Source organism: Melanerpes formicivorus, unplaced genomic scaffold (assembly GCF_026170545.1).
Source record: "Melanerpes formicivorus ecotype bairdi unplaced genomic scaffold, bMelFor1.0.p_v2 SCAF_30, whole genome shotgun sequence".
NCBI lineage: Eukaryota > Metazoa > Chordata > Aves > Piciformes > Picidae > Melanerpes > Melanerpes formicivorus.
This window is the reverse complement of record NW_027142382.1, coordinates 281,279-353,367: the sequence shown is the minus strand read 5'-3', so window position 1 is coordinate 353,367 and position 72,089 is coordinate 281,279. Positions and strand designations below refer to the sequence as shown.

The 72,089-nt window shown below is 42.1% G+C and overlaps 1 protein-coding gene and 1 long non-coding RNA gene across 3 annotated transcripts; one reads left to right on the top strand and one right to left on the bottom strand.

The window, feature by feature from the left end:
* The first annotated feature begins 15,247 nt into the window (after positions 1 to 15,247).
* Positions 15,248 to 19,214, top strand: NR0B1 (nuclear receptor subfamily 0 group B member 1). The gene is made up of 2 exons (XM_068155037.1): positions 15,248 to 16,000; positions 17,231 to 19,214. The coding sequence occupies exons 1-2, from the start codon at positions 15,412 to 15,414 to the stop codon at positions 17,473 to 17,475; spliced, it is 834 nt and encodes a 277-aa protein (XP_068011138.1). The 5' UTR covers positions 15,248 to 15,411; the 3' UTR covers positions 17,476 to 19,214.
* Positions 19,215 to 49,299: 30,085 nt separating this feature from the next.
* On the bottom strand, positions 49,300 to 69,616 carry LOC137449601 (uncharacterized). Of its 2 annotated transcripts, none has more exons than XR_010989429.1 (3): positions 69,481 to 69,616; positions 50,112 to 50,218; positions 49,300 to 49,540 (listed from the first exon to the last, which is right to left on the bottom strand). It is a non-coding gene; the product is annotated as an uncharacterized lncRNA (long non-coding RNA). The 2 variants fall into 2 exon arrangements; XR_010989430.1 differs by lacking the exon at positions 49,300 to 49,540 and adding an exon at positions 49,817 to 50,024.
* Positions 69,617 to 72,089: the final 2,473 nt, after the last annotated feature.

Sequence of the window (72,089 nt, the reverse complement as noted above, 5' to 3'; positions counted from 1 at the left end):
TGGCACAATATGAAGCTGCATATACAGATTTGGGAGTGTCTTCTGCCTCCCTTAGGTCCTTATCAGTACAAGCAGTATTGCAGGAGAAAGATATGGAGCACAGGTTATTAGGTGTGACAAAATTCAGCCTTAAAACAAAAAAGAAAGGACAGTTAAGACTATGAAATATGAGAATTCTGTAGGACAAGAAGTACACTCAAATGGAGTGGATTTCATGTATACACATTTGCAAAGTGTCTATAAACATCTTTTCATAGAGTTATGTACAAAATGCATGAACATCAGAAAACTGAGAACAAACCCCAGTTACAAAACCATCTGGAAAAATGAAGTGCTGTGAAGACAGCAGGAGAGCTGGACAGCAGGGAACAGAAGCAAGGCTGAACCCTGAAGTGTACAGAACATGCAAATAAGAGTTACATTACCTTTAATAACAATAAACTGTAACAGCAAAGAACAGGGAGACATTGTAGGCTTTGTCATCTGAACTTTGAGATGCCAAGAGAATTTCAAGGTCCTCAGTGTGGATGCATACCCCAGCTGCACCCTAAATCTAAAATACGATGCAGCCATATCTCCAGTACCTAGGATTGGTGCTCTGTGACACCAGAACTTGACACAAAAGTCTGTACTTGCTGCTTAATATAGATACTGAACCTGTCATTCTTAGTTCTAATCCTTCCAATGTGTGCCAGGACCAAGGCAATTTGTGTGTCAAACTCTCTGTAACTGCAGGCCTAAACATCACATGGATGATAAACTTTCCCAAGTAGTAAAAGAACCATGTACACGAAACCAGTCTCTGCCAGCAGTGATGCAAATCCTGCAAGCTGTCAGCTATAGAAATGCTTTTACCATTAGTTAAAAAATCAATACTGCCAACCATCAGAGCGCAGAGCATCCAGTTAAAGCAAGTGAGAATGTACAAGAAAGCACATTATTTCATTTTAGTAAATTGCTTCTTCTTTTAAAGCAAACTTAATGCTCTGGTCAGAGTAAAGATTAACATGGATTATTTAGTACAGATTAGACAGAGACTAGTGCTGTATAAATATGAGGTGGGGGAGAAAGCAAAGTAGGTTACATCTCTAGCTTATCTACTAGTGATCGTGTTCTTTTTCCTACTGTGGTGGGTTGAAATTACCCCCCCAAAATAAAATTGCCAGACTAGCTCAGATGGAAGCAAATGAAGTTACATTTGCAAGCACACTATAATCTAGAAATATGGAATGCAGTGAGTATGTACAAAATATACAATATTTACATATATTTACAATTGGTAAACAACACAAGAACCCCCCTGGACAAAACCAGGGGGTTAACAACAGGTTCCTCTTCTTCCCACCCTTCCCCCGTACACAGGACAAGAGAAAAAAAGGAGAAAAGCACAGAGTAGCTTATTAGTACTTTATGTTAGTTTTCAGAACAATGGGACTATTTAAACATTACTATTGGATGTTAAAGGGAAAATAATTTATTTACATTCTATCACTTTCTGTTCAATATCTGTGGAAAATTTGCCAGGCACAGCCTAAAATTGCCACACATACATACACAACAGATTTTAGTGTTTCTACAGTTCCAAATTCCAAGTAACAGAATGCTCTAACAATGTAATCAACACGCAAGCTATGCAGAGTGCATTCTGCTCTTCTGCATTCTTTTGCTAGAGCTTCTTTTGCTCTGAGATCAACCTTGTGCCATTCCCAGTAAATGAAGACATGGCAGAAAAGGACCAACAAGGCAGGTAGGTTTTCACTGGTGAAAATGTCTATTAGCAAGTGTGCAGCCAAAGAATTAGGAATAAACCAAGTTAAATATTCATACATGTTCCAATCATTTGGTTTTAATTTAGGTCTAAATTGCAAGGATATAATAAAGAGATTAAGGGAGAGATATTTTAGTTTAATTAAGCCACAAAGGCATATTCTCCAACATTCTAAGTTCGCAAACATTATGCTCAGACTAGATCTCTTGAGTTCACAAGAAAATATTGATATGTTTGAAGTTAGGCACTGACAGAACTTTACACAGGCTTGGGCCTCAAACTAATGAAGTTAACTATCATGCTAAAACACAAAATGTGAAATGGAAAACTAGGGACTAACCTGGCCCCATAAAGGTAGCATGCAATTTATAGGAACACTGGTCAAGATTCTGCTCCACCTGATTACTATCTGAGCATTTTTTAGGACTTGGCTTGCCCATGAGTTTTTCTACCATACAGGCTCTTAATAAATGAAACATTAAAAAAATCACCCTAGCTAGAAGATTAAGTAGAAATTAATTCAAAGGCACCAACAATATTAGTTATTGAGGGAAAGGAATGGATGGATGGATTATTCTCAGAGTCAAAATCAAATGAGCTAGAGGGAAAATCAAGGTGTTTGCAGGCTCCTAGAACAACTTTCTGATGCTACTATTTGTCTGAATCACACTGCAGGTCATGAATTGTTTTTCAGTCACTCTTGTTACCCTGATTTTTTTTCCTAGCACTTTTGAAAATAATCTAGTTTGGTCTTTATTTGTTTTGTTTTGATTTGTTTCCCCTGAGGTTGAGGGTTTTTTGGTTCCCTCCCTCAAGTTAGTTTACAAATCAGCTTATTTGATTCAGTGCTCTTTTTTTGTATAAAAAGATTCAGGCCATCCCCAGACTGGTAAATTGAACATTGAACTACAGGTGCAAACCATTTACATATTCACTACTCCTGTAACCATTGGGAAATGGATTTGTATTCTTACTGCACACTTTTATGATCTAAAAAAACATGAAACTAAAGTTGGCAGAGACAATTCTGTGAAAAACTTTCAATCCAATAGTGAATCAAATGAATCTGTGCTGCTCTGCTTCACCCCAATTGATTAGAGTGGTTTAGGAAAGAAAACTTTTCAGCAGTCATCAGATTTGGAACTTTTCAATTCATTAATATAGTCATGATCTGCCATCCACAAGTACATCCATATGTGATATGCATGAATGTATATTTCTGAAGCAATTTTAATGCTAGCTCTGGCATAGAAATCTGAAGTTTATGGAAATGATTTCTTTTCTCCTGGCATAAGCAAAGGGAAAATTTAATGGAAAATTTTCTGACTACTTTTTGTTTAATTTAAAAAAAAATCACTTACCTCTTACATACAATTAAGAGCCAAATAAATCTTTTGATATTCACCAAACATTCTCAACTGGAAAGGTGTAAATATGCTTTGGTGATAGAAACTTTGCTTTGCCTACTTAGCATTCCATTCCCTTTTGCTTGGCTCTTGGCCTGCCATGAAGAAGGTAAACAAAGTTAAAGGCAAAAAGCAACCTGTTTTCTCTGTAGATAACCCAAGGGTTCATTATTTTCATACCCTTTATCAGTTCACTATGGGACTGTTACGCTCTACTGTTTCACTGGCCAAAGTTGCTGGGCAGAGCAGTTACATGCAACAAAATTATCACGCAGGTACAGCTTTAAAATGTGAAAATAAACCCACACCCCTTCCTCATTAACCCTTTATTTTTCACTGAATTAAAACACTGAAGTTTTCACTCATTTTTAACTGTCAAATCAGGGATAATAGCATGTGAATTGTTTGTACTGAGTAACTCCAGTGTTAGAAATGTGACATGTGACTGGCTTGAGAGCAGCCCCGAGGAAAAGGACTTGGGGGTGCTGGTAGATGAGAAGTTCAACAAGAGCCACCAGTGAGCAACTGCAGCCCAGAAAGCCATTTGTATCCTGGGCTGCATCAAGTGTGGCCAGCAGGTCAAGAGAAGATTCTTCCCCTCTACACCATTCATGTGAGACCCCAGCTGGAGTACTGTGTCCAGGTATGGACACAAATATTCACTGAAGAGAATCTTTTGATAGCTGTATACAACAGCAAACACTTAATACAGAAAAGTGCAGAACTCTAAGAAGTGTGGCACTGAAAAGCATGTATGGATACTGAGTACCTATGAACCAGACAAAGTGAGGGAATTTAGCACAGGCTCTCTCACTGCCTTCTTTCCCTTGCACTTATAGCCAAGATTACAGATGAGAAGTCCGTTTCTGTGTCACAAAGCCTACTGCATGTCAACACTTACACAGAGCAGAACAATTTAGGATGACAAGTACTGCCTGATATATGTCCTTAAACTTTCCTTAATTGTCAAACTTTAAGAGTTATCCTAAATTTAATTTTGTTGCATTAAAATCTAGCTCTACAATGATATAATTTACTCCGGGCATTACCAGTGACATTGTTCTGCCTGTCAATGGAAACATGAATGAATATCACTATAATGAATACCCATGGACTCAAATAAATCACTCAGAACACCTCAGATATGCATGGAGATTTTCTATTGACCCTGTAATGACTTTAATAAAACTGTTCCAACATGAGCTGTGTCAGCAACAGAGACAATGAAATGGTGGTGTTTCAGCAACTTCACCTCAGCTTTTAAATGTTTGGAGAAAAAAAATCATACCACTGTTAATTTCCTTTCAGTAGTGTATCATCCTCCTCAAATTAATCTCACAGTACAGCACACACACCACATGCCAGGAACACAGAGGATTTCCTTGTTATATTACTTCATCACACCAGGGAGCTGTAGTAGTTATGGGGATCATATCAAAGATATTAGGAATATTTCTACCCATCAAAACAAAGATGTGAAACCACTGCTGTTTTAATTTAGCTAGAGGAATGAAGGTGCTATAACTGGGAGCCTGGAGGACTTGGACTGTGACATTTCCATTTTGTCATTGCTACTCTTTCTAGACTTAGTAAAACAACTCATTTAAATGGCTGGGGAGGATAAAAACCTCAGAGAACTTCCAATTAACAGTCAGGGGTGCTACATTTTACATCAGCCCTTACACTTGGGGAATTCTAGTAATCAGAAGAATGCCATGAATTGTGGTGGAGTTCAGCATTTACCATAGAAGTGATTCAAGACTCCTCATATTCTTTCCTAAGCAAGACCTTGGGGGATAAAAACCCAACCAAATAACCGACACTCACCCAGTTTCAGTAAGGTAATTTTCCTCTCTTCTTTCTCCACATTTTAAATTATAGCCTGATTGGCCGCAGAGTGAACTGTTCTTCGCTTACTTGGAAAGACTGGCAAAGATTCAGGCAGGCTATGACCCAGAAACATTTATAAGAACTGAACTGTTATGGAATTTAGAGGTCAAAGGGAAGAATACCTTCGAGAGGTAAAGAAGGTCTCCAGGGAACTTCTGGGATTTGTGTGTGCAAAGGACCAACCTCTTGGCAAGTCTGGTAAAGAAAAGCACACAAGTTTACCTTAGAAGCAGCATGAAAGGAAACTACAAACTATTAGGTGAAATTTCCTATTTCAAATCTACAGCAATACATGGCTGTTTTATTCCAAAGATTCAGATATTAACATCTACAACCAGCAACAGCCTAATTTCTCATTCTCACACCATGCTCCTGAAGTTCTGAGATTAAAAGTCCAAGGTAATGATGTGATTTACTCTTGTTACACATGTGAGAAGACAACTTGTCCTTGAAAGGAGTGAAAGATTTAAACAGAGTATATTTCTTAATGCAAGAAAGAGACAATGAAGTGTCAACAATAACACTTTAGGTTTTGGGGTTTTATTTTTCTCACGTGGACCCTCTGCATACATAGTTGATGTATGTGTAAAAGAAGGAATTCCCAATCTTCCTCTTCTAAGGCAACCACACTTTCAAAGCCAGAACCTGGAAAGACATGCTTGAGATGGCAGCAAAATTAGTAAAATAGCAAAATAGTCCTATTCTAGGGTAATTTCACTAGGAAGAAAATGTTAATGAAGTATGGTTTCCACAGTTTGGAAAAAAAGAGAGGATGTCTCCCACCTCTAAATCCAGAGCCCTATCCTGTTTCCAAACGCAAGCCAGCTAACCTTTCAACAAATGTTACCAGAAGGAGAATAAAGGGAAATATATTTATCACAAAAATCACAGAATGAACCAGGTCAGAAAAGAACTTAAAGATCATCAAGTCCAACCTATCACCCAACACCATCTAATCAACTAAACCATGGCACTAAGTGCCTCATCCAGTCTTATTTTAAAGACTTCCAGGGATGTTAACTACACCACCTCCCTGGCAAGCCCATTCCAATGGCAAACCAATCTTTCTATGAAGAATTTTTTCCTACCATTCAGCCTAAACTGCAAAATTGTTTTAGAGTGGTAGCATTTTTACGGTTGGAAGGGACCTCAAGGGTCATCCAGTTCCAACCCCTCCACCATGGACAGGGACACCTCAAACTAGATGAGATTGCTTAGAGCCACATCCAGCTGGGCCTTAAAAACTTTCAGGGATGAGGTTTCTACCACCTCCCTGGGCAACCTGTTCCAGTGTCTCACCACCCTCATGGGGGAAAACCCTCTTCCTAACATCCAAACTGATTCTACCCATTTTTTTTTCCCATTCCCCCTAGTCCTATCATTACCTGACACCCTAAAGCATCCCTTGTTCCCAATATTCATAGAATCAGCCAGGTTGGAAAAAACCTCAGAGATCATTAAGTCCAACCTATTACCTAATACCTAACACCTCATGACAACTCGCTCAAAAGAATAGTGAAGAGGTGATTGGGAGCAGTCAGCATGGCTTCGCCAAGGGCAAATCCTGCCTGACCAACCTGGTGGCCTTCTATGAGCAGGTGACAAAATTAATAGATGAGGGGCGAGCAACTGATGTCGTTTACCTGGACCTGAGCAAAGCCTTCGACACTGTCCCGCATCACATCCTGGTCTCCAAACTGGTGACACATGGGTTTGATGGGTGGACCACTAGATGGATAAGGAACTGGCTTGACGGCCGCACCCAAAGAGTGGCTGTCAATGGCTCCATGTCCCAGTGGAGGCCAGTGACAAGCGGAGTCCCTCAGGGATCAGTCCTGGGACCTGTCTTGTTCAACATCTTTGTGGGGGACATGGACAGTGGCATTGAGTGCACCCTCAGCAAGTTTGCTGATGACACCAAGCTGTGTGGTGCAGCAGACACGCTGGAGGGAAGGGAGGCCATCCAGAGGGACCTTGACAGGCTGGAAAGGTGGGCACAAGCCAACCTCATGAAGTTCAATAAGAGCAAGTGCAGGGTCCTGCATCTGGGTAGAGGCAATCCCAGGCACAAATACAGGCTGGGCAGTGACTGGCTGGAAAGTAGCCCTGAGGAGAGAGACTTGGGGGTGCTGGTGGACAAAAAGCTCAACATGAGCTCTCAATGTGCACTTGCAGCCCGCAAAGCCAATCAGATCCTGGGCTGCATCAGGAGAAGTGTGGCTAGCAGGTCGAGGGAGGTGATCCTCCCCCTCTACTCAGCCCTGGTGAGACCCCACCTGGAGTACTGTGTCCAGTTCTGGAGCCCCTATTACAAGAGGGATGTGGAGGTGCTGGAACGTGTCCAGAGAAGGGCCACAAGGATGATCAGAGGGCTGGAGCACCTCTCCTATGAGGACAGACTGAAGGAGTTGGGGCTGTTCAGTCTGCAGAAGAGAAGGCTCCGAGGTGACCTAATTGTGGCCTTCCAGTATCTGAAGGGGGCCTACAGGAAGGCTGGGGAAGGACTTCTCAGCATCTCAGGTAGTGATAGAACTAAGGGGAATGGAATGAAGCTGGAGGTGGGGAGATTCAGGCTAGATGTGAGGAGGAGGTTCTTCACCATGAGAGTGGTGAGACCCTGGAATGGGTTGTCCAGGGAGGTGGTCGAGGCCCCGTCCCTGGGGGTGTTTAAGAGCAGGCTGGATGAGGCTCTGTCCAGCCTGATCTAGTGTGGGGTGTCCCTGCCCATGGCAGGGGGGTTGGAACTAGATGATCCTTGTGGTCCCTTCCAACCCTGAATGAAACTATGAAACTAAACAAACACTTCAAGTGCCACATCCAATCCTTGTTTGAACACCTTCAGAGACAGGGACTCCACCACCTCCCTGGGCAGCACATTCCAATGGCCAATTACTCTTACAATGAAGAGCTTTCTCCTCACCTCCAGCCTAAACTTCTCCTAGTGCAGCTTGAGACTGTGTCCTCTTGTTCTGGTGCTAGTTGTCTGGGAGAAGAGACCAACCCCCACCTGGCTACAACCTCCTTTCAGGTAGTTGTAGAGAGCAGTAAGATCTCCCCTGATCCTCCTCTTCTCCAGGCTAGACAACCCCAGCTCCCTCAGCCTCTCCTCATAGGGATTGTGCTCGAGACCTCTCACCAGCTTTGTTGCCCTTCTCTGGACACTTTCCAGCATCTCAACATCTTTCCTAAACTGAGGATCCCCAAACTGGACACAAGGTGTGGCCTAACTAGTGCTGAGTACAGGGGCAGAATGACTTCCCTGCTCCTGCTGGCCACACTATTTGTGATGCAGGCCAGGATGCCATTTGCCTTCTTGACCACCCAGGCACATTGCTGGCTCATGTTCAGCCAGCTCTCAATAAGCTACAGTTTGTTCAGGATAACTTTTATTTAATGTTAAGTGAAAGTTTGAGAGTGATCATAGAATACAGGAGAGAGATAGGTACCTGGCTGTCACTTTGTTGTAACCTACCTGGCTCAGCCTTCTGAAACAGTCAGTTTGAAGGAGGGCATTCACTGAAGCTATTTGATTCTGTAAACACCTTCCACCAAAAGGTTAGTACTAAAATATTGTGCTTTCATAGGTTTGCATTTCCTTAGTATTTCTCTTTTATATCAAACTCATTTTAGTCTCTTTACCCACACAATTGGCTTAGCTTAGCCTTGAGTATCAACTTGGCTAAAGAGATAGAGTTTACCCTTCTAGAAGATCGAGCTGATGAGATGAAAGCAGAGCTGCTTAGCACTAATACAGGGAAGGGGCAGTTCTGCCACAAATACTAATCAAGCAATAAAAGAACTTAATTTACAAGTAGAAATTAGTGTGTATTCATGATAGAATGCCATTTACATTATGTTAACCTTTGGTTAATGCATGTGAAGTGTTACTTTGCTAGATTTACTTAGAAACAAAGATAAAAAAGAGCCTGGAGCATTGATGAAGGTATGTATATGTGTGTACACACATATATGTAAGCCTCTCTCATTTCATTTTGATTTAAGGAATTGAAACAGAATTATTATGATTTCATCTTCTTTAATATTATTGGCTAGTGTTAGAACCCTTCTACATTTGATGAATGTGAAGTTGTTTGTGGGTTTTTCAGTTGCCATGACAAGAAGATAGAAACACTGAATGCTGAATTCAAAGTGGAGGAAGTTTATCTTTACTGAATGGTATGCTGAGGCTGTGGGTTGTTTTGGGTCCCCCCCCCCCCCCCCCCCGCCCAGATATCCAGGAAAATGCAGAGCATTGAACAGAAGAGCGACTGACCAAAGAAATGTTAGTCTCCAATGTCTATATAGGCAGCTTAGATCAGAGGGACAAGCAGCAAGTGAAACACATTCATGTTCATTCCTAGGTGAGATGCACCTGTGAAGAAGTTAATAATGAGCAGAAGATTAATTACTGCAAAGAAGGATGAAAGGCACTGCCACTGAGTGGTGATAAGAGTAGCCATAGGATGGATATGTGAAAGAGAAAGTGAAGGACAAGAAGTAGGCATGCTAAGGAAAACTAACATAGAAAACTGGAAGTTGAAAATTTTTAAATAGAGAAAGCGAAAGGAACAATAATGAAAGTCATAGGCTTTTTAGGGTTGGAAAGGACCTCAAGGATCATCTTGTTCCAACCCCTGTGTCATGGGCAGGGATGCCTCACACTAGATCAGGTTGCTCAGAGCCACATCCAGCTTGGCCTTAAAAACCTCCAGGGATGAGGCTTCTACCACCCTCCTTGGCAACCTGTTCCAGTCTCATGGTGAAAAACTTTTCCTAACATCCAATCTGAATCTACCCATTCCTATTTTTTTTCCCATTCCCCCTAGTCCTATCGCTACCTAACACACTAAAATGTTCCTCCCCAGCTTTCTTGTATGGCCCCTTCAGATACTGGAAGGCCACAATAAGGTCTCCGCAGAGCCTTCTCTTCTCCAGACTGAACAGCAGTGGAGTTTGCAAAAGGATATAGAACTTTTAAGGACAGACAGAATGATGGGATTTGTTCCACAGAATTAAGAAGGGCTGGGCATTTTTATAAAGCTGCTCCTGAAGGAGCTGTGGCATAAAATAAATGCTTAAACAAGGGTTTTACTTCCAAGGATGCTCTCAGCAATGCTCAGCCCTACTAAGGAGGCCCAGCCAGCACCCACAGATAATAGTAAAGTAATCAACAATCCTGATCCTAACAGCCGGGGGGCCACCAGGCCCCCCGGCCTTTGTTGTCACCACCACCATCACCCAGAGCACACCATGTGGACTCACCGGCAATAAGAGGAGGATCCCTCAGCCCAGATGGGCTCGTCTTGGGGCTTCTGCCTTTCCTGGGGGGGGATTAAAAAGGGGAGTGGGTGGGGAAGGCAAAGTGGCCACAGATGGGGTGGGAGGAGACTCCAACAGAGCCCAGGTGCTCTGGGATTTGAAGGGAAAAAGGGGGAAAATGGGGCAGGTGAGGGACTTTTAGGATGTCAGGTAATGACAGGACTAGAGAGAATGGAAAAAAAAATAGAAATGGGTAGATTCAGATTGGATGACAGGAAGAAATTCTTCACCATGAGGGTGGGGAGACACTGGAATGGTTTGCCCAGGGAGGTGGTAGATGCCCCACCCCAGGGAGTCTTTAAGGCCGGGGTGGATGTGGCTCTGAGCTACCTGATTTAGTGTGAGGTGTCCCAAGATGATCCTTAAGGTCCCTTCCAACCCTAACAAATCTATGATTCCATGAAAAGGAATGCAGTGGCAGCAAGTGCATCTGTGGGAGTGACCTCTCAGTTCCAGTGAGCTACTAGATTGGCTCAGACAGCCCTTATAGGACTGAACCCTTAGGAATGTCATAATGGCAGGTGTTTGGGAGCCATATGAAGTCATTTTGGACAAAAAAATAAATCATCTATTATTACTTTTATGTAAACACTGAAATGGCTAACCTCCAACAGCATGCCTAAGTGGTTTTAGATCACTAGGACCAACAGAAAGAGAGCCCAAAGAAAATGTAATCTTTTTTGATGTGAAGATGAGTACCTTTAACTGGAAAAAAGTTTAGTGTTGCTTCTCTTCCCCCTGTTTTACCTCCCCTGAAACCTAATTGCAAGAGCTAAGGTGAATAAGGCCATGGATGTGAGGGAAAAAACCCCACACAACAATGAAAACCCACACCAGGCTGGAATATGTAAAGGCCTCCTTAAACTGGATGTCTGCCAGTGGAAATATGACAATGAAGTGCACAGTCCTATTTACTGTTGTAAATTTAAATTCAAGATTCCTATTTCTGTATCCAAACCACCATGTCCACACCATGCAAAGCACAGATCTGATCAAAATAAATAAACAAACAAATGCATAACTTTCCCCTTTTCATGTCCTGGTTTGGTTAAGATATGTTGAAGTGTTGCTTTTGCTTTATTACAGCTGATGCATCACCTACTTTCAAGCAGCTGGCAGAAAAGCCTAAAACCAGCATAAATTCTTTTTAATATACTCTGGCTCATTCCAGAGAAATGTCACCATATGCTCATCCTGATCCAGAACAAACATGTACTGTTAGGTGAGCTGGTGATGAAATGCAGTAAGAACAGTCAAATCACAGCCTTAGGGCAGCTACAAAAGCTCTGTACATTCAGGTCATCATGCCTTGACTACAACTGCCTTTGGCTCATGCAGCATCAATCAGGCTTTTAATATGATCCTCCCAAGGAATCTATTACCTATCAAGGGAGGAGGCACAGGAATACATGGCAAAGCATATAGGTAGAACATGATTCATGATAATACCTCTCCCTTAATCCCTTCTTATTTTCAAGTAAGCACCCCATTAAAATAGGGGAACTATGAATGGTGATCAGTTTGAAAAATGGACAGTCACAATGAGAAATGCATGAAAACCAGCAGTGATTTTAATTTCCTAAGCCTTGTTTTAATGAAGTATTTCTCTTACACAAAAGACATCTGGCTAATCATATCCTCATAACACTTTTTTTTTTCCCCCAGAGTCAAAAAACCCCCACACTTCTCTTGTGCTAATCACCAAACCGAGTCTCAGTTTTACGTCTGATATTAAGAGCAGATTTTATTTTCCAGTGTTTATACTGGAAGGAATAGAAGGTATTTACAGAATATCAGGATCCAATTTCTACAATGGGAAAAAAAAACAACCAAAAAAGCAAGCTTGCTCTGAAGCTGATGCACTAAATCACTGACATAAAAACAAATGCTTGTTTGGTCTTGTTCTGAAACTGATGCCTCGCCCTCTGGCCAAGAACCAAATGTGCTACCAGAGAAGCGATACAGAGACACTGAAGAGCAACATTAAACATTAAGACTGCCAAGACTGTACTGTATGACCTTCATATCCAAGGCTTTTGTCTGAGTTTAAAAAAAAAAATCTCACAAGAAAACCTCCAAGATAGGAAAAAAGGCACAAATAAGTAATTATTTGTCTGGATGCACGTGCCTCTATTCACGATGTACCATAAGGATCTTGGCAACACATTAGATCTTTTAGCAGAAATCAGATGCATTCAATTTTTGCTAAAAGTATTTTTATGCATTTCCCACCAAAACATAATTACCTGTCTGTGAGGAAAGAAGTCAGAGTTGTGGTCAATGGGATGGAGTCTAGATGGAGGCGTGTACCTACTGGAGTTCCTAAGGGGTCAGTACTGGGACCAGTACTGTTCAATACAGTCATCAGTGACCTGAATGAGGGCACAGAGTGCACCGTCAGCAAGTTTGCTGATGACACCAAACTGAGTGGGGTGGCTGACACACCATAGGGTTGTGCTGCCATTCAGTGAGACTTAGATAGTCTGGAGAGTTGAGAAGGGAGAAACTTAATGATGTTCAACAAGGGCAAGTGTAGAGTCTTGCACCTGGGAAAGAATAACCCCAGGTATCAGTATAGGCTGAGGACTGAGCTGCTGGAGAGCAGTGAAGGGGAAATGACCTGGGGGATCCTGGTGGATGGAAGGTTGACCATGAGCCAGCAATGTCCTCTTGTGGAGAAGAAGGCCAATGCCATTCTGGGATGGATTAGAAAGGCTGTGGTCAGTGGGTCAAGAGAGGTTCTCCTCACCCTCTACTCTGCCCTGATAAGGCTGCATCTGGAATATCATGTCCAGTTCTGGGTCCCTCAGTTCAAGAAGGACTTCAGAGAACTGCTTAAAAGATTCCAGCACAGAGCCACAAAAATGATCAAGGGATTGGAACATCTTCCTTATGAGCAGAGACTGAGGGAGCTGGGACTCTTTAGTTTGGAGAAGACTGAGAGATGACCTTCATGTTCATAAATATGTAAGGGGTGAGTGCCAGGAGGACAGAGGGAGGACAGAGCCAGGCTCTTCTTAGTGATGCCAAATGACAACACAAGGGGCAATGAGTGGAAGTTGAGGCATGGGAAGTTCCATGGAAACATGAGGAAAATTTTTTTTCACTGTGAGGGTGACAGAGCACTGGAACAGGCTGCCCAGAGGGCTTGTGGAGTCTCCCTCTCTGAAGTTGTTCAAAACCTGCCTCAATGCATTCCTGTGTAATCTGGTATGTGATCCTGCTCTGGCAGGGTGTTGGACTACATCTTGCGAGGTCCCTTCCATCCTCTAACATTATGCGATGCTGTGATGCTGTTTTCTTTGGGGGGGTTAAACAGAAAGCTTTGGTGCCTTTAATTTAGCTTGAAAGCCATGGACAGGCAGAATTGAAACTTGAAAACAAAGTCTGATCAAATTGCTAAATATCAACATGAAAAACACTAATAAATATTTCAAGGTATTTTGGCTTTGAAAGAGAGAATCTACCTGGTATAAAATTCCATGTACACTTGGACAATGTCACTGCACACTAAATGAAGTTTCAGTATGGGATACCCATGTCGACCCAAGTATCAAAGGCAAAACCTTTCTGCATAAGTTGGGTTATAAAATCAACTGTGTCAGTGAAATAATTACATGACAGTAGAACTGCATTTATATTTGAGACATGGTTGGAAGAGAAATTCCTTGAAAATTAGACACATGAGAACAATAATGCTACATCAGGACAAATTTCTATTTTAGACCTGGTGCAAGTTATACATTGCATCCATTTATGGCCCTGTGTAAGCAGCACCCTCCCATAAGAAGCAGAATGTTCCCACAACTTGAGTCCAAGGTCAAAATTGCAAGGGCAATGACCCGAGTCTCGACCATATCTAAGTCTAGGAGGAAAGATTCACTTTGGGACAAGCACAGCCTGAAAGGAAAATGGATATGTTTGAAACTGATGGATGGAGCAATGTGAGATCAGAAAGATGGACCCTGCTTTGCAAGGCTGATGAAGAGAATTACTCATAGGGGATGGTTCCATGGGAGGTCACATAGATGTTGGGGATGATTTCATGGGAGATCCACACAGATGTTGCAGCGGCATCAGCCTCAGGGACCCTCACTGTGCTTTGCTTGCACTTCAGCCTCACAAAGACAGTTTGGGCAGGTACATGAGACTGATTCTGCCTGTCCTCACAGTAGCATTAGAGTGTCACTTAGCAGCATTTCTTAGGACAAGGACATGCACGAACTCCTGGTATCATTAACGGTGTCTTTTTCCACTCCCGTGGGATTTTTATACTTTGGACCAATTCAGTCCTCCTTGTCGTCAGTCCACCTTTTGTTTCTCTTGCTCCCGACAGCTCAGCAACACATCAGGAGGGCAGCTGATTTTGCCGTTTCGCTACCAGACCCCACGGCTGTCACCGCGGGCTCGGGTCGCTGTGCTTCATGGCGAGGGCAAAACGAAAGGCCGGCATGAGCTGCCTTCCTCGTCCCGTCCTTCCCTGCTCAAAGAAGCCCGGGATAATATAAAACGAGACAGGGCCTTGGAACGAGAGGGAGGAAGAAGGGACGCTCCACCGCACCGCACTGGACAACGAGGTGAGTGCGCTGGCGTTCATCCGCTCATTATGCCGCATCCTGTAGGCGGGCGCGGCCGCCTCGCCGGCTCCCTCTAGGTATCACTGTCTGAGGAAAGGAGTGGTTTCTTTTATTTTTATCTTTTTTTTTTTTTCTTTTTTTTTTCTTTTTTTTTTTTCTTCCCCCCCTCTTTCTTCCTATTTCCCTTTCTCCCCCCGCCCCGCCTCTTTTCCACCCAGAAAAGCCTCTGCCCCTTTGAACCACTGGTACAGCGCCTGCGGCTGCACACGCACGCACGCACGCATGCAGACGCGCACACAGCCGCCGGTTATAAATAAGTTAAGAGCCGGGCAGAAGGCAGACAGTGTCCGTCACTAGCGGGCCAAGGCGCTAGCTACCGCTCTCCGAACCTCCCAGCTGGATTTCCACCCCTGACTGCCACACCGCTGGGGTGCTGTAGTCGCCGGGTGCCATGGCGTGCATGGAGCGCTGCCGTTGCTGCGCGGACGGCAGGCGGCACAGCAGCATTCTCTACAACATCCTCAGGAGCGAGGAGCGGGCGGCCTCGCCGGCGGGGCCGAGGCGAGGGCGGGCATCCCGCGGCTGCCCGTGCGGGTCACGGAGGAGGGTGGCCCTGAGGAGCCCGCAAGTAGCATGCAAGGCTGCCTCAGCCGTGCTAGTGAAGACGTTGCGTTTCGTCCAGAACGTGCCCTGCTTCCAGGAGCTGCCCCTGGAGGAGCAGCTCCTGCTGGTCCGGAGCTGCTGGGCGCCCCTGTTAGTGCTGGGGCTGGCGCAGGACCGGGTGCATTTCGAGACAGTGGAGAGCGCGGAGCCCAGCATGCTGCAGAGGATCCTCACCACTCGGCGGCAGGGGGAGCAGCCCCAGCCACGCGGACCGGCGGCGGGCCGCCCGCACGACGGCCCCGGAGGCGGCAGCGGCTCGCACCTGCCCTCGGCCGCCGAGATTCAGGCTATCAAGGGCTTCCTGACCAAGTGCTGGAGCCTGGATATCAGCACCAAAGAGTACGCTTACCTCAAGGGGACGGTGCTCTTCAACCCAGGTGAGTGGCAGTGCGGGGCAGCTGGGTTCTCAATTATCACGGGGGAGCCTCACTGTGTCCTCAGGAAGCGAGGGACACCCGTCGTTTTCCTCACGAAGAAAGAGATGGTGGAGGAGGCGGACGGGGAGGAAGGTATGCTCTCACTGTCTTCTCCTTAGGGCTCGCAGGCATTAACGGCCCCTCCGCTTGCAGCGTTACCGGTTGCGGCAAGTTCGTGGGTCCCAGGGGCTGACGGGGTCCGCAAACCCAGGCGGTCGTTTATGGAACGTGAGAATCCAGCATCGGTTCTCTCTCAGTTTCCGAGGGGGGCGCCCGGCAGCGCCTGCCCAGAGGGAGGTTGGATCGGGGGAAACGCTCGTCGCCGCCGCTGGCCACCGGCCGTCCGAATTGTGGCGGGTCTAAGCGTGCTTTCCTCGGGAGGGTTGCACCCAGTGTAAAGACAAGAGAAGGCTCAGGGCTTCCAGGAACAACGTGCTTCGTGGGCTTTGTGTGTAGTATTTATGATGGGTTTTTTTATAGCCATGATCTCTCCGTGGAGACTTCCATAGATGCATGAGTGATTCATTCTCATGCTGGTGTTTTACCTGGAAGGTAGATGGCAAATTGGATAGGGCATTTCCTAAATACGCTACTACCGTGCTCCTGGTGTTGAACTTAGACCGAAAAGGGGAAATTCTGTGCTCTTAATCCTTGCCATGGTTCACTAGGAAACTTTCTGTCATACATTGCAGTTAATGCTTCTTGCCAGTTGTAATATGGAGCTACTGAGAAACAGTTGTCAGAAGATGCCTTAAATGTGAATAATGTAGAAGAGAAAAGTTAGCAAATTATTTTTATTGTCATGTCCACTGTTTGCAGACTGCATTTGTCACTCTAAAGGTGTTTTGGAGAGCATTCTTAAAAGTTTTTGTTTGTTTGTTTCATGAGATAATGTGTTTAACACTAAAACGAATGCTAGCAAATGTTGTGTTTCAAGATTGTGGAATGAAGAAAAGTATTGAGCATCCAGAGCACCATCAGGATTAAGAATGCAAACTCTTCTACAAAATTTGATGTGCTGATTCTGCATAGAGAAGTCCTCTAGCAATTTCATTTGTTTCATTCTTTGAGCAATAATTCTAATCTGTTAGTAGCTCTTATGAGAAGAATGCTGGTTTATAGGTTTTTCTGTGAGAAGAATGTTGTTTTTATGGACAAAACTATGTAAACAAAATTTGTTTTACGTTTCAGATCTACCTGGGCTGCAGTGTACACAGTACATTGAAGGACTGCAGAGGGAAGCTCAACAAGCTCTAAATGAACATGTCAGACTCATTCACAGAGATGATGAAGCCAGATTTGCCAAGCTGAATGTTGTTCTGTCCTTGTTAAGATCTATTAATGCTAATGTGATTGCTGAACTATTCTTTAGGCCCATCATTGGATCAGTGAACATGGATGACATGCTTTTGGAAATGCTTTGTGCAAAATTGTAAAGGCATGTAAAACATTGAAAATAAATCCACTGCAAAGGAAACCCTAGAGCAGAATAGTGCAAAGTACTGTAAATAAACTAACTTATTGTTTTTACATAGATAGTATTTTTGTATTCCATAATAAAATATTCTTCAAATTCTGAAATTAATTTTTCTTAAACACGGTGTTTTGGAATAAGATTACTGCCACCCAGACAAACTTCAAGGTTGTGAAGGATGTTGATATCCAAAGTTGACTGGCTATTCCTTCACCCCATCTGAATAAAGACCACACTTAATGAATTGTGCCTTCAAGGTGAGTAGTGCCTGCTTTTTCAAAATACCTTTAAACATATTTGGCATACACCAGGGGTAATGAACAAGCCATTTACTTGTGTGTTTCAGTAATATTAGAATAGGGTAGTCAGTTCTGCTTGTAGTGCAAATACTGGCTCTATCAAAGGCTTATTGTTGCCAGTGAACTGCTTTTATTGACTTTAACAGAGTTGGTCTATAAAGAATGTTGGAAGAAAATCTTCACCTAAGGTTTTCTTCCATATGGGGAAAATGTGTTTGAGACTTAAAGTAGCTTGACCAGCTCTAAAATTTCTGGTAAAGCTTTCAAATCAGCATGCATTGGGGTCCAGGAGAATAAAGCAGCTGTTTGCCAAAGCAATAAACAAAACCATGCCAAAAAATATCTAAACAGAAAATGCTGAATAGGGTCAGGAGAACTACTGATGCATAGTCCATGCTTTTATCTAGATAATTCCTAGCTAGAATTTCACAAGCCAGATTTTTCAGACTTCTTACTCATATAGAAATATAAAATCATTGTGCTGAAACATGGTGTGTCATTGGTACATCCATCAGAATTTGTCAGCTAGCATGAAGATGTCTGTTTTGAGATTGAACCTTTTTTTCCCCCCTTTTTTAATTTTCTTGGCCTTGATCCATTTTCCAAAAGCAGTCATGCATTCAAAGGGGAAAAATCAGTGATTTAAGGGGGATTTGTTTCATGGTTTGCCTTTGTGTGTAGTTTTCTAGCCTTTCTCCTGCAGAATGTTGGTAAAAAATGTTCCTGAAGTAAGATAGTAGTAACTATAAATCATTCATATATATATACATATTATCCATTAGCAATAAGAGGTGTTTTTTAAAACACAGTGAAGTTGAGGCAGTTGTCCTCTGTAATAGATGGGCAGGGCAGGGAGGAATGCGTTTGAAGAGCTTTCCTATACTGCCACCTTGCACAAGGGACAATCACAGCTCCTACACTTAGGTAAGGAACAGAAGAGACTCTTGCTGCCTCCTACCCACCTGGGGAAAACTGATGGAAAATGGAAATGGCCAGAGAGGTAGCCAGGCATTCCTAGGGGGACAAGTTCATCCACGAGTATTTTCACTGACATTTGTATTCCTTTAGCAGTAAGAGGCAGGATACAGTCATTGTACAAGGAAAGCAAAGCAAGAAAGGGACCCACCCCCCTATTCTGGAAAACAATGGTGTAGCTGAAATGTGCCCTCCTCTGCTCCCCACATTCTAGGTAGGGTTGTTTACCCTGAGGAGCTCCCCAGATATTATTACAAAGAACAAAAGTTATGTGTGTAAGGTGCTCTTCACTGCTAGTTCAGACCTCAATGCAGCAGGCTTAGTCTTTATGTTGAGTTGATGCTTTCATATGTGTACACACATGAACGTTATTTATAACAAATAGAACCATATGGAGAATATTTACTGTGTATGTATAAATGTTCTGTGAGTTTACAATAGCTTCTGAGCTTATCTAACATCTCTGTGACATGAATACGTTTCCCACATTCTCTGTAAGCAGTGTATAACCATATACTAGGCTTTCAAGAATGCCTGACAAGATCTCTCCTTAAAAGCACAAAGCATGATGGGAAAGTATTTAAATAGTGGTTAATGGTATGTGATGAATCGTGGGCACAGACTGAAAAAAATTTCAACAGCCCCAAATTAAACCAGCTTCATTGCCACTGAGAATTTGTTAATATGCACACTCGTGCTCACACTTCTCTGCTGAGTGCTGGATGAGGCTTGTTGGCAACACTCCTAAGAATGAATTGTAATAGCTCAGCCTTTGTCACAGGCAAGGATTTTCATCTCAACAGTCACCTTGAGACAGTTTGGATCTATTGTGCCATTAAGTACAAAAAATTTCATAACACAGGTGGACCTGCTTACATCTCCAAGTTTGATATCTGCACAAACTCTGTATTCTGCTCAGTCATCTGAAGCTGTCATGCAAAAGAACGATTCTGTGGGCAATGAATCCAGCTTGAACTCACTGTACTCTACCATATTTCTCTTGAACCAGCAATACTCTTAGTCTTTTATCTGCGATCTGCTCAAATGGAAACACCTGATAACAGTAAGTAGGAAATCTGAGTGGGAAACCCAATTTGTCAAGGTTTCCTGCAGAGAACTCATGGGGAGAAAAAAAAGAGCCTCCATAGGTCAGAGGAACAGGAATGATGAAGCAAGAAATTAAAAAAATCCTTTTAGGAGGAACCAAGCTGAAGACTTGGAGCAGCAAAAGTAACCTGGCTATGAAGTTCCCAGAAGCTGTGAATATGTAGCTCCCTAAAAGCTGTAAATACAGACCACCTTCTCCTTAGAATATAATTTGGGAGAGCTGGGGGAGCTGAAGGCTGCTCAGATTGTCACTTTTTAGATTAATCCCTCCACTGATGTCCAGCAATGCAGGAGCTTTGTGATGGGAAGCTCACAGCAAGAGGGCACAAAGAGGAAATAAAAAGAGTTTCAGTTTATAAAACTTCTGGGAAAAAGATAACTTTGTAGGGGAGAAGTAAGTCTGTCTTGTTTTGGAAGAGAGTGAGGAAGGGTGTCCCAAGTGGAGAGAGATTGTAATTTACAAGCCAGAGTTTGAACAAAAGGGTGCATGTGGAAGGACTCCCTGTCAATTCCAGAAAACATTTCAGGGCAGGGAAGAATCTGTCCAGAAGCTAACACAGAGCAGGGCACAGGCAACCAACGTGCTGGGACCTGCTAGCCAGTTCTCCACTGGTGCTGCTGCTGAGGAAGGGGTCATAGTGGCAGCTGTACAGATGTGAAGAGCAAGCTCAGTCTTTGTCTTTGAGCATATGGTGCTCACAGAAGTAAGCAAAACTATTCTGTTGCCCCAGAAATTTGATTCTGGGTGTTCTACAACACAATTTTCCACTGAGTAGAAGTACTGGGCTACATCCTTTTCTGTCCCAACTCAGTCCTGTGTAGTGTGGATGAACCCCGAGTTGGATGGCTCCCCTGGCGATGGCCAGAACAGTGATGCAAGAGTTAACCTTTCTGGATGTCCCTGGCAGCAGGAGTAGGACAGGCTGCTGGAGGCCCTCAGGCAAGCAGGGGAGAAGGGAAAGCTGTGCACAGAAGAAAGATGCTTTCACGGTAATGTAGCCAGAAGTGGGGTTCAAGACCCTAGCACAGCTTCAAATATCTAAAGGGTTAGTAGATGAGACCTGTTTGTCAGATAACTGGGACTCCTGTGGTAGTAAAAGGCTGCCTCCTGTTTGCCTAGCAGTGCTGTGCTGTGCTGTGAACTCTGCACTGCTAGATGCAGCATAACTTTTCTCCTCATGCTTTTAAATGTACCAGTAAAGACTACTTTCCAGTTCAGATATTAACATGACTTCTGAGGATTTTAAAGCATTTTTCTTTCCTGTTCACTCTCTATTCTTGGCATTCTGGGCATGAATCTTCTCAGAAATACCTTTTTTTTTCTTTTTTTTTTTTTTCCTCCCCCCTTCCCCCCCTCACCCCCCCATTCCTTCAGGATGTCAGAGACATTTTGACTAGGAGCAGCCTCCCAAGCAATTGAATCCTACCATCCCCCACAGTAAAAGTCTCAAATGCATAGGAGCAATGCTGCATAAAAGTCATCCCCACCCACGACGGTGCAGATGCTCATCGCTTGTGGACAGGATTGTGACACTGTCAGACACTGAGGTGTTTAGAAAAACTCTTATGCCCCAACGCTGCCCACTTACCACAGCTCTATTCTGAGACCCTTGTTTTGAACTGAGTTCCAAGAACTGCAAGACAGGCATCCTGTTTTTGTAGACCCTTGTTCATGTACCCTTCCCAAAATGAAGCCAGACCCTATACATGAGTTTGGGCCCATGATGGTACTGAGCATGCATAACACCGACTGGACAGGGAAGGTAAATCCCAAGGATGCAGGGTGAGCATGTGGATACTGTCCTGCTGGATGTAGAGAAGCAACATGCCTTGGCTTTAAGCGACAGCATGGCTTGCAGGGACTGAGTGAGCTTCACACCTACCACGCACCATAGAGATAGACATGATGGGTACAGAAAACCACATCTGGAAAGTACCTGTTTTCCTTGTATCCACTGCAAGTGGAAAACACATTTGTTGTTTACTTCAAAGGAGGACTATAAAGGGGTCCTGCATGACTTCATGTTTGGGATGTCCACCCACAAACTCTGTCAAATGGACCTTTGGAGCATCAATCCCTTTTGAAGCACTGCTGTGGTAGTACTTCTTTCTCCCACCTCTTTCCTCTTCCCACCCCCCCCACCTCCCCTTTCTTTCTCTCTCTCTCTCTCTCTTCCCCTTACCCTTGTGTGTGTAAGTTGTGCAAGTGCAATAAAAGCTGACACATGCGTTTGACATCTTTTGTATCTTAATTCTTAGACTGAGAAATCTGAGCCCCATCATGTCTGGAAATTTTCCCCTATCGTTACAGACACCAGCAGCCCAAACACCAGCAATGCACTGTTCAGCAGCAGTTGTTGCTGCATGATATCCCTGAGAAAAGACAATTTAGAAACCAACTTGCATTTTTAGTCAAAGAATAGAATAGAATCGAATCGAATAGAATAGCATAGCATAGCATAGCATAGCATAGCATAGAATAGAATAGAATAGAATAGAATAGAATAGAATAGAATAGAATAGAATAGAATAGAATTAACCAGGTTGGAAGAGACCTTTGAGATCATTGAGTCTGACCTATCCCCCAACACTATCTAATCAACTAAACCATGACACCAAGCACCCCATCAAGTCTCTTTGTAAACACCTCCAGTGATGGTGACTCTACCACCTCCCTGGGCAGCCCATTCCAACGGGCAACATGGTTATGAGATTTTTCCTTTTAGCATTTCTGGCATTTATTTATAATCTTACTTTTCTGAGTCTAATGCATAACCTATGCTTGGGTAGTCTTTTTAGTAGTTTATTTTAAACTGTCCAGCAGTTTGCTGTTGTGGGTAGACTATGGACAGTATTAAAGACCAATAGACAGTAACTTTTCTCCCTATGGTGTGGTTCTGCAACTTAAATTTTCTCGGTTTTGAAGTGACCTCATATATTTGCTTTAATTTACTATAGTCTCAACCCTAATTTACTATAGTCTCAACCATTTTAATTGCTCTTCAAACACAGAAATTATTCCTCTACTGGGTCTTCTGGGCATTACAATGTATGGCAGAACTCCAAATAAAATAAAATGTCAGACAGCCAGCTGGTGATCTGTTTTTCCCTCACGGCAAAAAATGTCCTGAACAGTGTAAGCAAAACTCAGGTCACCAAACAGTGTCACCAAACGAGGTGAAACATCTGAGGAAGCATTTATGACCTGCAATGTATATGTTATGTCTAAATATTTTTCAGACATTCTGAACTGTGCAGAAATTGAGAGATGTGAGAGTGTTGGCTGAGTGGGCTCTGATGAAGAAGTGCCAAAACTCAAGATGCTACCACTTTTAAACTGATGTGCAACAGCTCCTTTTTAATCACTTCTGTGGTATTTGAATTGTGAATAGAAAGCATTCACTGGCATTTGCTCTGGGCAAATTATCAGAGCCCAGTTAACACGGAAAAAACTTCTTGAATGGATCTTAAGTGGATCATACAGCTAAGCTTTAAGATGCTTAATGGGAATCAGTTGGAACTAGTTATTCTCTTTAGAATCACAGAATTTCAGGGGCTGGAAGGGACCTCAAAAGATCATCTAGTCCAAACTCCTTGCCAAAGTAGGATCACCTATACCAGATTACACAGGAATGCATCCAGGTGATTTTTTAGTATTTCCAGAGAGGGAGACTCCACAACCCCCCTGGGCAGCCTGTTCCAGTGTTCTGTCACCCTCACAGGGAAATTTTTCCCCCTCATATTTACATGAAACTTCCCACGCCTCAACTTCCACCCATTGCTCTTGTCCTGTCATTGGGCACCACCGAGCAGAGCCTGGCTCCAGCCTCTTGGCACTCACCCTTTACATATTTATAAACATTGATGAGGTCACCTCTCAGTCTCCTCTTCTCCAAACTCAAGAGCCCTCTGCTCCCTCAGTCTCTCCTCAACAGAAGATGTTCCATTCCCTTAATCATCCTTGTGGCTCTGTGCTGGACTCTTTCAAGTATCTCACTGTCTTTCTTGAACTGAGGGGCCCAGAACTGGACACAATATTCCACATGTGGCCTCACCAGTGCAGAGTAGATGGGGAGGACAACCTCTCTCTATCTAGTGGTCACATACTTTCTAATAGACCCCAGCATGTCATTGCCTTCCTGGCCACAAGAGCACATTGCTGGCTCACGGTCATCCTTCCATCCACAAGGACCCCCAGGTACCTTTTAGTTTCACTGCTCTCCACCAGGTTGGTCCCCAAATTCTGCTCAGAAACAGCTCACACATTAAGAGTCTGGCTCTGTTAGGAGAACTGTGCCCTCCTATGCCTGAATGGTCACCCTAGCTACAGCCAGATTTGCTCTGGCTTGAAACTTCAGTGTGTGTGCCAGCAGTTTCCTCTGTCAGTTCTTTTCCTCCCTACCTCACAGTACTTTATTTTTTAAATATTTCTTTTTATACCATTGTAGGAAGGGCACAAGATGTGGACTGAAAGTAAGTTCTAACTCCTGCCAGTTAGGTTATTGAGCTGGATAACCAGGAAACTAGACCCCCAGGACACACTACAGCCTGCCCTACTTACTCAAGATGCATTGTGGAAAGGGCAGATACCTGCTTTTTTCAATACTGAGCAATACATGTGTTTGTTATCTGCATTTTTCACTTTGTGTCCCTTTTTTAGATGATGGGACAAACATTTAGAAGTATTTTCTACCTAACATGAATGGACAAACATTTAGAAGTATTTTCTACCTTATTTATGGGACAGACCTAGAGTCTTTTACTGTTTAAAGCAGTTACTGATAGCAAAGAATAGTAGACACAGTTGACTTAGTTTTGCCTGGCTCCCCCCAAAATCCACTACACTTGGGCTTGCTCTGCTCTCAATGGTTTTGTAATATAAACCATAGAAGGGTAATTCAATAGAGAAACCCTTTTACCATCAGCTATTTTATTACATAATAGTAAAGGTGACAAGAAAAAAAAAATATGAAGAGAAGCAGTAAAGCTGAAACAGGTTATAAATTATATTTGGTGTATATGCTGTTCCTCTGAATAGTTATGTGGCTGGAAGGGATTTTAGGTGATCATCTAATCCATCATCCTGTCCTGAAGGGATGAATTATGTACCTTGTCATACTTGAAAAGAGCTTATCTAACCTACCTTTAAAGGTTTCACCGATGGGGTCTCTAAGACACCCTCCTTCAATCTATTTGTGTGTCAGTACCTTTAAAATTCAAAAGTTGTCCCAGCATCTAAACTGACCCTTCTGTATTATAACATAATCCCCTATTTTCTTTACTTTACAGAATACAGAATTAACCAGGTTGGAAAAAACCTTCGAGATCATCAAGTCCAACCTATCATCCAACACCATCTAATCAACTAAACCATAGCACTAAGTGCCTCATCCAGTTTCTTTGTAAACACTTCCAGGGATGGTGACCCCACCACCTCCCTGGGCAGCCCATTCCAATGGCAAATCACTCCTTCTGTGAAAAATTTCTTCCTAACATCCGGCCTAAACCTCCCCTGGTGCAGCTTGAGACTGTGTCCTCTTGTTCTGGTGCTGGTTGCCTGGGAGAAGAGACCAACCCACACCTGGCTACAACATCCCTTGAGGAAGCTGTAGATGGCAATGAGGTCTCCCCTGAGCCTCCTCTTCTCCAGGCTGAACAACCCCAGCTTCTTCAGCCTCTCCTCACAGGTCTGTGCTCCAAACCCTTCACCAGCTGGATGTGGCACCATTCACCACTACTGTCTGGGCTTGGCCCTCCAGCCAACGCAGTGTGCTGCTGTCCAAGCCATGAGCTGACAGCTTGGCCAGGAGTTTGCTGTGGGGGACGGTGTCAAAGGCCTTGCTGAAGTCCAGGTAGACTACATCCACAGGTTTCCCCATATCCACCAGGCAGTCACTTGATCATAGAAGGAGATCAGGTTGGAGAGGCAGGGCCTGCCCTTCCTGAATCCATGCTGGCTGGGCCTGATCCCTTGGCCATCCTGTAAGTGCTGTGTGATTGCACTCAGGATGACCTGTTCCATGATCTTACCTGGCACTGAGGTCAGGCTGACAGGTCTGTAATTCTCTGGCTCATCCAACCAGCCCTTCATGTGGATGGGCACCACATTGGCCAGCTTCCAGTCCTCTGAGACATCTCCAGTGAGCCAGGACTGCTGAAAAATGATGGAGAGCGGCTTGGCCAGCTCCTCTGACAGCTCTCTCAGCACCCTAGGATGGATTCCATCCGATCCCATGGACTTTTGGGGATCCAAGTGGCTGAGCATGTCTCTAACTACTTCTTCCAGGATTACAGGGGAACTATACTGCTCTCTGCCTCCATCTGCTAGCTCAGGAGGCCAGTTGTCCAGAAGACAACCGATCCTGCTATTAAAAATTGAGGCAAAGAAGATGTAAAGCACCTCTGCCTTTTCCTCATCTTTTGTTACTACATTCCCCTCTGTGTCCAGTAAGGAGTGGAGGTTGTCCTTGCCCCTCCTCTTGCTGTTAATATATTTGTAGAAGGATTTTTTGTTGTCCTTCACATCAGAGGCCAATCTAAGCTCTAAATGGGCTTTTGCCTCTCTATTTTTTTTCCTGCATGACCTAGCAACATCCTTAAACATTTCATGGGTTACCTCTCCTTCCTTCCAAAGGTGATACACCCTCTTTTTTCCCTTAATTAATTCACAAGCTCATTGCCCATCCAGGCTGGCCGTCTGCCCCGGTGGCTCATCTTCCGGCACATTGGCACAGCCTGTTTGTGCACCTTCAAGAATTCTTTCTTGAAGTAGGTCCAGCCCTCCTGGACACCTTTGTTTTTAAGGGCTGTTTCCCAAGGTATATTCTGAGTTAGTTCCTTGAGGTAACCTGAAGTCCGCCCTCTGGAAGTCCGGAGTGGAGGTTTTGTTGCTGCCCCTCTTAGTTTGAGTGCATATTGAAAACTCAATTATTTTGTGGTCACTGGACCCCAGACAGCCTCCAACCACCACATCTCCCACCAGACCTTCTCCATTTGTAAAAAGAAGGTCAAGCAAAGCCTTATCCCTGGTAGGCTCACACAGCAGCTGTGATAAGAAGCTATCTTCCATACACTCTAAGAACCTTCTAGACTGTCTCCACTCTGCTGTGTTAAGTCCCCAGCAGATATCAGGCAGGTTAAAGTCACCCATAAAAAAAAGGTCTGGTGACCTTGAGACAGCCTCTAGATGCCTATAAAATAACTCATGAACTTCTTCATCCTGGTTGGGTAGTCTATAAGAGACTCCAACCAGGATGTCTGCCTTGTTGGCCTTCCCTCTAATCTTCACCCACAGGCACTCAACCTGATCGTCCTTGATCTCTAGTTCCATGGCATCTAGTGCCTCCCTGACGTACAGGGCCACCCCTCCACCCCTTCTCCCTTGACTGTCTCTCCTGAAAAGCCTGTAGCCACCAATTGCATGGTGGCTCCACGGTCCTCCAGTCATGGGAGTCATCCCACCATGTTTCTCACCAATGACACGGATTAACTTTGTTGGCAGAAGATCCTTACATAAATGTGTTCAGTTCTGGAGCCCCTATTATAAGAAAAATCTGGAGGTGCTGGAATGTATCAAGAGAAGGGCCACAAGGATGTTTAGAGGGCTGGAACACCTCTCCTATGGAGACAGACTGAGAGAGCTGAGTTACTCAGTCTGAAGAAGAGAAGGCTCTGAGATCACCTTATTGTGGCTTTCCAGTATCTGAAGGGGGCCTACAAGAAAGCTAGGGAGGGACTTTTTAGGGTGTCAGGTAATTATAGGACTAAGGGGAATGGAGCAAAATTAGAAATGTTTATATTCAGATTAGATGTTAGGAAGAAGTTCTTCCCTATGAGGGTGGTGAGACACTGGACCAGGTTGCCCAGGGGGGTGGTGGCAGCCCCATCCCTGGAGGTTTTTAAGGCTAGGCTGGATGGTGCACTGAGCAACTTGCTCTAGTGTGAAGTGTCCCTGCCCATGGCAGGGGGGTTGTAACTTGAGGTTCCTTCCAACCCTAACAATTCTATGATTCTATATTTGAAGGCTAGTACTCCTAAATTTTATGGAAAGCTATTTGTCTGGATGCTTTCAACTATCCAGACCTCTTTCCTCTGGACAGCCATTTGGCCAACAACTTTACTGAACTGCAACTCCAAGGTTTTCCACTGGAATGGAAGAAAAATACCCAAACAACTAACAATTTGTGAAATATATTCCTTTACAATCCTTTTACACTATTTTGTCATAACTTTTTACAATAACACTTTGAAGCCTGCATAGACATATTTTATGTGTGGGTTGGTGGCTTTTTTTTCTTTGTTTGGTTTGGGTTTTTTGTTTGTTTGGTTTGGTTTGTTTCAGTCTAGCACTTTCTGATAGTCAATAACCTCAGTTGAAACATACTTTCCATCTGCAGTTCTAAACATTCTGCACAGCTATAAATTGCCTTATGGTAAATCTGAACACTCTTCTTACATCATGGTTGTAGCATCTGATGTTAAATGCAGATACATTTGTTATATCTAGTCTACTGGGACCAGTTCTATTGAATGTGTTCACTAACAACCTGGATGAGGGATCAGAGAGCACTGTCAGCAACTTTGCTGATGACACAGAACTGGATAGAGTGGCTGACACACAAGAGGGTTGTGCTGCCATTCAGTGAGACTTGGGCTGCAGAGTTGGTCAGGCAGAAATTTAATGAAGCTGGACAAAGGCAAGTGTAGAGTCTTGCACCTGGGAAAGAGCAACCTCAAGGATCAGTATGGGTTGGAGACAGACCTGTCAGAGAGCAGTGAAGGGGAAACAACCTGGGGGTCCTAGTGAGTGGACCATGAGCCAGCAATGTGCTCTTGTGGCCAAGAAGGCCAGTGGTTTTCTGGGAACTATTAGAAGGGCTGTGGTCAGTAGGTTGAGAGAGGTTCTCCTTCCTCTATATTCTGCCCTGGTGAGGCTACATCTGGAATATTGTGTCCAGTTCTGGGCCCCTCAGTTCAAGAAGAACCTCAGGAAACTTCTTGACAGAGTCTGTCACAGAGCCACAAAGATAATTAAGGCAGTGGAACATCTTCCATCTTCCTCATGAGGAAAGACTGATGGAGTTGAGGCTATTTAGCTTGAAGAAGAGGGGACTGAGGGGTGACTTCATAAATGTTTATAAATATGCAAAGGGTGAATGTTAAGAGGATGGAGCCAGACTCCTCACAGTGATGCCCAATGACAGGACAAGGAGCAATGGATAGAAGTTGAGGCATGGAAAATTTCATGTAAACATGAGGAAAAAGTTTTTCACTGTGAGGGTGATGGAACACTGGAACAGGCTGCCCAGGGAGGTTGTGGAGTCTCCCTCTCTGGAGATATTCAAAACCTGCTTGGAAGCATTCCTGTGTAATCTGGTCTAGGTGATCCTGCTCTAGAAGGGGGCTTCGACTGGATGATCTTTTGAGGTCCCTTCCAACCTTAACATTCCGCCATTCTGTGTAAATGTCAGTTTTTTCAAGGTCATGTTGACACTTGTGAAATTTAAAAACTGGACTGGTCATAAGACTCAGAAATATCCTAGAAGTACTGTCAGTGTGGGTGGCTAAACTCTGCGGATGGGCGATTTTCAGTGCCTAATTGCCTTGAGTCTGTGAAGTTGAGTTCATTGCATCACTTCATTACAATATCAGCATGTGCCGTTGTCTCAATGATCATTAATATGTTTTCCTGAGGCATGCAGGTTCCACTTAGCAGCAGATTTTAATTTATTTCTGTAAAGTGCCTGAAACAATAGAAAGGAAAGAAAACCAGAAAAGGAACCAAGTGCTTGTGTAACATAGCAGCTCTGCTGGAATTAGTATGCAGGGAATATGAAAGGAAAACTTCCAATCTTGTTTGCAGTGTGCCCAAAGAAGAATTCTTTGCGTCAGAAAGCTAAACACTGTCATTACTGCAGACCTTTTACTTCACAAATGACACAGGCTTTTATACATCAGAAATTTTGCTGGAGAAGAGGAAAAATGAATTAAAGCAGAAAGATTAAAGGAGCATATGATGGCTGCTATAGAGCCTGGCAGAATCTGCAACACAGCAGGTCTCTCTGCGTCTGCTGTGCCATACTCTGTCACAAGCAGCTTTCAAATGTGGTGAAGGAAACGTTAACATTTCTAATCTGGGAAACGTTCAGTGGTGCCATCTCCGTTTCATCAAAAGCCTGTAATAAAAAGCATCCAGAACACTTTCTCTCGTGAGAGCTCAGCGAAACACAGATGTTGCTGCTCTATATTTTCCCAGAGTCCCTCACCAACTCCTTTCACACAAAGTCTAGGCTTCCCATAACCCTGTCACTGCCTCTAACAGCAGCCTGCCATTTCCATCAACATCTTGCTCTGCAGAATTGCTGACATCATTCAACACCGTGCTTTTCTGCACGTTAAACTGATCAAAACTAAAGCAGTAGTAACAGATCATTGCTAGTTCTGGGGAAGAAAGAAGATACTGTTCATATGCATCCAAAGAAATAATAATAATAAAAAAAACCCTAGCTGAAGCCTACTTCAGAATTTCTTTACAGGAATGTAAAGCAGAAAGCCCAGCCCAAAAGGCAAGGGAATGACACTAATCAATATTCACCTTATGTCTGTGAAAGAGCAACTGAGATCCTTGCTGACATTATCAAAAAGCTTTCTTTCTTGCTCATGTACTTTTCAACAGCAGGTTTATTTTCCTGCACCCTTGAGACTTGGAACCATCAATTAAGATTTTTAAGCATCTATGGATTTTTTTTCCCAGTAATCTGTACAGTGAATATTAATAAACCTCTGTACCTTACAGTGCTGCTTCATGAAAGTCAGCACTTTTAGCTATTATATTCTGTGACATCCTTCATTTTCCCTTGAAATCTGATTTTTTATTTTTTAATCTCTGTTAAAGTGTTTTGCTGTTTGTTTTTTTTTTTTTTTTCTTAGTTTAAATAGTTTTCTCCTTCAAAATATTTTACATATTGGTATACATATTGGTATAACACAGTAATTCCTGCTGAATAACAATCTCCAATGCTATCTTATGCACAGCAACCACACCTATTTTATTTAAGTAAGCAAGTCCTCACTAATGTGCCTAGTTATTCATTTAGAAGAACAATTCCTGCTGAAACACAGAGTTTTGAAAGTTAGCTATAGAAGACAATCTTTGTCCCTTGAATAAGCTTTTTCCCTTTATAACTCCACTTTATTTGACGTTTCATAATCTAACACTTAAGTATCAGGATGCATTAAGATATATTGTTGTATTTGGGTAGTTTTAATAGAGTGTTTAATATCTCCATATTATGGTTCACGGGATCACAGGATCATAGGATTGCAGGATGTTAGGGGTTGGAAGGGACTTCCAGAGATCATAGAAGCAGAGAATCATAGGACTGTTAGCTTTGGAAGTGATCTCAAGGATCACCTAGCTTCAACGCCTCTGTCATGGGCAAGGACACCTCACACTAGAGGTTGCTCACAGACACATCCAGTCTGGCCTTTAAAACCTCCAGGGATGAGGCTTCTACCACCTCCCTGGGCAAGCTGTTCCAGTGTCTCACCACCCTCATGCTGAAGAACTTCTTCCTAACATCCAATCTGACTCTATCTGTTTCTATTTTTGCAGATGCTCTGGGATCTCCAGCAAAAGAAGGTCCAGAGGAGGGCCACAAAACTGATCAAAGGGCTGGAGCACTTCCCCTGTTAGGACAGGATGAGGGAGTTGACGTTGTATGGCCTGGAGAAGAGAAGGATATGAGCAGACCGTATAGCAGCATTCCAGTATTTAAAAGGGGCCTACAGGAAAGATGGGGAGGGAATGTCTAACAGGGTGTGTAGTGATAGGACAATGAGTAATGTTTTCAAACTGAAAAAGAGTAGATTTAGATTAAGTGAAAGAAGAAATTCTTTATTGTGAGGGTGGTGAGACACTGGAACAGGTTGCCCAGAGAATTTGTGGATGCTGCATCCCTGGAAGATTTCAAGGCCAATTTGGATGAGGTTTTGAGCAATCCAGTCTAGTGGCAGATGTCCATGCCTGTGGCAGGGGGGTTTGAACATAGATGATCATTAAGGGCCCTTCCAACCCAACCCATTCCATGATTCTATGATATGATGGCCAAAAATTCAGTAAGACTGAAAACGTAGTTCAGATGTAAGAGAATAAAAGAGGGAGCCCATCCTGACCATCTGCCTTCTGAGACAAACCTGATATCCTCTGTGCTTGTTTTAATGATAGCTGGTAGCTCTGGATATTCTATCACAGATACAATTTGAATTTCAGTTTGCTTTGTCTTCTGTCTTTCAAAATGCAGTCCCATCACTAGAAAAAAATAGTTGGCTTTGTTTTGTTTTGTTTTTCTTTGAAAGATTGCAAGATGACAACATCCCTTGAATAAATTTTGGTAGGCCATAGATAATTTCTTCACCAAAATTATGTCAGTTATCATCCTGTCTACATTTGTTAGTTTTGGGGGCGAGTCACTGAGGAGATGTGATGATGGTGTGTCAATCTGTGCAAAGGCAGCTTCTGATTCCCAAATACTTCCTAGAAGTAATGTTGTTCCTCCATGTAACTTCACAGTCTCATTCTTACCTCCTCTGTTGTACTTTGTCCAACTCATTTTACCTGCAAGCAATGTAGAGCAAAAATATTTCAATGATCCACCGTGTAATTTCAAAGCAATGTCTGTGGGTTAGTAAATTCAGGCTAAGCTGAGAACCTTAGTTAGTATACATTCATGCAGATTTTTCTACAGACAGAAGTAACTTGTGCAGAACTTGGCCCATGGCATGAGCAACATTTCACACAGCCATGGTGCCACATCGCCCACTTCCCATCCCCAGTGATATTTCAGTGTACCTTCTGAGCACCAAACTCACTTCTAAACTTCCATGCACAGTTGTGGTGTAAGAGAACTCAGTAAAAACCTCCTTCATCTTTGAAAAGCTTAACAGAATTTCCTAAGCAGCAAATGTGTTAGAAATAGCTCTGAGGTGCACCTGTTCCACTGCAAAGTGGTGTTAAAACCTATGGGTAAGACAAGGTGTCAAGCACCTAAAAAATGACCACTCCAGAGTGGTCCATGTTCGTTTTCTTTTTTTCAACATTGTATCTAGTGGGTGGGCAAATGCTTCACAGAATAGCAAACTGCAAGTCATGTTATATTTACCTACCTAACTTGCTGAAGTATTCCCACTTGTGACTGAGGTCTTCTGGCACAGCTGAAGTCACAGTTCAAAAAATAAAGCTTGACTTGAACTGCAGGGCTTGGGATAATTTGAAGAGATTGTGGAGACTATAGTAAACTCTCCTAATTCTCTGCAAAATGCAGTCAAAGCTGGTTTATATAGACAGCAGTTCTAATTTGCTGTTCTTGGAAATGAAATGGAAAAAAGCAGACAAAATATAATAGACTTGCTTGAGCTGGAAGCTAGACATAATATCAAGGCAAGAACTGGAAAACATATAATAGGATTTCCAACTGATAAGTGACTTGATCTTGTCTCTTATCTTCAAAGGAAATAGCTCTAGCAAGCCAACATTTGTGAGCACGGTGAAAGGCATGGATGTAAGGAGCAGACCTGAGGGAAGCATACTGCCTAGTGAGTTACCAACACCTACAGAGAGCGGCATTTAGAATTTTTTTGGAAGCTTCTCGCCCAGATACTCTCCAGCCCCATCTGTGCTCAGCTTCAGAGCTCTGCTGTAGCCAGAGCTCAAAGCTGCAGGCCAAATTGGAGATGCATGAACTGATCAAAATGTCCACTAAAAGTACCTCAAGAATAAGTGATTGAAATGAATTCCATCAGCTCTGTACATTTGCAGCAGTACCCCTGGCACTTTCCAGCTGATTGACTTATTGCCATAATGGTTTCAGAACTACACTGCACTATAAATGAAGGAGTTCTTCACAGCAGTGCATTACAATCAAAATTTCTATGCATCTACACCTGCTCTTATTTAAATAGCCCACTGCAACTCTGTAGAATGTGGTGATTTATTACAATGGATGCTTAGCAAGAAAATAAAATAAGGGAGGATAAAGGGCTAAAATAATGAGAAAATGAGAGCATAATCAAAGAAAAAAACCCAAACAAACAACATTTTGGGATCTCCATTTTTATCCTCAAAATATTAAATCATTCTCTTCCAGTTAGTAGGGAGAATATAAATGACTAAGAAGGCTTAATCATAGAATCATTGAATTTTTTGGGTTGGAAGGGACCTCAGAGATCACCTAGTTTCAACCCCCCTGCCAGGGACACCTCACACTAGATCAGGTTGCTCAGAGGAGCTGGTCTTAAAAACCTCCAGGGATGAGGCTTCCACCACCTTCCTGGGCAACCTGTTCCAATGCCTATTTTTTTCCTATTTCCCCTAGTCCTACCATTACCTGACACCCTAAAAAGTCCCTGCTGTAATAGAAAAATGAGTGAAAAAAATTATCATGACTACTTATAACACATGACTGAGCCTCCCAGCGAATTCTGGCATGTCTAGGATTTTGTCCCATGTGACTGAAAGTGCCCCAAAATAAATTCCGGGTAAGTTTGTTTTCTTACTCACAACTTCTAGTACTATGCAAATCATACCCTGCCCCTAGAGACAGAAAAAATAGATTAAAAAATATGATGTAAACCTACTATATTTTTCAGGGCTATACAAAGTAAAATATTTCTAAGGGTCCCATTTAATAATCCAGCTGCATGAAGTCTTCTGCATCTATAGTCAGTACCCTAGTGGCTACCTTTCTGTGATAGTTTTAGGCTATGCCTTTAAAATTTTGTTACAGATTTTCAGTAGAAAACTAGAAAAATGTAAATAAATCTCTCCTCTTCTCCCCTCCCCCCTTCCCCTCTCCTCTCCTCTCCCCTCCCCCCTTCCCCTCTCCTCTCCTCTCCTCTCCTCTCCTCTCCTCTCCTCTCCTCTCCTCTCCTCTCCTCTCCTCTCCTCTCCTCTCCTCTCCTCTCCTCTCCTCTCCTCTCCTCTCCTCTCCTCTCCTCTCCTCTCCTCTCCTCTCCTCTCCTCTCCTCTCCTCTCCTCTCCTCTCCTCTCCTCTCCTCTCCTCTCCTCTCCTCTCCTCTCCTCTCCTCTCCTCTCCTCTCCCCTCCCCCCTTCCCCTCTCCTCTCCTCTCCCCTCCCCCCTTCCCCTCTCCTCTCCTCTCCTCTCCTCTCCTCTCCTCTCCTCTCCTCTCCTCTCCTCTCCTCTCCTCTCCTCTCCTCTCCTCTCCTCTCCTCTCCTCTCCTCTCCTCTCCTCTCCTCTCCTCTCCTCTCCTCTCCTCTCCTCTCCTCTCCTCTCCTCTCCTCTCCTCTCCTCTCCTCTCCTCTCCTCTCCTCTCCTCTCCTCTCCTCTCCTCTCCTCTCCTCTCCTCTCCTCTCCTCTCCTCTCCTCTCCTCTCCTCTCCTCTCCTCTCCTCTCCTCTCCTCTCCTCTCCTCTCCTCTCCTCTCCCTCTTTTCAGTTTTCCCAGGAGCTGAAGTTATGCTAAAACAATACTTATGTTTAATAAAATCTTGAATTAATATGCCCCCAGCCCTGTTCCCTATTAAGCTCCAGGGAGACCCAATAGCAGCCTTCCAGTACCTGATGGAGGCCTACAAGAAGGATGGAGAGATACTTTTTACAAAGGTCTGTAGTGATAGGACAAGAGGCAATGGCTTCAAACTAGAGAAGAGCAGATTTAGATTGTATGCTAGGAACAGATTCTTTACTATGAAGGTAGTGAAACACTGGAACAGGTTGCCCATGGTGCTGGTTGGGACCCCATCCCTGGAGGTGGAGGTATTCAAAGTGAGGCTTGACAGGGCTCTCGGCAGCCTGATCTGGTTGAAGATGCCTCTGCTGACTGCAGAGGGGATTGGACTAGATGACCTTTGGAGGCCCCTTCCAACCCAGACCATTCTATGATTCTATGATTCCCTGGTCTGCACATCTTTCTTCGAACCCTACTCATTCTGTGGCTGAAAAAAAGATATTGCAAGTATCCTTGCAGAATTGGTAAATACTCAACAGTTTGCTGTGGTCAGTGCCTTTCCTACTCTGTCACTTAGTTGCAGGCAGTTAATCACATACATGACTTAAACCCTTTCCGAGGTCCCTTCCAACCCGGACCATTCTATGATTCTATGAATGATTCTATGATTCTATTTGTAAGGTCCTTGTGGGTAGATCAAACCGTTGACAACTGAATTGTTTAAACCTTGACATGAAAAAGAAGTGATGTTATGCCTTGAACAAATATACTGTGTGACTTGGTAATAAAAAAGGACTAAACTGAGATCCATGAATTGCTAAACATAATTTGAATTATGCATGCAAGCTTTATGGAACAGTCTATCAACTGATCATCTCCTTTTTGTCACTTGATGCATATTAATTTTATGCTCTGTTGCTTCAGCTGCATTTCATTAGAATGTTTACTGCTGTTTAAGGTATATTACTTCACCACAGAAATAAAAGTTGTTACAAGCCAATATTCTTCTCCCCTTCAGCATTGTAACCCGTGTAAAAATTATGTCCTTCAAAATTAAATACAAGAAGATAATGACTACCCTGTTGTAACTTTTATGTTTATGTGGACATATTGTTTTATTTTTCTTCCAAGTGTTTAAAAATTAATTAAAAATTTGACAGTGGAAAAATTCCAGGACCTCCTTCTCCAGTTTTGTTCTCCATATTTTTCTTTAAAGATGGGAATTAGTGGGAAAGTTGGGAACCGGCAGAATTGACTTGAGCCAGGCAACACATATATGACATCAATATTTAATTAAGAGCTCCTGAATTTTTTAGGCCTAATGGAGAATTGAATTAGATATGTGAAATTCATATATATATAGACATACTCTACTCAAACATAGCCCACCCCTAATCCAGCCTCAGACTAGTTTAGCATATCTGCACTTTTCAGAGTGATATCACCATGAGTGTGGTGAAACCCTGGAATGTGTTGTCCAAGGAGGTGGTTGAGGCCCCGTCCCTGGAGGTATTTAAGACCAGGCTGGATGAGGCTCTGGCCAGCCTGATCTAGTGTGGGGTGTCCCTGCCCATGGCAGGGGGGTTGGATCTAGATGATCCTTGTGGTCCCTTCCAACCCTGACTGATACTATAATACTATGATACTATGATATTGAAGGGAACAAGTAATTCTGCTTTGCACCTGAAAATCTCTTGTTTCTCTCATGTGGTTCTGGATGGTCAGTCCTATTTTTAATGATTTTTTCTAAAGATATTATCTAAGTGTCACTGTGCCTTCCCACAGCATATGAGTGGTCAACATTAGCAATAATATTGACCAAAAAACCACCACACACACACGCATACAAACCCCAAACCCACAAACACAACAAACAATAAAAAGACCTTTTGAAAACCATTTTGTTTTAATAGTTATGCATAAAACTAGCAGTTCCCTGGACTGTACATGCTTGTACTAAAATATAAGGCATATTCCTTTAAGTAAAAGAAGATGTGCTGCTTCCATCAAAAGATACAGAAGAAACAAGAACCATGTTGTTAATCACTACCCTTGGAGGAAATTTGTGTTATTTTACTGTCAGGGTTTAAACCATTGAAGACATGGCTTCTCAAGCAGTGTAATATGTCACAAGGGAGTTTGACTTTCTGCTTTGTTTTCTCACAAAGTATTTCATGTCTGCTGGTTCCCTTACTTTAGCGGAGCATTAAATTTCACAGAAGTGTGCCTTTTGCTTTCTGGTTGAAATGTTGGGCAGTGTGCATGAGTATGTTTCAGAAAAATAAGCAAACCAAAAAGCTCAGAATATGTATATGTATATGTATATGTATATGTATATGTATATGTATATGTATATGATGTATATGTATATGTATATGCATATGTACATGTACATGTATATGTATATGTATGTCTGTATCTGTATCTGTATCTGTATCTGTATCTGTATCTAATCTATATCTAGGTTGTCCAGGGAGGTGGCAGAAGCCCCATCCCTGGAGGTTTTTAAGGCAAGGCTGGATGTGGCTCTGAGCAACCTGCTCTAGTGTGAGGAATGGGCTGACCCACTTGGTGCCATGGTTTAGTCATGAGGTCTGATGTGACAGGTTGGACTTGATGATCTTTGAGGTCTCTTCCAACCTTGGTGATTCTGTGTGATTCTGTGTCCCTGGCCATGGCAGGGGAGTGGAACTAGATGATCCTTGATGTCCCTTCCAATCCTAATACTTAATTACTTAAGAAGTAATATTTTTTAAAGTGTGTGGAAAACATAGAATTGAACCTTCAGTAAGTTATTTCAAGATAAGTTTTTATATTTGTATGATTATATTTACTTTCTATAAATACAAATATGTAATAAAGCTTTGCAAATATAGCCATATTAAATTTATATAAAGTTATTTGTTTGCATGTATTTGCATTTGTGTGATACTCTTGTAGTTACCTTTTATTCTGGATTTGCTTTGGACTCTAACATTGTATGAATAGTAATTGACAAGAGGAGTAAAAGAGCTGAGCTTTTTGGTCTGGCTTTTGCAGTCCTGACCACATGCAGCTGTGCTGTGATGAGAAGGTCTGGGCCCTGGCAGGGCTATAGCTGCAGCACATCCCATGCACCTCTTCTAATTGCTGAGGATATGCCAGGTTGTGTTCATTCATCTCTTTAAGGTCTGAGACCTATGTTTTAGCTGCAGTGCAAATCTGGCTTTGATTTCTTACTGGGAAACTGAATATGTATTTTATCTCCTTGAAAGAGTGAGTCAAGATAATGTCACTGAACACTTACTCTGCAAGCAAAACTAGAGCAAAACTTATCTTCTGCTTTGGGAAACTGAAGCCACTCATTTTGTACAACCACATCTAAAATTCCTATTCATGCCTTGCTCTAGGTAAGGGAACTACCTTACACATCCAGCTGGGTCCCACAAAAATGTAGAAATGAGCTGACTCTATGCAGGTGTTTGCTGTTTAATTCTACCTGTAGGGCAGAAAAACATGGCTTTAAACCACAATTTTACAGCACAGTACTAATAAGCATCTGTCAAACGGCACCTCCCTGCAGGCAACCTGCTGAGGAGCAGGGTACTTTAGTATGTGTGCAAGGGAACAGGTTAGAGCTGGAGGATGCCTCTGAAAGCTATCTGAATTGTCTGAGGACCCGCTGTTGTTTGGCATCCATTTATTATCATTATCAAAGCATCCCTGCTTATGAGACACCACGCTTTCAAGTCCCAGATCTAAATTCCATTGCTTGCCCTTTTGCCAGAATTCAGACACTAATATGCCACTAAGCCACATTTAAGACACTAATTTTCAGGTAAGCTATCTGTAGCCTACTCAGAAAGTACAATGAACTTTACTGCACTTGTAGTAATGAAAATAAAAATGTATTAAGAAGGTGGCAGGGGAGAGAACAGATCACTTCTTTTGGGAAGCACAATTAAATAGATTTTCCTTTTTTCTACCTCAGTGTGGCAGATATGAGATGTGAAACTGCTAAAAAGCAGGTTTTGTACCTTAGGCAGTGCTTTGAAAGCTCAGCAGGTGAAAGAGTCAATGGGATGCCACTGAAATATTGGAACACAGGGCAAGAAGGTGGAAGATACGCAGTATCAACTTTTACCTGTACTTTAACGCCCTGTAAGTACAATTAGAGATAAGCAAACAAACAAATGGATATATTCTGAAAGATTAAATTTACAGGGGACTGACATTGAATGCTCATTAGCATATGGAAATGAGAGTTTTGCAGACCCATGCTAACAGCATCGGAAGCAAGTGGTATTATTAAATTCTTTGTTTATCCATCATCTCATCTCCTGTTTACCTTCCTCAATGTTCTTTGATGGCTTGCTGCAGCAACAAATAAATGTTCTCTATGATCAAAAGGATACAAAATGTCTGACTTCCCAATCTTAGGATTTAAGGATGTTAGTTAGTATATATAATAGCACTCAGGTTCTACTGTTTGTCAAGCACCAGAAAATATTTGACTTGGATTTGACTCATCACAGTTAACTCTCCAGATTTTATGCTCATTGCTGGCTTTAATCTCTTTTCTGGCATAGGCAGGCAGCACAATTTTTGCTTTGCATTAGCTTCCTAAATCCTCGGTGGTTTTTTTGTGTTGTTCTTGTTGGGGTTTTTTTGTGGGTTTGTGGCTTTTTTTGTTGCTGGTTTTTGGTTTTGTTTTTAATTTGTTCAGTTATTCTCATAATTATTTGCATATTTTCTAAGCAACAGTTGTGGCAAATTATTGCATGTAATTTTACTGTCTTAGAGTAGCTGAATATTTTTACTATTTTATCTCAAATCTACCCTGTTAATACTAGCAAACTCTCCTTTCCCTGAATTAATGTTGTTTCCATATCTACCTTCTAAGTCTATGGTTTTCATTTTTTAAGAAAACAGAATTTGTGCATGCCAGAGATGTTTTTAGAATGCAGTAAGCAAGTGATACTGAACAGTGAGGGAAAATGCCAAGAAGCAACAGAAACTTAAGCTTACAGTTTAGAAGGAAAATGCAGCAACCCAACCTATGGCAAGCACAGAAGGCAATCACTTTGCTGGCTGTCAGATTTAGGAAGACACCAGTGAGAAAAGCGTACTGGAAAAATCCCTGTCAGAATACAAAGCCACTCAGTAATACCTGCAGGGAAAACTAATAAAGGAGAAGTTATTGGGGCAGAGACAATCTGAGTTTGACAAATTGAAAAGTTTGAGGTGATTGTCACTTTGCTTCTAGATGTTGCTATTATTATGTGTCAATCAAATCTAGATTGTTTTGGGGTGTATTAGAAGGGGTGTGGTTAGTAATTTGAGAGAGGTTCTCCTTGCCCTGTACTCTGCCTTGGTGAGGATATATCTAGAATATTGTGTTCAGTTCTGGGCTACTCAGTTTAAGAAGGACCTCAAGAAACTGCTTGAAAAAATCCAGCTCAGAGCCACAAAGATGATGAAGGGAGTGGAACAGTTTCCTTACATGGAGACACTGAGGGAGCTGGGTCTCCCTCAGCTTGGAGAAGAGGAGACTGAGGTGTGACCTGTAAAGATGTAAAGGGTGAAGGCCAGGAGGATGGATCCAGGCTCTTCTCAGTGATGCCCAGTGACAGGACAAGATTTGTATTTATCAACTGACCTATCAGGCAGGCTTCACTGGTAAGCCATTGAGGAAATTATTTTAAAAAGGGGGGGGGAAAGGGACAGATATCAGTAATGTAGATTTACTGTACAATGAAAAATACAGAAATTATAGTCTATAAAGCTATCCAGAAAAATTGATATGTAGGAATATATAATTTAGCAATAAAGATATGTAATAATAGGCATATGGAATAATAAAGGGAAATGCTGCCTCTATAACCCTATACCTTTCTAATTTCTTCTTCAGTCAATCCCTTATGCACATTTCCTTAGTACATTCAAACCACCTTCATGGCTGAAAAGGGCTGACTCTTTCTGATTCAGAGTCAACCAGCTTATAGCATGTGACCCACAATCAGCTTATGAAACTGTTACCTTTTAACCACTACTTCATTTCAGATTTCAACAGATGTATGACTGGACAGATGGGCAGAGTCCAATGGGATGGCTTTCAACAAGTCCAAGTGCCGAGTGCTGCACTTTGGCTACGGCAACCCCATGCAGAGCTATAGGCTGGGGTCGGAGTGGCTGGAGAGCTCCCAAACAGAGAGGGACCTGGGTGTGCTGATCGACAGCCACCTGAATATGAGCCAGCAGTGTGCCCAGGTGGCCAGGAGGGCCAATAGCATTCTGGCCTGCATTAGGAATAGTGTGGCCAGCAGGAGCAGGGAGGTCATAGTGCCCCTGTACTCTGCTTTGGTTAGGCCGCACCTTGAGTACTGTGTCCAGTTCTGGGCTCCTCAGTTTAAGAAGGACGTTGAAACACTTGAGCGTGTCCAGAGAAGGGCAACAAGGCTGGTGAGAGGCCTTGAACACAAGCCCTATGAGGAGAGGCTGAGGGAGCTGGGATTGTTTAGCCTGGAGAAGAGGAGGCTCAGGGGTGACCTTATTGCCCTCTACAACTACCTGAAAGGTGGTTGTAGCCAGGAGGGAGTTGGCCTCTTCTCCCAGGCAACCAGCACCAGAACAAGGGGACACAGTCTCAAGCTGCGCCAGGGGAGGTTCAGACTCGAGGTGAGGAGGAAGTTCTTCACCGAGCGAGTCATTCGGCATTGGAATGGGTTGCCCAGGGAGGTGGTTGAGTCATCGACCCTGGAGGCGTTCAAGGGGAGATTGGACGTGGCACTTGGTGCCATGGTCTAGTCATGGGGTGTGTGTTGATAGGTTGGACTCGATGATCCTCGAGGTCCTTTCCAACCTAAGTGATACTGTGATACTGTGATGAGCACATGCCAGGGAATAATTATCCATTACTTGAGGTACTCAAAAACTGCTTTTTTTGAACAGCCTCATTTCCTAGTACAGGTTTGGGTTACCTGCAGAGTACAGAATTAACCAAGCTGGAAAAGACCTTTGAGATCATCTATCACCCAGCCTATCTAACAACCTACCACCCAGCACCATCTAATCAACTAAACCATGGCACTAAAGTGCCTCATCCAGTCTCTTTTTAAGCACCTCCAGTGATGGTGACTCTACCACCTCCCTGGGCAGCCCATTCCAATGGGCAATCACTCTTTCACAGTGGAAGGAAGGATGGTAAGGATAGTAATAATTTGTCTTAAAAATGTTTCTCCCAGGTAATCAGTGATAAAACAAGAAGCAATGGCTTCAAGCTGTGACTGGGTAGCTTTAGACTGGACATTAAGATGATTTTTTTCACAGGAAGAGTGGTCAGGCATTGGAATGTGCTGCCCAGGGAGGTGGTTGAGTAGCCAAGCCTGGATGTGTTTAAAGGCGGTTTGGATGTGCTGCTTGGGGATATGGTTTAGGGGTGAACCTTGGAGAGTAGGGTTATTGCTTGACCTTGGTGATCCTGGGGGTCTTTTCCAACCTCAATGTTTCTGTGATTCTGTGATTATGTACTAATTTTTGGTCCTAGTAGTTCATAATAGATGTTCCTAAAAATAATGCCTAGTTCCTACTAGGAGTAAGTAAATTACTGATGAGTAAGATCAGCTTGTATAACCCACAACACACAGTATGGCTTGTAAAATACAAATAGTTGTTTGTTCATAGAATCATAGAATTGTTAGGGTTGGAAGGGACCTCAAGGATCAACTAGTTCCAACCTCCCTGCCATGGGCAGGGACACCTCACACTAGATCAGGTTGCTCAGAGCCACATCCAGCCTGAGCAGCCTGTTCAGTCCTTCTTATCTTTATGTTTCTGCCTGAGAAGGGAAAAATCCTGCTGTTGAAGCCAATAGGTGGTTTGCTTTGGATCCAGCAGGGCCAGTTCTTAGGTTCCCTATTTTCCTTAGGAATATAGCTGCATTACTGCCTGGAATGAAAACTACAGATTTTCAGTATAACCTTGAGATAACATTTCAGAAAGAACATGCATTCACCTACAAACACACACACACTGCAAACACCCCCACAAAAGTAGTTTATATTAAGCATGATTGCAGTGTAATTTATTTCTGGGTAATGAACAAGGTTTTAAAAGAGGGAGTTTTTCCTCTGTAAAATGGAATTATAATAATGACAGGGGAATGGAAGTAAAAAAATGATGACTAGTCAGGAACATATTTGGGTGTGGTGAAAAGATATTCAACTACCATTTATTTCAAGGTTAAACTATCAAATGTTCAAATTTGTCTGCAACTGACTCAACAGCATTATAGATGAATAGACAGTATGTGACAAAATTAATAGATGAGGGGCGAGCAACTGATGTCGTTTACCTGGACCTGAGCAAAGCCTTCGACACTGTCCCGCACCACATCCTGGTCTCCAAACTGGTGACACATGGGTTTGATTGGTGGACCACTAGATGGATAAGGAACTGGCTTGATGGCCGCACCCAAAGAGTGGCTGTCAATGGCTCCATGTCCCAGTGGAGGCCAGTGACAAGTGGAGTCCCTCAGGGATCAGTCCTGGGACCTATCTTATTCAACATCTTTGTGGGGGACATGGACAGTGGCATTGAGTGCACCCTCAGCAAGTTTGCTGATGACACCAAGCTGTGTGGTGCAGCAGACACGCTGGAGGGAAGGGAGGCCATCCAGAGGGACCTTGACAGGCTGGAGAGGTGGGCACAAGCCAACCTCATGAAGTTCAATAAGAGCAAGTGCAGGGTCCTGCATCTGGGTCGAGGCAATCCCAGGCACAAATACAGGCTAGGCAGTGACTGGCTGGAGGATAGCCCTGAGGAGAGAGACTTGGGGGTGCTGGTGGACAAAAAGCTCAACATGAGCTCTCAGTGTGCACTTGCAGCCCGCAAAGCCAATCAGATCCTGGGCTGCATCAGGAGAAGTGTGGCTAGCAGGTCGAGGGAGGTGATCCTCCCCCTCTACTCAGCCCTGGTGAGACCCCACCTGGAGTACTGTGTCCAGTTCTGGAGCCCTTATTACAAGAGGGATGTGGAGGTGCTGGAACGTGTCCAGAGAAGGGCCACGAGGATGATCAGAGGGCTGGAGCACCTCTCCTATGAGGACAGACTGAAGGAGTTGGGGCTGTACAGTCTGCAGAAGAGAAGGCTCCGAGGTGACCTAATTGTCGCCTTCCAGTATCTGAAGGGGGCCTACAGGAAGGCAGGGGAAGGACTTCTCAGGATATCAGGTAGTGATAGGACTAGGGGGAATGGAATGAAGCTGGAGGTGGGGAGATTCAGGCTGGATGTGAGGAGGAGGTTCTTCACCATGAGAGTGGTGAAACCCTGGAATGGGTTGTCCAGGGAGGTGGTCGAGGCCCCGTCCCTGGGGGTGTTTAAGAGCAGGCTGGATGAGGCTCTGTCCAGCCTGATCTAGTGTGGGGTGTCCCTGCCCATGGCAGGGGGGTTGGAACTAGATGATCCTTGTGGTCCCTTCCAACCCTGAATGAAACTATGAAACTATGAAACTAAGAATACATCATATCCCTACAAAGACAGCCCAGGAGGAATAATGCTGATTAACATGCCCAGACTGAGGAGTGGCAGAAAGACACATAGGTTTATAACTACCTTAAAGGGCATTTTCTATATATATAAAATAAAAAAAAAAACACCACCCAAACAACACATTGGATCTGCCAGTATAGAAGAATACATAAAATTAATGGTTTTCAGGTTCTGCTTCTAGTTCTGACAAAGCATCACACTAAAAGGAGGTTGTAGATAGGTGGGGTTTGGTCTCTTCTCCCAGGCAACCAGCAACAGAACAAGAGGACACAGTCCCAAGCTGCACCTGGGGAAGTTTAGGCTTGAGGTGAGTAGAAAGTTCTTCACAGAAAGAGTAATTTGCCATTGGAATGTGCTGCCCAGGGAGGTGGTGGAGTCACTGTCCCTGGAGGTGTTAAAAAAGAGATCGGACGTGGCACTTGAAGCCATGGTTTAGTTGTCATGAGGTGTTAGGTATTAGGTAATAGGTTGGACCTGATGATCTCTGAGGTCTTTTCCAACCTGGTTGAGTCTGTGATTCTGTAAATTACAGCACAAAGCAAGTACTTCAGGACAGAAGTCAGGCCTTAAAACAATTTAAATTTCCCTGCAACACTTGGTTTGTTTTTTAGCACTCTTACCCCACTCTTGCACTCATTTCCAGGGAGGCTCAAGAGAAGGCTGGTGTAATGCTTTCTTGGTTGGCTGTGGCCAGCTTTCATACATTCGGGTTTTCTTTCAATCCAAGCTGCCCTGAATGACGCCTTGTGCTGCAAAATCACCAAAAGGGCATAACTGACTTCTGAATTTTCATGTTTTCTGGGGCAGCTTCAATAATATTGACTCTAGCCTGACAGAGAGTATAAAATAAAATATTTATGGGTAAGGTAATTTTGGCTAGCGTTAGCTTGTCTGTAAAGTGCATCAGGAAGAAGGTGAACGCTATGATTTTATTTCCAGCAATTTTCTCTTCTGCCGTACTTTAGTGTCTCATATTTTACTCATGCAAATTTTATGTGAGCCAAAATGGTATTACAACTAGTTTGATTAAAAAAAAAAATCTTAAAAATGGACCAGTCAAAGGAAAAGTGTTAGATAGATGAGAATCAGCAGAGCCAAGTGACTGGGACAGTGAATTTATGAAGTCATTTTGGGATTACATTATTTTTCTCTAATATATGAGCTCTAGGCCGCACATTACAAACAGTTTTGCTCCTTTCCAGTTTGGATTCACTTGTGACTGCAGCTAATGTAGTTTCAATTTCAGTACCAAACCACCAGAACTTTAAATGGGGTTTGGTATTTATTCTGGTTTAAGCTAAAAAAGGGGGAAAAAAAAAAAGACTATTTTTTGTTCAGCTGCCTGTTATGTGGGGGTCAGTCTCTTCTCCCAGGCAACTTCTGACAGAACAAGAGGACACAGTCTCAAGCTGCACCAGGGGACGTTTAGGCTGGATGTTAGGAAGAGATTCTTCACAGAAAGAGAGATTGGCCATTGGAATGGGCTGCCCAGGGAGGTGGTGGGATCATCATCACTGGAAGTGTTTAAAAAGAGACTGGATGAGGCACTTAGTGCCATGGTTTAGTTGATTAGATGGTGTTGTGTGATGGGTTGGACTTGGTAATCTCGAAGGTCTTTTCCAACCTGGTTAATTCTGTGTTCTGTACCCATTGCTCTGAAATTTGACTTTTTAAAACATGCATATTTTTAGGGGGAATAGGTAGTAGGTTACTTTACTTCTTAATAACATTACTTTAAAATTTGAGGCTATGAATTGTGTATTTCCAAACAATTTTTTGGCAAGAGTCAATGTGTCCCAGAATGGATGAGATGATTAGATAAGTAAAACCTTCTTCTATAATATAGGTATAGTTTTATAATATAGGAGTACTTGCCAACTTGAAGATAATGAAAGATCCATTCACAGTTCATGTTTATGTCCCAGATTTTTATTCATGTAGGACACTGAAGCACATCCCTGATTCATTAGTAAAAATTTGAGTTCAAAGAATTAATTTATTGTCAGTTCTAATATTAGGGCTTTACAATTGTGTAATACCAATTACTTTTAGTGGTATAAATTTTACTATGGTCATGGAAGGAGTAATACTGAAGAAAAATACTAATCTTTACTTTGGTCAAATTCAGTAGGCTATTAATCATCTAATCCTTATCCAACAGTCTGATTTCTGAATAGTTGATTTTTTTGTGTGTCTCCATGTTCTAACCAGTCAGCATTCCCATCCAGAATGGTTGCTATACACTTATATGCAGCAGCCAGGGAATATGTGAACATTAAGGACAGCAACAGGAAATGCAGAAATAGTCCTAGACAGAATATAGGCAGAACACCTTCCTTGATGTGGTAGTTTTAGGCTATACTTTTAAAATGTTTCACAGATCTTGAGCAAAAAAAGTAATAAAATGTAAATCAATCACTGTTGGGTGTGAAAAGGAAACCAAAGATAATTCTAAACAATTTCATTGGCGAGATATCTACCATAAGACTGATTGTACCAAAACAGTCCTGGGGCTTCTTGTCTCTTCTCTTCATGCTTTGTTGCTCTGGAGAGATCCTAACCCGCTTCTGCTTGACCTTGGTTGCATGGTTTTGGTTAAGTCTAACAGCAACTTTCTCTGCTCCTTTTTCCCTTTTGGACAGGAGTGCGGTGCCAGAGAGACAGCTTCCCTGGTCTCTTGACCAGAGGGGTCCTTGTGTTGTTTGATAATTGTAAATATGTGTAAATTATTGTAAACCCTGTATATTTTGTACATATTCATTGCATTCCTTTGTAGATTGTAGTTTTGCCTGTAAATACAACTTTCATTTGCTTCCAACTGAGCTGGTCTGGCAAAGTTAATGTTGGGGGTGGGTGGGAATTTCCGTGCACCATGCCTGAGAAGCAATGCTGTTTTTTAAGCAGCCAGAAACATGCATCAAGAATTACACATGCTTGTATACAACAAAAAAAAAATGTGACCAAAAAATCATCTTTGCTGATTGCCACTTCCAGACCAGATATAAGTAGTTCACAATGGAAAACATGCCCTGCATTAAATTTCAATTTGTTCTTAAGATCCCTTGGAGAGACAAAACCATTAGGGAAAAGGAAATACATAGTCTTTGCAATAAAAATGGTAATTCAGTACCGTGCAATCTAATGATAACATTGAGTCTAACATGAACATTATTAGTGGCGATGATAATGAGGAAAGGATATAGGGTGGCATCTTATAAACAGCAAAAAAGCTGTAAAATATTTCTACCCTGGAAGAGCAAGTTTAGCATAACCCTTGTCCCTAAGTAATAATCAATCCTGCTGATGGCAAACTGAGATAAGGCAGTAAAATTTGCATTCTTTTGATTAAAAGAACTGAGATTAACATTGGAACTCTCCCCTGGTTGTATCTGAGAAGAGGGGAAGTCCTATGAGAACTCCAGAGGGAATGTGATAGTCTTTAAATGAACACATTTTGAATGGAAACTATCAGGTCTCTCATTCTTTTGAAGGCAGAAAAAAAGAACAGCTTCACACTGGTACCATGCAAATCTCCTGCAGCTTTTCTCATGTTCACTAACTACTTCAGGGCTGCTACCATTCTAAAGGACAAAGGAAAATGTGATAGATGCAAAAGAAAGTTGAAATCACTGGTGGTGGGCTCACCTGTGCCTGCTCAGAATATGGAAGAATCCTGAACTGAATAAGAGAAAAATAGAAAGTGATTTTTATGACTAGTTTTCCCAGTAAATTTCATGAGTAATAATGAAAATTTGCTTTCAAATGTAAAATGAAGTGAAAGAAAATGCCTGAATTCTACCCAACAGCTTTTGATGAGAGGGAGTGTCTACATTTCTATCTCTTATAAAGCAAATTGCAGACTCCTCACAACTTTAAGGAGTTTGGATAATTTAAGAAGACATCTATTTGGGTTCCCCCCAGAAGAGTTAATAGAGTTATTAATGCAATCAAGTTTAGAATTTCCTTTTGTTGCCATGCAAGATAAATTCAGAATGACAAAGTCTCTTTATTCATAGTTTGATGTCTTCTGTTTCAGCAGTCTTCTCAACCTTCAAGCCTATCATTTGACTTGGTTTCTTTTTGGTTATTTTTTTTTGGGAAACATCCAACAATATAAGCTGTTTCTCACATATTCCAGTGAAGAAAGTTCCCTGAGTGGACCTATATTTTGCTTAATCTTTGTTATAGCTCAGTAGATCTTTACTGGCCTTTAAAAAATGTTTTATTCCTTTACATTCCAGATTTTAGTATTATATTAGGATTAGTGCCTGAAAGCATTCTTGGCTTTTTCTGCAAATACAGGTGTAATAGATGCACTGAGTCAGGAGAAAGTCCACTGTACTTGGTTATCATGTCCCTGCTACAGCAAACACACAAGTCTAGAGAAGAAATAAAAGCAACAGTGCGCAAAACTCACAAAGAAGCTCAGAAATTTATGAATTACCCTGAAAAAAAATGCATTCAGACTACTCTTTTTTAATAGTATTTAAGGACCAGTTGAACCCAACTGTGCAGTGATCAAACTCTTCTGAGCTCAGATAACTCCAGCTCCACAATGGCCTCTGGCAGTAAGTTCCACAGATGAGTTGTTATTTTTGGTTTCTCTGAATGTTCTTCATGATCATTGCTTTGGTGCCTGCCTAGGCCTTTAGTCCTGTTAGGAAATCATAGATATATGTTACTGATTTGATAGCTCTTCACCACTGAAGATTTTTTGTTTGTTTGTTTGTTTGTTATGATAAGAATTATTTTCCTTTCCACATGAAAAACTCTTGCTTGCAGAGCACTGTGAAGGTGTTCAGAGATTTCACTTAAAAAAATGCAAACCAAAATACTCTTCCTCCTTCAGAGAAACCCTCAGATTGTTGGGCATGACAGAAAGGACCCACAGACAGAAGAAAATATGGAAAATACTGCATTTATTCTGCTCATTCCTGACAGGTATTCAGATACATACTGCAGGCTGCTGGGAGACACTGTGCCTGAAGATAACCATAGCTCAGTTGAGGAATTCAGGAAGATAGTCTGTAGATGGCACTGCTCTATAACTATTTCTCTTTTCAAGTGAGCCATGACTCAGTGTGTACTGAAGACATTATTTTCTCTCCTAGGCACACGTTTACTTTGTGCATCCTGAGCTGCAAACAGAGAAATGAGCTCTCCTTCAATGTGATATTAGTAATGAAAATCCCTTTAAAGATTGGTGGGGGTCATGTTTCACTTACCTTCTGCATCAGACTGCTCATATAGTTCTAATAAAATTTCTCTTCCCAGTTCAGAGGACTAAAGTCTTTGCTTTCTCTCCAATTTAGTGTGGAATTCCAATGTTTAGCTGAAAAATGACAGCATGCAGAAGCACACTTTAGAAACTTACAGACCTTGCAGTAACAGAGAGACTTGAGTGCTTCTTTAAGAAAAAGAAAATCTCCCAATTGATGAGCAAACAGATGAATTAATGAAGGAATAAATTTACACACTCTCATAAAAAGACTGGAAAGTAAACAAATGTGTCCTACTTCAAGCAACAGCTTATGTTTGATCAGGCCTTCACTGGAGATACAAAGCTAGCAAGTAAATTGGACAAGGAAGAGTTTTCTCCTTTATTCTCTGCAGTGTGGCACCTCAGTAAACAAAGCTGGGTAAAATTTAACACCAGAGTGTGGCAAGGAAGCAGCACACTGTAGTAATTTGGTGGCTGCATGCTCTCCTTTCATTTATAACAAGCAAATGTAGCAGCAATGGTAGCAGTTAACATTTCATAAGGTTTTCAAGACTTAAGTTTGACAAAGAGATAGTTCGCATAAGTTACAGAATCTCCACTTGTTTCTTCAAAGAGCCCTGTAGTCTGTATCTTTTAGGCAGTGGATTTCAATTTTCACAGAGAACATAGAGAACATAAAGGTGGCTGATTATTTACAATGATTTGACCAGCTTATAAAGCCTTTCAAGAACTATGCTCTTACGTGCTTTGCAGAACTCTTTAGAGACTCAGTCTAAAATTCTTGCAGCCTTCAATTTGCACTAGGCATTCACTTGACTCCACAGCTGGCTTTGCAGGTCATCTGTCTTGAGCATAGTTTAGAAACCAGGACTGAAGCTGGCAACTGCAAGTACAGCTTCTAAGGGTGGACAGGCAAAACTGTGAAGTCCTCATGCCTTCAGCGAACGTGGATGGTACAGGATACCAGCAAGGGATTTCTGTACTACGTCCAGAGCTCAAGGGGTTGTTGTAAGTAGTCACATTTAAGGGCTTCTAATAAGGCAGTGATAGATAACTTATGGCAACTTCCCAGTCCTTTGATCAACTTTGTGGCCCTTCTCTGGACCCTCTTTCAGCCCATCCACAGCTTTTTTTGTGCAATGGGAATCAAAACTGAACACAGTATTGCAGGTGTGGCCTGGCAAGTGTTGAGTAGCATGGGATAGTGACTTCATTACCTCTGCTGGTGATGTCCTTCTTGTTGCAAAGCCCTTGTTGCTGCAACCCAGAATCCTATTTGCTTTCTTTGCCACAGCAGCACACCCTTCCTTTCCACAGAGCTGCTCTTAATCAGGTAGATCCTGCTCTCTGCTCTTTAAGGTGCCTTCCAACTCAAACCTCCTTTTCTGAAGACTTTCAAAACCCACCTGTATGCATTCCTGTGTGGCCTGCCCTAAGTGATCTTGCTCTGGCAGGGGGGTTGGACTACATGACCTTTGGAGGTCCCTTCCAACCCCTAATATTATGTGGTTCTGTGAACAGATAAATGCTCTTTTTGGTCCCCCTATATGTGGTACTCAGTACTGAGTATCATTCTGCTTAACCTAAGGAGTTTACCATGTCCAGGCCACCTTTGCCACTTCTGCTCCTTCAGATACCCAGAAGAAGGGGCCATCGAAAGTCTTGACTCATCACATTTCTTTTATTTCCAGTAAATTGTAAAACCACCGGCAGAAGACAGACTCTCTAGTGGTTAGTTTACTCAGAACTTAGATAGTAACAACTATTGTTGAGGCTATCTAGCAGACTAAAGCTGAAAGCAGATTGAATCTGAGATACTCCTGAGGAGCTGATGAATATTTCCTTCCTTTGCCTTTTCTCCCCACACTCCTACTCTCTTTTTCTGCTCCCTGCTTGATTTCCTTTTCCTTGTGTTTGCTTAAAGATGACTTCTCCCTGCTCCTCACCAGGAACAAACAAGCTTATCATTTTCTATAATGTTCCTATTTGAATTATCTCTGTGCAAATTCACCAGGATGACAAAAGTGTTATTTTGCTATCTGCCCCAACTGTGAGTCTTGCCGATTTAAACTCAAATACACTAAAATGAGTTTTAGATTATGATTCTTTGTTCCATTGTCTCTCTGGGATTCTCTGTTCTGAATGTGTTATTTTGGAAGAAAAAAATAAAATGAAATTCTGTGCTTGAGGTACTCTTGGAAAAAGCCAATGCCCCATGCATTTAACAGAGAGCTACTAATCCAAACAAAAATATGCCTGTTAGACACATGAAGACATTTTCCAAGCATTCTCCTCTGCAAAGCTGTCCTAGACTACCCCATCCCACTTTGTTTCCCTCTGGCTCATTCTAATCTGACTCCTCTGAAGTTTCATTGAGCTTTCCTTACTATTCTCTTTTGACAATCCCATGTCATGTCTTTATATACCTTAGATGAACAGTTTTCTTTGTACCCCTGAGGCAAAATGGCTTGTAACTGGACCATTACAAAATATAAAAACAACAAACCAATATATGTAGTGTCCCAAACTGACCTCTCTAAGCAAGGAGGAAAATATTTAGCAGGGCTGAAAGGTAAGCACTTCAGATAATGAAAGCTGATTGACAAGTACTGTTCTCTTTAAAAGGGAGCAATCGGACTGAGGTATTGAGAACAATGATTGTATCAGCTAATATTATAAGGAAGAGAAAAGCTTACCTTGCTGATGCACTAACAAAGGTAAGTGCTAATTGCCTTTTAAAATGAGTAGGTTTTAATACTCAGAAAATTGTCAGAGGACTTGGAAAACTGTGACATGCACAGAATTATGTACATTGTTTTTCACATGGTTCAAGGGGTTGGCATCAAGCATACAGAAAACAAACAAAAAAAGGCATAGTGTAGGCCAGCAAAGCAGTAGCAGGGTAAAAAGAGAATTGCAAAGGAGCCATGCCCTGCTGACTACTCTGCCTTGGACAAGGCCCTGCAAAGACCAGCTGACTTCTGCTCTGACTGTGAGAAGGCTTGGGGGATGAACATGGCAGTACTGGGTTAATGGGTGCACTTCATGATCTTCAAGGTCTTTTCCAATCAAAATAATTCCATGATTCTATGTAGGCAGTAAGTGTGACTGTGCGGAAGTAAAACTCCTCTTTGAAGTATCAGTTGTTCTTTTCATCTCCTACCCTACCTCTGGTTGCAGCAGTAGCAGCAACTCTGGTTCTCCTTGAGCAGCCACATCTAGTTGAAAGAAGTCCTTGCCCATGGCTGGGAGGTGGGAGCAGATGATCTCTAAGGTCCCTTCTAACCTAATGCTTGAAAGGGCCCTGAGCAACCTGATCTAGTTGAAGACACCCCTGCTTACTGTGGAGGGGATTGGACTAGATGAACTTTGGAGGTCCCTTCCAACCCAGACCATTCTATAATTCCATGATTCTAAGCCATTCTGTGGCAAGAAAAAGGTTTTCTTTCAGCCCTCCTCTGAGACCATACTGTAGCTCTGCCCCTTCAGCATGGTTTCTGTCTGCTCTGCCTCTGGTGAGGCAGCCCTGGCTTGGCTCTGCCACCTTGTAGAAGCAAACCACCAGTTCAAATTTCTTCTTAATTTACACTTCTTTGCCACTGCTGTAAATGCATTGCACATTATACAGAAAGAGATTATCAAAATTAGCAAGTCAAGGCTATTAAATGACATAATGGATGATAGGTTGGACTCTTCCAACCTGGTCTGGTCTATTCTATTCTATTCTATTCTATTCTATTCTATTCTATTCTATTCTATTCTATTTGAAATTCCTGGCAATCTGTTTACATTAATCATTTTAAGTTAAAGTCTAGAGCTTTCTCTTGAATGGGGCTTGGTTCCTTCTCATTCCAGCCACCGCTACAATTATGTGAACACAACAACACTGCGTACTAAAACTCAGATAGCTGGAGAAAACCCTGTGAGGAAATTAATAATGCTTTATTTTCATTGTAGGGATTTAATAACATGGAGTAAACAAGACATGAGGCCATTGTTAGACAGTAATGATAAATATAGTATAGATAAATACACACAAATGTGTTCACAGCAGAGGTAAATAAATAAATCTGTAAAATAGCTAATTCACTTAAAGAACCATCTATTGCTGTTAGTGAGGGTGGATTCCTGTGGAAAAACTGTGTCTGCAAGATATGCAACTAGCAGTAGGCAAATTTAAATCATACAGGGTACCAAATTGTTGTCTAATCATTAACAATGATATTTTGGATTTTTTTTTTTTTTTTTTAGTTTCTTGAGTGGAAATTTGATAAAAAGAAACAAAAAAGAAACAACAGCAACAACAAAAAATCATCTGGCTATTGCAGTTTGTATCTCTGTTCCAGAGATCTAGACTTTCTGAGCTTACAGAATTTTGGATAGAACAGCTATTTCCTCCTCAGCAGAGCAACATTTAGCCAGGGGCAAGATACTTTTCAAGTTTCACAGTTATCAACTGATAGCAGAGAAACCTAAAACTGTGCCCTGTTTCTTGTTCCAAGATCTGGGCATATGCTCTGTTGCATATGTGTTCCTTTGCTTGTTTTTCTGTAGTATCATCACCTCTCCTCTGCCTTCTTCAAAATTTCCCTTCTCCAGTCACGTCTACTGAGATGCCTCAGCCGCCTCCTCTGAGCAGTGCTCATCTTTCCTCCTGCTGCTGCAAGCTCTCTGTAGTCCCACATCCTAGAGGACAGTGCAAGATTTTAAATGACTCCCACAAAATTTGGGAGAGAGACAAGAGGGTAAGATTTCCACATTAATTTCATTACCTGAGTTTACTCCAGCATACCTGGGAGCAGTGCCTGAATGAAAGATGCCTTCAAATCATAGAATCATAGAATTGTTAGGGTTGGAAGTGACCTCAAAGTTCATCTAGTTCCAATCCCCCTGCCATGGGCAGGGACACCTTGCACTAGATCAGGTTGCTCAGAGCCACATCCAGCCTGGCCTTAAAATATTCCAGGGATGAGGCTTCCACCACCTCTTTGGGCAACCTGTTCCAGTGTCTCATCATCCTTATGGTGAAGAACTTCTTCCTGATGTCTAATCTAAACCTCCCCTCCTCTAGCTTGGATCCATTTCCCCCAGTCCTTTCACTTGCTGATATCCTAAAAGCCCCTCCCTAGCTTTCTTGTAGGCCCCCTTCAGATACTGGAAGGAAACAAAAAGGTCTGCTTGGAGGCGTCTCTTCTCCGAGCTGAACAACCCAAACTCTCTCAGTCTGTCTTGATAGGAGAGGAGCTCCTCCCCTCTGATCATCCTCGTGGCCCTTCTCTGGACACATTCCAGCACCTCCAGATCTTTCCTGCAGTAGTGGCTCCAGAACCAGACACAGTATTCCTGGTGGGATCTCACGAGAGCAGTGTAAAGGGGGAGGATCATCTCTCTCAACCTGCTGGCCACACTTCTGTCATTTAATCTTTCCAATTTTTAAATCATTTTTTTGGGGGAGAGGCCAAAATACAAATATTCTTCTATGTACAGCTTATGCTATTGTTCTAAAACAAAGGCACCTATTGATAAAGGAAAGAATAAACAAGTCATTAAAAACTGAGCCTACAAGCCACAGTTAGATACTAGGCACCTCATTCCTCTAGGCTGCTTTTTTTTTCCTGAGCATACAGATCTAACTGGAAAGTTTTTAGCAGGAGTTGACTTTTAAAACTTTATTTGCATTTATTTATTTGGTTTTAGTGTTTGTTATTTTTGGTTTTGCATTCGCGGTAGTAAAGGAGTGCTAAGATAAGAGTAGACTGGACTGACTCCTACTGCGAAATAAACAACAGATAACTTGGAAATGCGGTGGTGGTTTGGAAAGTGCAAATAGGCATTTTGATGTATGTCCACATAAAATCTGCCAATCCATGAAATATGTAGTTTTTTTTATGAGGAGATGTATACCTTCAAAATACTATCACAATTTTAGACATTCTGCTTGTTGTTATGCCCCTAATATCTTAAACTTTTCAGTCTCCCATCTTTCAAAATATCTTACTGTCCTCTCTTAAGTTAGGCTATGAAAGCCAGCCTGACAATATGCCAACTAAGAGGGTAATTTTGCAAAATTATTACAAATCAAATTACAATCTGACAAAGCTGTACAATTTCAAACTGTCTGATTTCCATATTTATCTACCTGTCTCCTCTGTATGCCCCACTAGGTGATAATATCTGAGTTCCAAGACATGCAAAACATTCCTATTATCTCTTCACTCGATTATACAATGTCTGATATTGTGATATTGTCCTTTGTAGTGGCATTCCTCTATTATCTGCAAATTACATTCTTTGCTGTGCCTTTAATAAACCCAGTCTCAATAATGACACATACTGTTTGTCTGAGACAGGCTGAGGCTGAGAAATATGCAGAGCATGATTAATTAGCCAAGTGAAAGAAACCACCCAGCTGGCAAAAGTAATCATTGGCCTGAATGACCTTTGATGTCTCAGTGCTTTTGGCCAGAGGGTTTGGCAACTGTGTGCTGGGGAGTGCTAAAATAGTCCACAACTAGCACACATATTAATATCCCGTAGATTATTTTCACTGCAGAATTAGTGTGTTTCAAGAGAAGCAAATTCAGTTGTTATAAAGCCTGGTGGGCTTACTGTTCTGCTAAAAGAAAGAAAAAACGGTAGCTTAGTTTTCAATAATAATCAAAGAAGCATAGGATCACAGACTCAACCAGGTTGGAAAAGACCTGAGAGATCATCAGGCCCAACCTATTACCTAATACCTACACCTCATGACAACTAAACCATGGCTTCAAGTGCCATATCCAATTCTTTTTTGAACACCTCCAGGGACAGGAACTCCACCACCTCAGTGGGCAGCACATTCCAATGGCCAATTACTCTTTCTGTGAAGAACTTTCTCCTCACCTTGAGCCTAAACCTTCCCTGGTACAGCTTGAGATTGTGTCCTCTTGTTCTGTTGCTGGTTGCCTGGGAGAAGAGACCAACCCCCACCTGGCTATAACCTCCTTTCAGGTAGTTGTAGACAGCAATAAGGTCTCCCCTGAGCCTCCTCTTCTCCAGGCCAAACAACCCCAGTTCCTTCAGCGTCTCCTCACAGGGCTTGTGCTCGAGATTTCTACAATAAGAAAGAAGCCCCTAGACTTTTTAGCACAGTTGATATATTTGCAGGCTCTGCTATGTGTTGTAAATTCCACCATGTGTCAGTCAGCTATGACAGTGATACTTTTAAAATAATGATAAACCAGTTTTCACTGAACTGAAATACCATGTAGTGCTAGAAACAAATAAATAAATGGAAGACACAAGCTTTGAAATTTTGTGTGATCAAGGCAGTGATCATTAGAGACTATGGTTAATGAAAGAAAAATCTTTTCTGGAGGGTCTTTCAATATACCTGGCTTAGATACACATTTGAGAATGGACTGATTCTATGGTTTATTATTCTATGATTCCCCAGTCTGCACATCTCCCTTTGAACTCTACTCTTTCTGTGGCTGAAAAAAGACATTGTAAGTATCCTTACAGGACCCATATATACTCAACAGTCTGCTGTGGTCAGTGCCTTCCCTACTCTGCCATTCAGTTGTTAGCAGTTAATCACATACATGGCTTAAATCCTTTCTCAGTGTGTAAGTCTCATCTCCTTTTTGCCTGTTCTTGCTTAATTCACAGTTGTGAATGTGTCTTAGGCTGCAGAGAGTCCTGTAGCTCACTCACTGTATTAAATGTGAGTCTTGGCTTTTATGTTGCTACTAGCCTTTGACTTCTAGTCTTCATGGTGCAATGGAGCAATGTCCTAATCTGTAAGTACTGAAAGAAGGGAAAATGCTAACATTTGTGGCAAGTAAGGTAAAGAGTCAATCTAGCTTAAATTTGGGCTGTGAGAAACAGGTGGCCACTGTCAGTACTTCAGCAATTTTTCCTGCGTAAAATGTGTCCAGGAATGAATCTATTAAGTATATACATGTAAGTGTATATATATATATATATATATATATATATATACACAAATATATATACTTATATATGAATATATATAGAGTATATGTTCTTTTATATATAGTATATATTCTTATATGTATATACATAAGTATATATACAAAATAAATATTGTAGATATTCTTATATATAAAATTCAACAGAGTTAACCTCATATTTCTTAGGAATTTCTTAGGACTTAGTGACGCTAAGCCTCATCCTTCCCTGCCACAGCATAGAAACCTTTCTGCTAAATTAAAATTTAGTTCAAGCACTTAAATCAAGCCTTACTGAGGCAAACAGTAGACTTTGAGCGAAGAGAATTAGGCTCTATTTTTATTTAAAGACTACAACAAGCATCAGCTTTAATCTTTGCATAAGGTATTGAAGTATTTAACTCTGCTGCCTCCATTTGAGAGTTCACTGATACAATTATACACCCTGCATCATCTTTGTTTTCTCTTCCCCAAAGATATAGGTACAGTCTCCAGATCTGCAGGTCCTGAAGACAGGCAATGCAGGAAATGGTGTTCATTAGTATGCAGCAAAGAGCAACAACACTTTCATTTGTTTTGCTGCAGGAGTCACAATTTTTAAGACCCCAAAATTGAAAACATAGCATTAGAGGCTTGATAGCAAACACAACATACAGCTTGATAAAAACCACAGCACATAGCCTTGCTAAGATCCTGAGTAGACCTGCAGGTGTTAAAATCGGATGGCATGACTTCTGGGTGTTTTAATAAAACATGAATTGAGAAATGCCCTTATTTTAATATCATTAACTGACACTTCTTTTTCCTAAGGAGGATCTTTATTTATTTATTTATTTATTTATTTATTTATTTATTTATTAGTGAGGAGAGTAGAGAAATTAAGAGTGCAATGCACCAGCTATTGCTGTCCAGGGCAGGCATCTCTGATTCTTTGGAAGCTGACCTTTTTAGGATGACTTATGCTTCTCATTTGCTGGCAGAAGTGACATAGTGATCTCTCTGGTATTTAGATAAAGGCAAAGCATTAAGTTTATATGGAAGTATTCTCCTCCAAAATCTAACATTTTCATCCATACTTTGAAACTTGTGGCACGGCTGACAGATCAGCGCTTGTAAGCTAACAAAGTTATTTTCTTCTCCCAACTTTTGTTAGAATCACAACCCTTTTATGCTACCCAGTTGGCATTGTTCCTATTTTTTTTTTCTTTTCAGAAAATACCTGATATTCTTCAAATTTTGAGAGTCAGAGAAATATAACTATTGATTACCTTGTGTCTCTGAATGCCTGTTATTAATTCCTCCCCTAAACAAACTCACTCCAACCTACTGCTCAGATTTTTATTGTTTTCTTTTAAATTGTGAGAATTGTAGAACATTTGATTTTCTGCCTGTTTTGCCTGTTAACCAGGGCAGTATCTTAGACATTCATCCTAACATACCTGCAAAGCATCTACCTTGTGAAGCAAATGAAAGAGCAGAAAGATAATTAGGATATAAAGAATTCCACTATACTGATGTTATTCCAGACAGCAATATCTAATGAATGAGAACACAAAGGCATGCAGCAGCTGTCAGTTGAATGCATGCCACAGTGCAGAGCAGCTCTATGAATGCTTCTGAAAGATTTATAGACTTCTATTTCTATTCTGGTATTCTGAGAGCCTATTTTATTTAGAGTATAATGTAGGGGGAGAAGGCATAAGAGTGGAAGAAAATGAGATCCCAAATTAGACCGCAGATTAAGATGAGGAGTGGAGCTGCTCATGAATTATCACAGGCTCATAATAGAGCTACTGTATATTCCACACCCCAGAAAAGCATTTAATATGTCCTGCCTGGTATCCAGGGTGGTTTTGGCTAAAACCCCATAAAAATTAGAGGGAATTACAGCTTGCCTTAGCTAAATACGCATTCAGTATATATGCCTATTTGGAAGTGCTGCTCAGGACTCATAAAGCTGTTGGGCTGTTCTGGGAGCCCATATACTGGGGTACACATACAAGTCTCTGTGGCCCTAAGTTGCACAAGGGGAGGTTTAGATTGGATAGTAGAAGAAACTTCTTCACTGAAAGGCTCCCTAGGGAGGCAGCTGAATCTCACTTATAAGGTGTGGTGCTAAGGGATGTGGTTTAACAGCAGACTTGGTGGAATAGATATTTAGGATCATGGAGTCCAACCACAAACCTAACACTGCCAAATCCACCACTAAGCCATGTCCTTAATTGCCACTTTGATTTGTCTTTTAAATACCTCCAGAGGTAGTGACCCCACCACTTCTCTGGACAGCTTGTTCCAGTGTTTGATAACCCTTTCAAGTGATGAAGTTTTTCCTAATACCCAACCTGAAACACCTTCGGTGCAACCTGAGACCATTTCCTCTTCCATTGATTGTTACTAGGAAGAAGAGATCGATGCTTACCTTGCTACAACCTCTGTCCAGGGAATTGCAGAGAATGATAAGGTCTTCCCTGAGCCTGTTTTTCTTCAGGCTAAAGTACCCCCTCTCATTCAGCCAATCCTCCTAAGATTTGTACTCTAGATCCCTTCAGCAGTTTCATTGCCCTTCTTTGGACATACTCCAGCACTTCAATGTCCTTCTTGTAGGGACTGGCCCAAAACTGAACATAGTGTTAGAAGTAGTTCTGAGTACAGAGGTACAATCACTTCCCTAGTTCTGCTGTTCCACACTATACCTGATACAAGCCCGGATGCTGTCAGTTTTCTTAGCCACCTGAGCACACTGCTACATGTTTGCATTATGTGCTCTCAAACATCAAAACAAGTGTCTGCACATGAAGCATCCTTGTCTGCAGGATGATTAAATCAGTGACTGTGACTGGAGCATATGGCTATGGAAGATATATTTTCTTCTGAATTTTGTTTCTTCTCATTTGTGTCTGGCATTCTCTGTCAGGTTTCCATGATTAACTTTGTCAGTCTTCATTTCTTTATTAAGGCTCACTGGGAGGAATTCAGCTCTGGAAATCAGTCTCCAAAACTTGCTAAACCAGATCTCAGCTTAACCAAGCTCATTTGTGCCTCGTCTTTTCTGTATCAATCAGTGAAATAATTGCTCAGAAAACATTACCAGGAGTTATCTAGTTTATCATGCTGCACTACAGTGGGATTTGCTCTCTGTATTAAACCTGGGCACATTTTATCTCTTCTACTCTGAAGTATTCCTAATAGTGGACCCCAATTACCCCTCTTAGCAAATCTTTCCACTCTGCTTGCTTTTGGCATTTTTATTCCTTATGTCTAATCCAAATTAATTTTCTTTCTTGAAATTTCAGCCCATCGCTCCTCATTATGTTGGACTTAATCACTTGAAGTGTTCCCTTCCCGTACTTTGTGTTACAAGTTACATTCCTTTCCTGTCACTTCTTAGATCATGCCTGATAAACTATTTATTGGGTTTTGCTACCTGTATTGCCATTGTCTCAAATTTATTCCTGTCTTTTTATAGTCAGCATTTAAAAAACCCACAAACCAACCAACCTACCCACCCCACCAAAAAAAAACCCTCCAAGCCCCTCCTCCCAGCCCCCCAAGCCATGTCTATTGCAAAGATTTTTATTAAAACACAAACTCATTTTATCAAAATGAAAATTCATAAAACTCACTTTCAACTGACTATGTCTTCCTGGGTTTATTTCTTTAACAGTCATTCTCCTGAACAAAGCCATGCAATGATGCATCCTAGAAGAAGCATTTTTGGCAGCAAAGCAGCCCAAATCAATCTTGTTAAATAAAAGTGAATGCAGAATCTCATTTTGCAATGACCATTTTAGCCTGGAGAAGAGGAGGCTCAGAGGAGACCTTATTGCTCTCTACAACTACCTGAAGGGAGGTTGTAGACAGGTGGGGCTGGTCTCTTCTCCCAGGCAACCAGCACCAGAACAAGAGGACACAGTCTCAAACTGTGCCAGGGGAAGTTTAGGCTCAAGGTGAGGAGAAAGTTCTTCTCAGAGAGAGTTGTTAGCCATTGGAATGTGCTGCCCAGGGAGGTGGTGGAGTCACCATCCCTGGAGGTGTTCAAAAAGGGATTGGACATAGCACTTGCAGCCATGGTTTGGTAGTCATGAGGTCCTGGGTGACAGCTTGGACTTGATGATCCCTGAGGTCTTTTCCAACCTTACTGATTCTATGATTATATGATTCTATTTTCAGGAAGTGCTCTGAGGGTTTATCAAGGTATTACACACCTAATTAGTCACTTTTATTAGTACTGAATCACTGTGTTCTGTGTCAGCATAATTAACTTATGTTAATTAATCTAATAAGTAGTCTGAATAATCAACCTTCTTAAAAGTAAATATAGCAATTAATACAAAGTTTTTGTTTGGTGTTCTGGCAGAATAATTCAAAAACTAATTTAACCTCTTGAGCGTTGCTGGATTTATAATTGTTCTGAGTTACATAAATAGTCTTGGAAAGAACAGAAATTGTTTTGGATTGAGAAGGCTGCCGATGACATTCAACAGGAGGAGAGCAAATACACAGGTGACAAAAGTAAGCCGATGTCAGTAGAGACAGCCACCTATGACAGTGAGGAAACAGCCCTCATGTCAAGAGTGGCTTTCTTGCTCTGCTTCAGTCTGAGAAAAAGTCAAGTATCAGAGAAATATTTATTAAAAAATAAGTGTTATGGGAAAGTAAAGCTTTAATAATCTAATTTTGCATTCCCTCATTTTGTCCTTGGGTGGGAAATTTCATAAAGCTGCTTCATATTTCAAAACTGGTGCTTGTGTTTTAAAGCCACACAAGGACTCTGGCCACCAAAGTGTCTGATCAGCAGCACCTTAGGGCCTTTAGTGGTGATTATCTCTAATGCTTCTTGTGCAGTTTCGGATAAACCAGAGTGAACTTGGGAATGTTTGATCAGGAAAGCTGCAGCCATTAGGAGCCCTTTGGTGTTGTCACTGGACACTAACATCAGGAAATTATCTTCACTGAAGGGTTTATAAGCTAAATGTAAGACAAGGAACAATGTCCAGGTGGACATTTGGTGAAACTGCTGCTTTGTGTTCCCAGTTTATCATTTTATGACAGGTGAGGAAAAGTAGGTGGATGTACATCTCTTCCACTTATAATCTTGGTTTCTACTGCCAGAGAGAAAACCTGTAGTGAACTCACAGTATCCTGGTGTCAGAGCATGACAGAGCTCAGGCAGAGCAGACCTAGCCAGTCATCTAGGAGAGTTCAGAAATGCCACTGTGTCATTACAAAGACCACTTGCTAAATTCTTTTTTAATTCATGTAAATCACAGTGAAGTTTGTAAAAGAGATTGTGGAGATTTCTTTAATTTGTTTTGCAGGAATAATAATAATAATAAGAAGAAGAAGAATTAATCACAGCTTTATCTCAAAATATTGCTTCTAAGATGCATCATTGCATGGCTTTGATCAGGAGGATACAGTGTTTTGTATTTTAAAGAAACAAAACCAGCAAAGCATAATCAGGTGAGCCTGAGTTTTATGAATATGCATTTTGATAAAAATAGACTGTGTTTTAATAAAAATCTTTGTAATTTTGTGGTTGTTGTTGTTGGGGTTTGGTTGGGGTTTTTTGTTGTTTGTTTTGGTTTGGTTTGGTTTGGTTTAGCCTTAATGGATATGGAAGCTCCCACATTGTCTTTCTTTCAGTGAAGTCATGCCCTGAACATCAGCACTCCAATAGGCATCTCTTACAGAGTGACACAATTACTTGGTCAGTCTTGAAACTCGAAGCATTTTTATATTCTCATCAGAAAATAAATTATAGCTTTAATCTCAAGATCATTTAATATTGCTTTAGTTACAAAACCCAACCCTTGGAAGGTGCTGACTTGTATGTGATAATATCATAGAATAATAGGATGCTTTGGGTTGGAAGAGACCTCCAAAGGTCATCTAATCCAACACCCTCTGCAATCAGCAGGGACGTCCTCAACTAGATCAGGTTGCCCATAGCCCTGCTGAGCCTCACTTTGAGTATGTCCAGGAATGGGGCCTCAACTATATCCCTGGGCAACCTGTTCCAGTGCTCCATTAACCTGTTGGTAAAAACCATGCTCCTAGCACCCAATGTAAATCTACTCTTCTCTAGTTTGAAACCATTTATCCTCATCCTATCCCCACAGGTCTTTGTAAACAGTCTCTCTCCATACTTCTTGTATGGAGAGAGTACCCTTCAGGTACTAGAAGGTCTTTGTGAGGTCTATCCAGAGCCACCTTTTCATCAGGCTGAACACCCCCAGCTCCCTCAGCCTGTCCTTGTAGCAGACATCTTCCAACCCCCTGATCATTTTCATGGCCTTCCTCTGGACCTGCTCCATCAGGTCTATGTCCTTCCTGTGTTGAGGGTTCCAGAGATGAATGCAGTACTCCAGGTGAGCTCTTATCAAAGCAAAGTGGCGGAATCCCCTCTCTCAGCCTGCCACACTTCTTTTGATGCAGGACATTCTGGACTGCAAGAAAACAGTCTGCTCACAGCCAGTGACACATATGTGGTTTTCTAATTGATATCTAGACTACAGTACTTGCTATGCACGACATTATAGCACAATACTCATTTCACCCCTATTGAAGCAATTCATTTGAAAGACTCATGCCTGTTTGGCTGCTTGCTGGAGCTGGCCTGACCTGAAGCATATGCTATGTGGACAAAGGAAACAGGACAAGAATGCATGGGGGGCTGGGGAGACCAGACTGAAATTTTCACAGATTCAGGTCCTTAGAAAAACAGAGAAAGCATTTAATCTCAGCACTGATCAGGCCACACTTTGAGTACTTTGTCCATTTCTGGGCTCCTCAACTCAAGAGAGATGTTGAGATACTGGAATGCATCCAGAGAAGGGCAAGAAAGCTGGCAAGAGGTCTGGAACACAACCCCTATGAGGAGAGGCTGAAGGAACTGGGGTTGTTTAGCCTGGAGAAGAGGAGGCTCAGGGGAGATCTCATTGCCCTCTACAACTATCTGAAGGGAGGTTGCAGCCAGGAGGGGTTCGATCTGTTCTAGGCAACCAGAAGCAGAATGAGGGGACACAGACTCAAGCTGTGCCAGGGGAAGTTCAGTCTGGATATTAGGAAGAAGTTCTTCACAGAGAAAGTGATTTGCCATTGGAATGTGAGTGATGCCCAGGGAGGTGGTGGAGTCACCATCCCTGGAGATCTTCAAGAAAAGAGGATGAGGCACTTAGTGCCATGGTCTCTTTGATTGGCTAGGGCTGGGTGATAGGTTGGACTGGATGATCTTGGACGTGTCTTCCAACCTGGTTGATTCTATGATTCTAGTTTGATGGCAGCATACCATGCTGGCAGCTTGCACTAATTTCAGAAAACACAGTTGAAATAAACGAAAAATCAACAAATACTATTGTCCGTTTGAAAGCAACTGTAATTCAAATGGAACTCAACAAATGGATTGCTGTTATTTAGGATCTAGGGAGATGTCACAGTTCAAGCCTACCCAGCAACAAAGAAATCACACAGCTGCTCAGTCGCTCCTGTTTGCCTCTGGTGGAATTGGGAGGAGAAAATGCAACCAAAGGCTCAGGGCTCATTCACAGGCAAAAGACAGACTTGACTTGGAGAAACAGGAAGAACAGACAGCAATTTCTGCATTGAGAAGAAAAAGGAAAGGAGGTCTTGATGGATAATATTCTCAAAACTTCTCCAATTATTACTCTTAACACCTGTTGCAGTGACCTGGCAAACACATGAACCAGATTTCCAAATTTTTGTGTTTGGTAATGGTTTTAAAAATAATTTACTGTTGATCATGTCATCATTTTCCCAACATTCATCGCAATTTTGGATATATAGCCTCAAATTAAACGGTTTGGCCTCTTGCTACCAGTAAAGTCACATTGGAATTGATTTCTTCCTAATTTTTATGCCTACATTTATTTACCTTGTAGTCAGCTGATGTGGTTCTGATAAGTAACTAAGTCTGAGTTTAAAATAATCCTTGCTGAAGGCCTTGTGTTGGCAAATACCTTTTGTATAAATAACAACAGCTTCAATTTAGGATTTCATTATTTCTGATGGAAAAGAACTAGTAATACACTGAAACTGTGATAACGCAAACTGAACAGATGGAATTGGATGAAAATGGGAAAAAGGAAAAAAAAATGTTTAATGATTATTTTCCTTTTAAAAATGCATTTATTTTACATGACAAAAACTTAGTTAATTGTCCTTTAAATGAAAACCATGAAGATGATTTTGTAGGAGATAGTAAGATATTTAAATTAAGTAAGGCATTGGAAAGTAACTCAGTCACCATAAAAAATAACTTTATAGGGAAGTCTTCTGCTGTGCTCTCCCTCAATAGTGTATTGACAAAGTAGTCTCTATTCTGGCAAAGGCTGTTGGCATTTCAACAGTGATTGTTAATTCCTTCATCAGTCTGCAGAATGAAGTCTCTCAAGTTCCCTGAACATGAGCCAGCAGTGTGCCAAGGTGACCAAGAAAGCCAATGGCATACTGGCCAGTATCAGGAATAGTGTGGCCAGCAGGAGCAGGGAACTCATTATGCCCCTGGACTCAGCACTGGTTAGGCCACACCTTGTGTACTGTGTCCAGTTCTGGGCCCCTCAGTTTAAGAAAGATAGTGGAATGTGTCCAGAGAAGGGCAACAAAGCTGGTGAGGGGTCTCAAGCACAATCCCTATGAGGAGAGGCTGAGGGAGTTGGGGTTGCTTAGCCTAGAGAAGAGGAGGCTCAGGGGAGACCTCATTGCTCTCTACAACTACCTGAAAGTAGATTGCAGCCAGGTGTCTACAAGAGGACACAGTCTCAAGCTGCACCAGGGGAAGTTTAGGCTCAAGGTGAGGAGGAAGTTCTTCACAGAAAGAGTAATTAGCCATTGGAATGGGCTGCCCAGGGAGGTGGTGGAGTCGCCATCCCTGGAGGTGTTCAAAAAATGATTTGATGTGGCACTTGAAGCCATGGTTTAGTTGTCATGAGGCATTAGGTATTAGGTAATAGGTTGGACTTGATGATCACTGAGGTCTTTTCCAACCTTCTTGATTCCATCATTCTTTTTCATGTTCACAGACTTGAAAACAGCAATAAACACAGTCTATATTTGGATAGTAAACTCCTTCAGAATGTTGAAGTCATGATTGTGCTCTTTGCAACAGAAATGTTATAATTCCAGCTATTCCAGTGTGCCCTGTTTCCAGTTTATATTACAGAAGCAAAGAAAAAAGAAAAAAAGATCATTTACAATTTTTCTTTTTCATACCACATTAAGTAGAAGCCTTAATGATCTCTTCCACCATAACATCTGGAAGTCTCAGTTAGATAAAACACTGCTGTGGTAGGTCCACCACAAACATATGGTTGGAAAGAATCCAACTCTGAAGGGGCTCTCACTCTCAGAAATGCTTGAGGAAGGAAAAATAATGATCCACTTTTTGTAGGTGCAGATAGGACTCACAGAAAGGTGATGTGACTTGCCCAGGAATATACATACAATGTCTGGCAGATGCACTTTCATCTCTTTGTTTAGTGCCTTAATCAGAAAACCTTCATTCCTCTTGCAGCCTGAAAGTTACCTAGCTTTAGTGCAAAACATTTCTGCTTTGGAGGAAATGGTGTTGTCCAGCTCCTCTGAGACCTAGTGTTCCTTGCAATCAGTCTCAAAACATCCCTAGCTGAATAGGGCAGCATGGAAATTTAAGAGTACATTTGCAGCAATCATAATACACATTGTTAGAGAGAGAGGGGCTTTAGCACCACTTGGAGGATGTATTTACAGCTGCCATCACATACATTAGCTGTAGGTGCTGCCTGAGATCTCTCAAAAATTAAATTAGAGAGAGTGACTGAGCTTTTTTAAAAAGCTTTTCTTTGTTTTTAATTCAGGTATATAGCTCTTTCCCTGTGTTCATGGCGATCTCTCCTGTTCTTTTGCAGTTAGTACAGAAGAAAGAATACAGAATTAACCAGGCTGGAAAAGACATTTTAGACCATTGAGTCAAACCTATCAACCAATACCATCTAATCAAACAAACCATGGCACTAAGTGCCTCATCCAGTCTCTTTTTAAACACTTCCAGGGATAGCGACTCCACCACCTCCCTGGGCGGCACATTCCAACAGCAAATCTCTCTTTCTGTGAAAGATTTCTTCCTAGCATCCAGCCTAAATCTCCCCTGGCACAGCTTGAGACTGTGTCCTCTTGTTCTGTCACAGGTTGTCTGAGAGAAGAGACCAAACCCCACCTGGCTACAACCTCCCTTCAGGTAGTTGTAGATGGCAAAAAGATCTCCCCTGAGCCTCCTCTTCTCCAGGCTAAACAACCCCATCTCCCTCAGCCTCCCCCCATAAGGCTTGTGCTCCAGACCCCTCCCCAGCTTTGTTGCCCTTCTATGGACACATTCAAGTGTCTCAATGTCCTTCTTAAATTGAGGAGCCCAGAACTGGACACAGGACTCCAGGTGTGGCCTAACCAGTGCTGAGTACAAGGGCAGAATTAATTCCCTGCTCCTGCTGGCCACACTATTCCTGATCCAGACCAGGATGCCATGTGCCTTCTTGGCCACCTGAGTTTACTGCTGGCTCATATTACATAGAATAAACCAGGTTGGAAGAGACCTTCAAAATCATCGCATCCAACCCATCAACCAATCCAACCCACCTAAACAACTAACCCATGTTCATCCTGCTGTCAACCAGTACCCCCAGGTCCCTTTCTGCCTGGCTGCTCTCCAGCCACGCTGATCCCAGCCTGTAGCACTGCATGGTGTTGTTGTGGCCAATGTTCTGAACCCAGCACTTAGATGTGCTAAATCTCATACCCTTGGACTCTGCCCATTTGTTCAGCCTGTCAAGGTCCCTCTGCAGAGCTCTCCTACCCTCTAACCTGTTCTACAAATACATTTGTATTTTGTGGAATATAACATTAGAGTTTAGTTCTTGCTACCATTTCATTTCCATTGATTACCATTGCCTTACAATTACATTGATATCATGTTGGGGTGAGTGGACTGAATTTCTCTGTGGTTGGCATGCTAACAGCAAGGTTTCAAAGGGCAGATTTTTAAAACAGTGAGGAAAATTATTAACATGAGTCTGAAGGGCAAAGTAATAAAACTTTTAAACCACTAACAAAGCCTGGAGGCCATGTAAGAACGTTATAGTAGGGGCACAGATGGTGTGCATACCGATGAGCAGGGAAATATAAAAGAGAGTAAAACTGTATGGCTAAATGGAGAATTATGTAACTTTTACTGGGACAACAGATGCATTATTTTCTAAAGCAAAACTCCACTGTAGACATCAAAGAGAAACTCAGATGGAAAGATATAGCTGGTTCACTATCAAAAAGAAATCAGGGATTAAGCTGTGGAAAGAACAAATGCCAAAAGATTAAAAATAATGAAGCAGCAACCAGAGATTTTGAGACACGGAGAGAGTTATGGAAACCTACCTCTGAGATTTCAGCATCTCAGTTTATGGTGTTGAATCTCAAAGTGTCTACAGTCACCTTGTTGGGTTGTCTTAGTTGAGCACTGAAGTATTGCACAGAGCAGTACACCTCTTCTCATCTCCCAAAGCCAGTGAGCTTCTTATCTTCTGCCTTTAGCTCTGAACTATATGTGTTGACAAGCTAATGATTCACAGAGTAGTCACTCTGGAGGAAAAAAATCTGAGTACTTTATTTTCAGTCTATCTAAGGAATGAATGACTCTATCCACGTTAAAACAGCAACACAATATTCTATTCTCCTAATAGTGATATTTTCTCAGTCTTAAAGTGATAGCTCTTGCCATCTACAGAGCTGAAGCCAAGTAAAACAGACAAAGATGCAGATTTTCTGTAATTGCCTTGGAATAACTGCCACTGAACCTGAATTTTGTGGATACCTGCAAAATGTACCATCAAACATATTTCCAGGTGATTAATAGAATGGTATTTATTTTGAATCCATGCTGCCAGAAAATCCCAACAGCCACATTATTATGTGCCAACCTTTTCTACTTTAAATGCTTAGTTCTGGGTGGGAATACACCCTTAGGAGTGTTAGCTGTATACGTGGGAGGCAGAACAATGGGGAAGGTCAGGCAATCACAGAGGTTGCTGATCCGGTATTTCCCTTATTTACAACAGATTTTCTGAAGCACCTTAAAAGCCTCTGCTCACTGCTTAAACTCTTAAATAGTTACTGTCTCCAGGGAGCACCATCAACAGATGCTAATTGCAACCCTTGGCTTGCCATTACTTAATCTAGCCTATCAAATGTACTGCTTAATGCAGTTCAGATCCTCAGTCAGTTACTCAGTTAAATTTTACTCAGTTATTTTTTTTCTTCATTTTTAAAGTCTGTTGCTATTCTGTCAAAAAGTAGTCAGCTCTTCACCCCCCCCACCCCCCCCCCACCCCCCCCTTGCTTTTTAGTGTCTACATATGTGGAGTTATTTTTGCATCTTGAATTTAGAAAACATTAAGTATTAACAACATCACCCCTTCTGCTTTCAAGCTGATGCAGTGCTCCTTGACCCCTGGGTATTTTCTGAGCTTCTCAGCTCTCTGCATCTGAACTCAGCATGAGGAAGTGCTGTGCACAATGGGAGAGGCAAGGAAAGGTGAAATTAATTCTATTTCACGTTTGTCTAATATACTGAAATTTACTGACCCATGTCCTTGTGGATGCTGCACTTGGGATCTGCAACTGAATTATTACCTTATAAAGATAACTTCTGTTTTATTAGCCCTTAACTATCTATTGTTGCAAAATAAATTGTGTAAGTATATGTATGCCATAAACACTACTGCTGAAATGATGCAAAATCTTTATAGACATCACTGCAGTCTGTGTTAATGGATGTGTTTTCAGCACAATTTTATTGTTATGTGTGGCTTCAAATTTCACAGCACTTTAAAACAGATAAACAGTGTTAGAAGCAAGGGCAAAATATACTTGATGGGGATATTCCTTGCCAAAACTCAATCCTCTGCCCTTAACTCAGTGGCTGTAACTTCTGCATTCTTTCCATAGCTGAAGAAGCTGGGGTGAGCCCCAGTGCCATGGCTTGTCCAGTGACATTTATTGAACTTTCTGCTGTTGTGAAGCCATATGCCAGTGTTTGAGGTCTGAAAACATTATCTGGTTCCTGTGTTGAGAAAGTCATTATCTATAATCTTCTACCTTCCACACAGAGTGGAGATATAACTCAATGGACTGTGGCATCAGTACCTCTCTGGATGCTGTGTAGGGTTCTCAGCAAAACCAGGGGATATTACCAGAAGCCTGCTATGAGATACAGTAGACAACAGTGTGCATTTTGGCTTAAATGTTCAAGATACTATTAAAATGACAAACATAACTCCGTAACTCGCTTGGTCCTTCCTCATAACATTTCTGTAGTCATTAAACTATACTCATTGGATACCTTTTAATAGGCAACATGTTTTTATTCATAAGCACTTAGTTCTAATGGGCAACATTGAAAACTTGACAGCAACCTCTTCACATGTTTCTCCACCTGCAATAGGCTCTTTATCACAGGCTTTCTCTGTTCCATTTATAAATCACCACATACATTAATATCTATTGCCCCAGCACCTACCAATGCATTTGGGCAGTGTTGCTCAGTCAGGGCTCACTTTGGCTCTGTTGTTGCAACATACAGATCAGTGTGAGGGCCTCCCGGCCATGACCCTCCAACAGGCTGTCCTCTCACTGCAGCAAGTGCACTAATGCAGGGAAAGAGCAGCGAATAGGATACTCGGAGTTACTGAGAATGGCTTTTTGCTGCTGCTTTTTCCTTCTTAGGGCATTTCTACTCTCTGACCACTGTCTGATTATTTACATTGCCTCTTGAAGTGGTTTTGAGAAATCCTGGATCAAACTTGCTGTTGTATGCATAAACACATGGAAATAGTTCTTGGTTCACCTTGTCACCATCCCTGGCCCAGATCTGCTCTGGTTGCTGGGGAAGGGCCTTGCCCCAGTCTGTCCCACGGCTCTCACTGCTGCCTATACCAGCCATGCTGCTTCCGAACAGGAGACTCATGGATTGCAGATGGGAAGCAAGA

Excerpts from the sequence above, each read along its gene's own strand:
- NR0B1 (XM_068155037.1), top strand. The coding sequence starts at position 15,412 with ATGGCGTGCATGGAGCGCTGCCGTTGCTGCGCGGACGGCAGGCGGCAC. Across the intron at positions 16,001-17,230 it reads GACGGTGCTCTTCAACCCAG|ATCTACCTGGGCTGCAGTGT; the intron begins GTGAGTGGCAGT and ends TTTACGTTTCAG.